The 72089-nt window shown below is 42.6% G+C and overlaps 1 protein-coding gene across 3 annotated transcripts; it reads right to left on the reverse strand.

The window, feature by feature from the left end:
• Positions 1-7467: 7467 nt before the first annotated feature.
• Positions 7468-60183, reverse strand: EGLN1 (egl-9 family hypoxia inducible factor 1). 3 transcript variants are annotated; one of them, XM_084828130.1, is made up of 5 exons: positions 58844-60183; positions 24549-24668; positions 17543-17679; positions 14937-15004; positions 7468-10937 (listed from the first exon to the last, which is right to left on the reverse strand). In XM_084828130.1, the coding sequence occupies exons 1-5, from the start codon at positions 59807-59809 to the stop codon at positions 10873-10875; spliced, it is 1356 nt and encodes a 451-aa protein (XP_084684256.1). In that variant the 5' UTR covers positions 59810-60183; the 3' UTR covers positions 7468-10872. The 3 variants fall into 3 exon arrangements, with proteins under 3 accessions (XP_084684256.1, XP_084684257.1, XP_084684255.1); XM_084828131.1 differs by lacking the exon at positions 17543-17679 and having other exon boundaries at positions 8378-10937; positions 58844-60141; XM_084828129.1 differs by lacking the exon at positions 7468-10937 and having other exon boundaries at positions 14098-15004; positions 58844-60137.
• Positions 60184-72089: the final 11906 nt, after the last annotated feature.

Below are 72089 nucleotides of genomic sequence, written 5' to 3' on the forward strand. Positions count from 1 at the left end.
GATTAGCATGCAGAGAGGGAGACATGCCAAGGACCTGCTCTGCAGAGATGGAGGCATGAGGGTGTCTATCTGACCATCCTGAGGGCTTTCCCTACCTTAAGATTTTATACACCTAAATGCCGTCTGAGTGCCAGTTAACAAGTCAGCTGTGCAGCCTTGATCTGTGACTGTGACATCTCCTTTCACAGCTCAAATTACCAATTTACTGAGTTTACTTTTAAAGTTTTAAAATATAATGATAGTTTTATAAGCAAACAAAGTCAAACATAAAATAACTTTAGGAACAGAAAGGCTGCTTTATGTTCCTAAAGCATCACTCCCCAACCTGGTGCCTTCTGGATGTTTTGGACTACAGTGCCCAGCATTCCTGACCATTGGCCATACTGCCTGAGGCCGATGGGAGCTGAAGTCCAAAATATCTGGAGGGCACCAGGTTGGGGAAGGCTGTCTTAAAGCAAGAAAGCAACTTTAGATCTGTAAAGAGCACTAAAAAAAGTATTGCTTATTTTTCAATTTTCCCAAAGTTCCCAATTTTTCTTTTAAAAAGATCTGGGAAAACCAATTCCTGGAAATTTTACATCTCTAGGCATGACCTTTGGGGAAAGTGAATTAACAAAGAAGCAGTTTTATCCATGTAGATTCAGCCATAGAACTACAGGAATGCAGAAGTCAGCATGATTATTTCCCGAAAGTAACTTGATTTGCATGCCAACATAATAAGACTAGCACAGTGTAGGGTTGGAAGCTTCTAATAAATGGAAGTCAGGGAGAAGTTTGGCAGGCACTGCTTTTTCCCTAATACTGAAGTGGTGTGACGCAAGTTTCTGCACCTGGGAACCTCTCCCTGCCTCAGAGGTCTTGAAGAATGTGAGCTCTATACAGGTTGCCACATGACACTCTTCCCCAACCTGGCGCCCTCCAGATATTTTGGATTACAACCCCAGTCATCCCTGACCATTGGCCATGCTGGCTGGGGCTGGTGGGAGTTGCAGTCCAAAAATCTGGAGGGCACCAGGTTGGGGAACCTGGTGCAGGGGCAGGCAATTTGTGGCCCTCCAGATGTTTTGCCCTACAATTCCCATGATTTCTCACCATTGACTATGCTGGCTGGGGCCAAAGCATCTGGGGGGCCACAAGGTTGTCCACCTCCTGCAGTGCTATGAGGATCTTGGGAATAGGCGACAATAGGATGGCATGAAGAAAGCCATTCCCAGGATATTGCAAAAAAGCTTAACAGAGAAAGATGGCTTTGAACTGGGGTTTGAAGAACAAAATGCTTGATGATCTTAAGGAGACAAAGGGGGCGGATAGGGGAGTGTAGTTAAGGTGGAAAGGAAGGCTGTGAGGAAGCCCAAGCTTCATGATTGCAGATTGAGGAAACCACCTCAGGTTTCCTCAGGTTTTATGATTTTGGATGTCATAAAATGGCAGCAAACTATGAGTTATTGTTAACTTGTAATACCACCTGGTATTATACCTCCTGGGATTTTCTACCTCAGGTGACTTCACTAGACTTGGGTACTACGCATGTTGAGAGTGTGGGTGGGTGCAGAACCAGGGCTGGCCCTACCATTAGGCAGAGTGAAGCAGTTGCCTCAGGCAGCAGATGCTGGGAGGCATCAGCAAGGTGTTGGAGAATTGTGTGCCATGAGCCCTGCTCTATGCCCCCAAAGTTAGCCTGCCACCTTCAGGTGCATTGGAGGATGCTGTCCCATCATCAGTGTTGAAAACAAATTCATACCTAGGGAGGTGGTGGGCTCTCCCACACTGGAGGCCTTCAAGATGAGGCTGGACAGCCATCTGTCAGGGATGCTCTGACTTGGATTCCTGCACTGAGCAGGGGGTTGGACTCGATGGCCTTGTAGGCCCTTTCCAACCCTACTATTCTATGATTCTATGATCATCTACCCGTCATTTTTTGGTACATGGAATGGGAGGGGGTGCCATCTTGTTTTTCACCTTAGGCAGCAAAATGTCCTGGGTCAGCTCTGAGGGGAATGCCATTTTCTCTTTTGCCTCAGGCTGCAAAATGCCTTGGATTGGCTGCATCAGGTACACCTTGCTTAACACAGAGGGGTAGGGTTTTAAGACGAGGTTTATCTGCCTCTCCTTTCTGTCCTTTTAGAGGGGTGGGCAATTTGGGGGGGGACTGGAGAAAATTTTCACTACCAAACAGCCCCCAGCAGGTATGAATTATTAAAAAGAAAAAAGAAAAAAGGAGTCCATAGCGGCTATGGAGTGCCCAAAGGGTCAAAAACCTTTCAAACAAGCTATTTTTTCTTTACTCTTTTGGCACTTCATAGCCACTACGGATGCCTCCCCACCCCACTTTAAAAAAAAAATAATTTGAGGAATAGCAGGGGCTGCAGCAGGGAGTGGCAGCACCACATGCGGCCTGATTCCCATCTCTGCCTTGCACACTAAAATCACAGGAGAATAGGTTCAAAAACATACATGTTTTTTGTAAAAGGCACCAGGGTGGCCCTTTGCCACAGCTGGCATGTTTCCATGCAAGTCTTGGCAAAAATATTTTTGAGTACTACACACACGTGACATTGTGCTAATTTTGCTGAGCTCCAAGTTAAAAAAAAAAAAAAACGCATTCAAGAAAAAACAAAGCTCTTGCTACATGTTTCCTGGACATGTCCAGTGAATTTTTTACAAGTTTAAACTCCAACTTTCCATGTTTTCTAGTACTTATTCCTGGTAAATTACTGCCTCTGTTTTGCCTTTTGAGGGGAATTTGAAGATGCATATTTTAAAAAACTTTTCAGCATATGCATGTGTGCACTAGGTTCTCTCCCCCGCCCCCCCCCTCTACTACAGTATACAGTAAGCAGGGAACAGCCTTTCAGCAACATGTAATGTAATAGTGTGTTGGCAGGGGGAGGAGAAAACAGGGCATGCAGTGTGGGGATGATACTACGTATTTCACCTCAGAACTGCTGAAAGGAATGTCATTGCAGTTAGCCGCCCAGTCTTTTGCATGAGGGAGTTACAAGTTGTGTGTGTAGTAAATGAGTGTGATATTCCTACCCATTCTATAGGGCTGTAATGTGAGATCAGATCTCTGACTGCTGCATGTTGGGGCAAGGTAGGCAGGAAGCTACCTTGCTGGTAACATGAGCAGCACAATTTGGGGGTGGAGGTATTTTTACCTTTCCCTCCCAATGGTGTAAAGGAATTTGGACATGAAAATTAGGGTCAAGGGATGAGTGCTTAGTATGCCTCCCCCAGCCCATTTGCACTGTCATTTTCAGGATACTTTTAAGCTGTTAAAGCTTCTGAGCCCTTTGCAGCTGAGAGAGTCCCAGAGCTTGATTATTTAGAATGGCAAGAAATGCTTTCCTTCCAATCCTAATAAATAATCTCCATGGCTCAGATTCAAAGGGGTCAGTATCAAAAGCTTATACTATCCTTAACTGCAAGGAGGGGAGGATTAGGGTGGGAGGATGTGCGGCTAATCCTCATTTCATGATATAATAAACAGTGTATCATATCCTAGGATTTAGTTATGCTATCTTGTGTGTGAGTGGCCACATTCACTGCCCAGATGATAGGCACTGGATCACTTGAGTTAAATAATAGAAGGAACAAGTGGCAACCTGCAACTAGATGTTGTAGTGTATCCCCCATCCTCAACCAGCGTACTTCTGTTCTATGCTCCAGCCAGCCTAGAACAGCCTTGCAATGGTCTTTAAAGCTTCCAGGGAAAGAGGTACAGGAATGGAAAATTTATAACTTTCCTTTCCTACCCTTCTAAAACCTTTGTCTGCTGCTAAAAGGATCAGGGATGGCTGCAAACCCAAATGTGAGCATTTCATTGCTACACAATAGAGGGGACTGAATATACTCTCCCCCCCCCCGCGAATCCCCCCTTCAGGCTTCTGAAACCTTATACTGTAAGTTTTCAAGCAGCACAATTCCCCTCCCACTCACTTTCCCTGTTTTGTTTTCAACCCACACACTCAACATTTTCTAGGTTTTGTAAATCACTGAACTTGTTCGGTTGTTCCATTTTTTAAAATTTTGATGTTACAAACTAATATACCTAGGCAGTCTATGCAGAATCAACCATCTTCTTTTTTGGATGTTCCCATTTCACTATCAAATTGGTAGACTGATAAAGAGTCAGAAGCTAAACACATTTCGTCATTTTCATTTCCCCTTCTTCATTCTGGGTCAATAGGAAGTGTAGGACTGCTAGGAGAAAATAAACTACTATAGTACAGAGTTGCAGCAGTCTAAAACAATGTATTTCTCTTACACGTCTGTTAACCTTAATTTATTTCTCCATAATCCATTTTAAAAAATACCAAATGGGTTTACTTGCTCCCTATGAGGAAAATAGGTCCGCATAGTTAAAACAATGGTATTCCCCATAGTAACCTATGGCTGCGAGAGCTGGACCATAAGGAAGGCTGAGCGAAGAAAGATAAATGCTTTTGAACTGTGGCGCGGGAGGAAAATTCTGAGAGTGCCTTGGACTGCAAGAAGATCAAACCAGTCCATACTCCAGGAAATAAAGCCAGACTGCTCACTTGAGGGAATGATATTAAAGGCAAAACTGAAGTCCTTTGGCCACATAATGAGAAGACAGGACACCCTGGAGAAGATGCTGATGCTAGGGGAAGTGGAAGGCAAAAGGAAGAGGGGCCGACCAAGGGCAAGATGGATGGATGATATTCTGGAGGTGACAGACTCGACCTTGGGGGAGCTGGGGGTGGTGATGGCCAACAGGAAGCTCTGGCGTGGGCTGGTCCATGAAGTCACGAAGAGTCGGAAGCGACTGACTGAATCAACAACAACAACAACGAGGAAAATAATTAAATCTAAAATAGGCACATTTTAAAACCAAGTAGGCCCATATATAGTCACAAAGAGTATATGAGAGGGGGCCTGCTGCAGGACATGCAGGGATCAGTAGATGTTTTGTGAAGAAAAAATAGTGTCAGTTGTCTCAGACTGGCCCAACTTAATCAAGACAAAGATCTTTATTATACAGCTCCTCGCCATCCTGTTGGTCCTAGTCTGAAGAACAGTCACTATACTGCCACATCTTCCTGTATGCACTTCCATTCTGCCTGTGGAACAAAAATTGTGGGCAGGGTCAGCCCTGGCTAGTACTTAGATGGGAGACCGCCTGGGAATTAGGCTTCCTGTATTGAGCAGGGGGTTGGACTTGATGGTCTTGCAGGCCCCTTCCAAGTCTATGATTCTATGATCTATGAGCAATAACCTCCTAGTTATTGCACAATAACAAACCTGTTCCCTTGAGGCTGCCCTGGAAATGCTGAGAGAAGCAGAGGTGTGTGCTGATGAGACAATCAAGTATGTGGTAGAGGCCGTCCTGGACAGCTCCTCTGCTACCATGGACAAGGAAGGACTCAGGAAAGTCAGGCACTGTTCCAAGGAAGAGGGAAATGATCCTTTAGGAGGGATCCATTCTTCTCACCACAGGAATAATCATGTTGACTGCATGACTTGCCTGCCAGCCGCAAATGGACATGATGCAACCTCTAGATAGGTTGGTAGTTACCGCAGGGAAGGAATTAGCAGTCATGTTGTATGTCGGCACTAAGAACTTTGGGAAATGGAAGCAAAATTTGCTAAGTAGGATGTTGAAATCCAGGAAATATTCTCAGAAATGTTACCTGTTCCACACTCAGGGCCAATTAGATAGGCATAGCTGAGGGTTCACAACACATGGATGAGACAGTAGTATCAGGAAGAGGGGTCTAGATTTGTTAGGTGCTGGAGAAAATTTTCAGACAAACTGAGCCTGCACAAGGGCGTGGGCTCCACTTGAACTGGAACCAGAATACTGGTGCTTAATATCAAAAAGGTTGCAAAGCAGCTTTTAAACTAACTCCTGGAGGAAAGCCAACAGCAGCTAGGGAGCATCTAGTTTGAGCCAAGTCTTCCCTAAGGATAAGGGTGTAAGTGTTCCAGGACATCCAAGTGGGGCGTGGCAGAAAGCTTACAAGGAGGATGTGACAATTGATCCAAGAGACCAGAGGGCCTTAGAGGAAAGGCACATACTCAAAGGCATTTGTGGAGGGGCATATGGGGCAGCATCCAATGGGGTCTGCATGCCAGAAGGGACCAGTGCTAGTGCGTCCTTAAAAAACTGGGTATGAGCTGAAATACTAGTTTCTGGAATGGAACAGGTCAGTGGACCTAGCAGAAGGGAGCTCCACTGCCCTCTCCTGGAAATGAGTGTTTTGGTGCATTTCTGCTAGCTTCCTGTTGGGCTAAAAATTAGTCCCACTGGTGCAACAAAAACAGCAGAGGCACAGTGACAGTACTGGATACTGCCCATGGTATAGGTTTTATTTGCTAATGCTAGAAGAAGAAACCAGGGTGCTTGGCTCCAAGAAAAACATTGATATAGCGGCTGTAACAGAAACCTGGTGGAATCAGGACAAGGACGGATGTAAATAAACTAGAAAATTTAAGAGGACCAGACTTCTCCACAGAATTGTTATGGGTGGCGCTACCAGGCCCCCAAAGTAATTTAGTACTTGGGCTGTACTATTGCCCCCCGATCAAAATTCTGAGGGTGAGGTTGGGATGGACTGCACACTTTGAGCTCTTGGGTGGAGGTGGGCTGCACAGGAAGGCAGTTTGAAATCAAGTCTTACATGCGTGACTGGTATCTTCTTCAGCTTTGCAGGCTGAAACAGCAAAGGAATCCTTCCCCACCACAGCTGTGAGGTCAGAGGAAGGGTAAAGTGTTTTTTTAAAAAAAGAGAGGCTGAAGAAGACTGAGGTCAGAAAACACAGTAACAACACTGAAAAAGGAAGAGCCCCTAGACTGTCCTTGGCAATGACAGGGAAGGAAGCTGGAAGCCAAGGACATCTTTAAGATCACTAGTCATGTGAGCCCTCCCTTCCTGGGTGGTGAAAGGGGGTTATACAATTCTTGGGTGCCTCTTCCCACCAAGAAGAGAATACTGAGGATTTTGACTTGTAAGAAATCTTTGAACAATTTCATAAACATCAAAAGCACTTTTTGTGCTTTAGATTATGCTATGCTAAGATACAGATTCCAAGAAGACATGTGGTGTCCACTCATGCAACATGGCTTCCCTGTACTCCTTCCTACTGTAGCCATTTACATTCCCGAGAAACCTGTTCCTGACACTTGGGGGGAACATTTCAAACATCATGCAATGCAACTGGGGGGTGGGGAATCAGCATCTTGCATCATTGGAGCAGAAATTCCTTCTGCTTGTTTAAGGGGCAATCTGAATCCAAGCAATGGATATTATTACAGACAGGAAAGCTGCTAGGAGACTCACAGAGTAATCCCATACATCTCCACTCACATGTAAGTCATATTAAATTCAAATGGGGCTTATTCCAGGTTAAGTAGTTTATAGGATTGCAGCCTCAAGCTTTTACCTGCTAGAATTTTTCAGTGAACTATAGCATTGCTGTTTTTATAATTTATTTTATATTTTTATAATTATTGATCAAGCATTTCCCACAAATACAGATTACAAATTGTAAAGCACAACAGAACATGAATTAGAAAAGTTTTTGAAATGGTATGTGACTTCAAAGATATTTATAGATTTTCACCTTTTAAAAATATTTAGCTTGAAAACAGGCTGCTGTATTTATTGTAGAAAGGTGGTTATGAAATTATATTTTTTGTAGCAAGCTAGAAGTCTGTTCCAATATGATCAACACCAAAAACAAAATTGTGGGAGACACAGGGAACCAGATTCTGCTTAAGCATTGTTACTATCAAGCAGTAGGGAACAGCACACATCTTAAAATGAGAGCGCGCTCTGTAGGTAGTTGTTAAAAGTCAGTCCTCAGAGCATCTTCTACAGGTAAAACTTTTCCTTACTCTCATCATGAGAAGGCAGCTATGCAGCATGTACAACTTGTACTGTTCACCTGCAGGGACTAAAGAACATCAGTAGAGGCAGAAGTATCCTGCCATGTGTACCACAGGGATCCATTGGTATGAAACAATGCCTCTGAGGCTCTGAACTCAGTCTATATAGATGTGTTCTAAATTGCCATCTAAAGCCCCCACTTTTAAGAACTGTCTTTGCAGTAGAGAAAACATCAAGGTACCCTTTCCACGTGACCAGAGATAAAATGTTTACAATGGTAGTGTTGAGTTACTAACAGGCAGTCTTCTTCCCCCACCCTTGCCCTCAGCCTCTTCTTTAAAAACAATCACAGCTAGATAATTAAAAACAGGGTTTATAAATGAAGCTAACAGGAGACCCTTGACTGCAGCTGCAATGTCACTGACTGCTAAAAACAGACAGACACACACTTTATCAGATTACTAATTAGTTGCTCTGGAGTAGGCTTTAAAAATGTTACATAATTACAAATAACCACATTGTTTCAAGAACCTTTATACATCTTTTAATTAGATTAGCTTTACAAGCAACTTGAGAGCTCTTTCAGTAATGAACACTGCTTTTCAAAAGTTACATGACTTTATAGGAAATCTGCAAATGAATCCTGAATTTCTTTGCCTGCTAGATAAAAGTCTTGTGTTTTACAGCTGGCTAATGTCATGAAATAAAAACAGCATTATGAAGCTTTATCTTTAAACCAGGACTAAACACATATACAGGCGATAAGACAGTTTAAAAATAGTCTGAAACAGGTTCCTGCTTGGTGATGCCCAGGGCTGAAGAGTTAACTGATATGAACAGTTTCTAAACGGACATTAGAAGACTCCGTTTGGTGACCTTTTGTAAGTAACAAATTGAGAGATTTAAGCACATTTTATATCTCCCCAGCAAGCACAAATGTAAGACATTGATACTTTGAACAGAGGGACAAACAAAAATGTAAAGGCTTGTCTTGCATTTCTAACACGTTAAACAGAATACAAAAGCAGTTAAAAGTCAGAAATGGTGTTCCTTATGCCTAAGACAGTGCATTGCACTGCAGACCAGTAAAGATGATTTACACACCTTGGTCAGGCTTGCAGAGGCACTTACAGTAGATGTGTTTTCTTCTGATTTACCAGGATGAAGAGAAGAACCAAACTGTTAGTAGTTTTGACAGCTACTCTTTTGGGGGTAGGGTAGGGTGGGGTGGGGTAAAAAACAACCCAAGACTTTTGTCACAAGTTCCCCTAGTATGCCATCACACTATTGACTTTCCCCCCTTCTGTCAGTTGTCACTAAACACAATCCATTTTTTCATGTTTTACATGAATAGTAAGCTTTTTTTTTTAATAAAAATTACTGAGCTTTCCATAGAAAAGGTCTCTAATAAGAGTACAAACTATACAGATGCTAAAATTGTCAATGTTGTACATACAGAAATATTTCTGTACACTCACATTATTTTGATTAAGTGAGAGACTCAAGGGACAGATGATGGAACTTTTAAGTGGGAAGGCTCATGTTTATAAGGCTGGTAGAATGCAAAAGCTTCCCTTTAGGGGGTTACTTTTGAGCACACACCCATCTCTTCAAAACAAACATTTCGAAGTATCTGGTTGAGTGAATATTCTCTATTGCTTCCTCACCTTAAACGTTTTCTTCCTTGTCAAAAACATCTTCATATTGATCTGAGGCCAATGCTAAAATTTCTCAGCAGTACGAAAACCTTTACATATTAAGCCTGTAGTGATGCACTTCAGTCTTAATGCATTTACACACCTATGGCACTATATAAAGAGGACCAAGGGGCCAAACTGCAAATGAGAAGGGATACTACTGCTTTAAGAGTAAGCATCCCTGATTTAAGTTGAATTACCTTACATACAGTGGCAGAAAGTAAGCTTTTAAAAATGAGTCAAGACTGAGATCTCCCGTCAAGGTAGTAGAAAGGGTGTTGGTACATCTAAAAGCTTAGAAAAGCCCTTATATTATAGGGATCTGATGGTACTTATGGGCAAAGCCCACCTGGCAATTCATCTGCGCAAGCTCCACTAAAAGAAGCAGGAGATGAACAAGAACACAGCTGTGCTCCTGAATGATTTTCATTCTTGTCAAATTGCTTTCACAGATGAAGCTCCCAGTGGATCACACCCACAGTTTCCAACACCAAAGACAGAATAGATAGCGTCAAGTTCATTTAGTGCCAGTCACTTAGAAAACCCAAATGAGATAGATACAGAATGCTTGCTCTCTGAATTCAACATATAAAACCACAAGTTTAAGAACGTAATTGACAGCAGGATAGGCATCTGTTTCAGTTTTAAAAAAAGTTTCAGAGACCCAATACAGCAGCAATCTTTTTTTAAAAAATTCAAATTAGTGTAAGATATGAACATAAAAACAATCAGGTTCTTAGATGGTAATTAAAGTGCTCCTTTTTTGGACTTTAGATGAAAAGACGAAATGATAATCAGTTACTGGCAATTCTTATTTAAATTAGGTTTTGCAGTGTAGGATAACAGTGTGAACAGCAGATTTACAAAAATAGATAAAAGCTATTTTGGAGAATGTTTTGCTCAATTTTGATCAGCTGGACCTGGTTATACAAAATTTGTTTAAAATTCAAACTTTCACCACATTTTTTAAAAGGGGGAGATGAAGAGCATTGAGCTAGATGACTGAATGGCAAAATATGAAGGATAGAAAACGTCTCTGTAGGGCACTTTATGTGTAAGCGGTTTCTTCTCAATGCTTATCTTCACATAAGCAGTCACAGGATTGGAATCACAATCATGTAGTACAATGCTTCAGCAGTTAGAAATCCATTTGATGCAACACTGAAACCCATTATTTATTTGTTTATTCCAAATGTTGATTCGGAGTTGATTTTCCTTTATCCCATTATTCACATTCAAAAGTTAATAGACAGCGCCAACATGTTTGGGGATGGGAGGAGAAGAGCCAGGATGAAGCATAAGGAAATGCTAGATCAAAGGCTTTATAAAAGGTCTTTTCCATTTGAATCGGAAGGTTTATTAAGTTCAACCCTCACACCTTTTTCACCTGCAGAAAAAAGGGGAGGCGTGATTAATAAACATGGAAAGATTATACTAATACATGTTCTAGAACTGATTTGTATGTTTGCTACTAAACATTTAAATACAGTACAATAACATACGTTACAAAGCTTCAGCATAAAATGCTGGTTTCAATTCAGATTAAACACAGAAAAGGCCCGTTCACACGATCATGGAGTGAGAAATAAGCCGTGCTGGCTTATTTCCCCCGCTGTGTGTTCTGGTTGCGTGCTGCTGGGGAGCAGGGGCGGGGATTAGCATAATTCCTCTCAGCGGGGCAGCTTGTGATGAGAACTTGGGCAAGGTGGCTTCTTGCCACTGGTAACAAGCCACCCAGAACCCTACAAGAGCCAATGGTTGGGTTCACATGACATGCTCACCCATACTCAGTGGCTGAGTGTGGGTTGCTGCTGAACCATGAGTTATCGTGCTATCTGAATGCAGCACATTTTCTGCAGGGTGGCTTGTTAACCATCATGAACAACCCAACAACAAACCATGGGTTCTAAAGGTGGCATATTCGAGAAAATAACAAGCCACCTTGCAGAGGTTAACAAGCCACCCTGCAGAAAGCATGCTGCATTCAACAACCCACAGTGTGGGTTAGCATGTTGTTCAAGGCCTTGGGAGTAAGCAATTGGGGCCATTTTTAATTATTATTTTTTCTTGTTCTGTCTAATAGGTGTAAGCCTTGCCTTGTCAATTTCCTTGTCTGTTTTAGCCTTCAAAAGGAGCAACAAAGTGAGAGCAGTAGGTGCACCAAAAGGCGCGGGGTGGGAGAGGACAATATCTCCCACTTGGCAATTAAATCCTCTCTTTATTAAGTGTTGAAGTGACACTTATCAGTGTCCTCCTCCCATTCAATACCTCCCAAAGTCTTCAGCAAGTCCAGAGAGGGGAAATATTGGCTCCCCCACCTGAAGCACAGCAACTGCAGCAATAACTCCTCCAAGAAGGAGCCGCAGAAAGAGGGGGAAGCCAGTATCTCCCCTTTCTGGTTTCGCTTGGGACTGCTGAATGGGAAGACACTGACAACTATCAGTTCAATACTTAATAGCAAGAGGATTTCATTACCAAGTGGGAGATATTGTCCCCCCTCCCCCTTTTGGTGCACTGACAGGTCTCACATTTCCCCCCTTTTTCTGTACTTCTCAAGTGTGCAAATGAGTTCCTCCTCTCCCTTAGAATTATTTTCCCCGATCCTAGGCAACTGGGCGCAAATTAGCCTATCTATCCTTGTTAATTTCCATGTATGTTGCATTCTCCACTTCGAACGACAAGGGGTAGCAGAGCGGGAGCCAGAACAAGGAGGCATAAGAACATAAGAAGAGCCATGCTGGATCAGACCAAGGGTCCATCTAGTCCAGCATTCTGTTTACACAGTGGCCAACCAGTTGTTGAGCAGGAACCCACAAGCAGGACACGAGTGCATCAGCACCGTCCTGTGCATGTTCCCCAGCAACTGGTGCATATAGGCATACGGCCTCTGATACTAGAGGTAGCATATAGCAATCAGGACTAGTAGCCATTGACAGCCTTCTCCTCCAGGAATTTGTCTAACCCCACTTTAGAGCCATCCAAGTTAGTGGCCATCACTACATCTTGAGGTAGCGAATTCCATAGTTTGACTATGCGCTGTGTGAAGAAGTACTTCCTCTTATCTGTCCTGAATCTTCCACCATTCAGTTTTATGGGATGATCTCAAGTTCTAGTATGATGTAAGACGGAGAAAAAAGTCTCCCTATCCACATTTGCTACACCATACATAATTTTGTACACCTCTATCATGTTTCCTCTTACCCTCCTTCTTTCCAAGCTAAACAATCCCAGCTGTTGTAACCTTCCCTCTTAGGGGAGATGCTCCAGCCCCTTGCCCTTGATCATTTTAGTTGCACTTTTATGCAGTTTTTCCAGCTCTCCAATATATTTTTTTAGGTGTGGTGACCAGAACTGTACACAGTATTCCAAGTGTGGTTGCACCACAGGTTTGCATAAGGGCAGCATTATATTGCCAGTTTTATTCTCAATTCCTTTTCTAATTATGCTTAACATGGAGTTTGCATTTTTTTACAGCAGCCGCACAGTGGGTTGACATTTTCATCGAACTGTCCACCACAACCCCAAGATCTCTTTCTTGGTCAGTCACCGCTAGCTCAGATCCCATCAGGTTATACTTGAAGTTGATTTTTTGCCCCAATGTGCCTCACTTTACACTTGCTTACACTGAACCACACTGGCCATTTGGATGCCCATTTTCCCAGTTTGGAGAGATCCTTTTGGAGCTCTTCACAATCCCTTTTTGTTTTGACCACCCTAAATAATTTGGTGTCATCAGCAAACTTGGCCACTTCACTGCTCACTCTTAATTCTAGATAATTTACGAATAAATTGAAAAGCATTGGTTCTAATACAGATCCCTGTGAGACCCCACTGTTTGAATCGCTCCATTGGGAGAATTTACCATTTATTCCTTCTCTCTGCTTTCTGTTCTTTAACCAGTTACTGATCCATAAGATAAAACAGGTTCTGCCACAAAGGCACCTGGGATATAAGCTGGAGCCGGTTGAAGAACTGAGAGGGAGAATAAGCCGTGGCAAACTCGGTCTGTCAGGCATATTGTGGGTGGTTCTCTGAACAACCTACCCACCCTTACTTATTTGCAGGGTGGCTTAATGTGTTTGTTAACCACTACAGGCTGGATTCATACAAGTGAATCATACAAGTTAATACACCTCACCATCTTTAAGAATGCAAAGACTTTTAGATGCCCAGGTAAGGGTAGTAATACCTTCTAAAATATTTAATATGACAATTACTACCTCAGCTGTTGCAACCATACATACAAGTTAAATAAGGAACTCAAAGGGTTGGATCAAATAAAAGCCTCCTGCGGACAGAAGGTCTCTGCTTTCCACTGGTGGGAGCGTTCAGAGTGGGACTCCACTCGTGGAATACTCCTGCCAGTGAAAAAGAAGCTGGTTCCAACCCACTGATGTTGACAAGGCACTTTTTCACATTATACACAGCATTTTTATCATGCAGAGTGCGTCAGAATCTATTTTGTTTGTTCACATAGCACCTCCGCAACATGGAAATTTATGTCTAATATTACTCCTTACAAATTAATTATTTTTTCTTTTGACAACTTGACAAAAGCATTACTTAGTATCAGGACACTTTGAATGGCAAAACATTAATGCCACAGTTAGTAGAAACAATGTATAGAAGGTGATCAGTGCACTTAATTCTGACAGTACTACTGATCATCAGATAGGCAGCAGGCAAGGTAGAAGTATGAAAATGACTCAATCCATCCTGTGTGTTCTCTATCACAATAATAGCCACAAAGCAAAATTCCAATATTCCTGGCGGAGTGTACCCGAATGGATGGTCGATCTTTTTGGCAAGTATGCCACAAGTCAAATCCAAAGGAGAAAATAGTTCCACTCTAATAATCCTGCCCATTATATACCCCATCCTCTCTCCACACTTTTAAATGACAAAGTTCAGTTTGTAACTAATTTCTAGCATGCTTATCAAAGACGTCCTGCACCAGGCTAGTCCAGTTGTAAGCAACTATATCTCTGTTTTTCTCAGTGGACATAGTTGGGCTTTTTTAATGCCAAGGAAACTAGCATATTTCCAAAAATCTGTTCAACAATTCATTTGTTCTAGATCACAGTTATAAATCTAATTAATTACAATCTTTAAACACAATCTAGAGTGCTACGACTGTACTAGGATCAAATAACAGGGAATGTAGAAAGCCACTGTACTACTAGGGGCGGTGCAGGAAATAAAATGAACTTAAGGCTATTTCCAATTTACTACTCAAGGTTTACGTTCTATTCAAGTTCATTTATGAACCACAGCGATTAATGCCAGTGTACTCAGAAGGTGCTGTTGTCAGTTAACTTCTTAGCCGTGCATAAAATATAACTTTTTAGGAAGAGAGAACAGGTAAACACACAGAAAACCAGTTTACCTGTTAAGTATTTCACTTTAGCGCGGGCTCTTTCATCTGCATCAAAATACCACACTGTTATTGCGTACCTTTAAAAGAATAAAAAAGATGAAGCAGTAGCACGCTATATTAAAAATACCTTTTCAGCATTGAGATTCTTTCTTCAAGGTGTACTTGATAACAATATTATGCCTACCTAGCAGTTTGTGTAGTGCTTCCTTTTCCAGTATGGTGCCTATGGGCACCATGCAAAGACATTCCATGACACTTTAGAGGTCCCTGTTCCTTATTTTGTTGTTGTTGCCATCATTATTATTAAGGATACTATGATTTCACCTAGTAGAAAACCCTACACACAATTATGTCCAGATTTTAAAAAGGAAGCAGCAGTTCCTATCATTGAGATGCGAGTCCTTGGGTTAGATCCAGACTTAATCATATTAGAACTGTTTTGCACATAATGGCAAATCGTGCAATACTTAATCATGGACACAAGCAGGAGAGAGCAAGCATGCTGCGTCCAATGCGTTCCTCACTTCTGCTTTCATTTTGCAACCTAAGATTGCTCGATTTTAGGTTGGTCTTGTGACATCTGAACCCAGGCACTCTGGGTTGTTTAGGAGTTGAAGAACCCAGAATTAACCCAAGATCCAACTGTTTCTGCAAACTGGAGGTATGCATTAGTGCAAAACATTGAAGAAGGAACCCACCACAAACTGTGCAAATCCCCCCTGCCCCAAGTCAGAAGAGGAATGTGCATGCATGATGTCCATGACTGTTTCCTTGAGTTCTGACCTGGGCACATGAAAGCTTCATTCTTCAAAACTGTGCTGTCTCTGGCTGTGTGTTTAGGGAGGAAGACCACAGGAAAACCCTGTCTGTGGTGTGGCACTGGGGGAACAGAGAGGAGGTGGTGGGGTGTGCATGTGCACACATGCACAAAGCATCAGCAGAAATGCATCTGCTCAATGAGGTTGATATGGGGCCTGCTCACTGAAGTGCCAAATGAAGATCTCACTCTTTAGTTTTACTGACTAGGAACACACAGAGGGCCATTTAACTGTTGTTTTAGGCAAGATAAGATTGCACCCCAAATAAGAAGAATGGGAGTTGAAGGTGGCCTAGGAGTTACAACATGCACCAGAAGGAGGAGGGAAACCAACTAAATAGGGTGGGCCACACTGGAGACATAGCACAACATTTTGTTGAAGGGCCTACTTATAATTACTATTTTCTATATGCATGGTATCAGCAAAGCAGATGGCACCACTCCCCTTTACTTAGAGAGAATGTTAATTATCAGGTTTCAAAACTTAACAATTGTTCAATACCAAAAACACTGAACTGCACAAAATGCCAATCACTCAGAAAACATGACACATGTCTGTTCTACTGCAGTGATGACTATATTGAATATCTTACTTTTACAGCCTAAGCAGGGAGGCTTTGATTTCAAGAGACAGTCAAGATATTGACTGGGTCCTCACGACACATCAACCCATCGTGGGTAACCACCCACGATGGGATAGCACATCATCTGAACCCGCGGGGTGTATTAATTTTTGGAAACAACCACGGCAACAACCAATGGCTTGTTCTTGGAGTTGTTTTACCCACGATGGGTTGGTGTGTCATCCAAACCCAGGACACCCAATCCATTGTTGGTTGAGGGAAGCAGCGAGTGACTCGCTCAGCAAGAGTGGCAAAAATCTCTGCCACTCTTCTTGATCACGGGCAGAATTGCTCTTCGCGACAGTGGCCAAGCTGCTCAAGCCTCCCTCACCAGTGGCAGGCCCTCCCCCGCCTTTAAAAAAAAAAAGTGTTCCAGCCATTTGCACAAATGGACTTATTCTTTTTTTTGTCAGTCTTTTCCTATAGCACCATGAAGAATTTTTTTTTAAGGAACAAGAACATAATGCCCCCACCAATAAGTCACACCACTGGAATAGCACCATAATTTTTTTTTTTTTTAAGGGAAAAGCACTTAACATTACTGAGTTCGCAAGGGATCCCCAGGATGGACCAGAACCTTGGGAGTGTCTTCCTTGTAGTGCACCCCTCCCCAAGTTGGCATCCCCTCTTTTTCATAGAAAAGTGCATGCAACCCCACTTTTCAGGAGGGAAAAGTGGGATGGGGCACACTTTTCTATGAAAAAGAGGGGATGCCACCTCATGGTGGGGTATACTACAAGGAGGACATCCCCAAAGATCTGGTCCACTCTTAAAATCTTGGAGATCTCCTTGGCAAGTGGGTAATTTTAAGCACTTTTTGTGCTTGACAGGTGGCAAAAAGTGCTTCACATTCCAGGAAGCAAAAGGTGGACCTGAACCTTGGGGGCTTCCTTGTCCTAGTCCACCCGACCCTGAATCGGCATTCCCTCTTTTTCACAGAAAGGTGCCCCCCCACTCCGATCGGGAGGGGAAAGTGGCAAGATAAATGTTGGCTTTTGTTGGCCCATGACTAATGGAAACACAGCATGCCACTCGTCAACCCAAGTTAGATGGCCAAGATGTACAAGCTATACATTCTGAATACTTGAGGAAACCACTGAGGCCTTGACCACTGGTTACTTTCCAGGGAGAGATCAATATATTTTGACAGCTATTCATCCATCCATTCATCTTACCTTGTAGCAAATGCAGGCTGCACTTCATGAGGGTTGCGGCGGTCAGACCAGAAAAATAGCAGTCTATCAAATTTAGGTTCAATGTCAGCAAACTGGGCTTTGCCTTCTGGAAATATTCGAAGAATACCTCCACTTACCTTTAAAAAACACACACACCGACTTACCTTTAAAAAAAACCCAACAGTACTTCCCATTATAGCATGCTATCAGTAATTTCAAGGTATTAACAGCACCTGCAAATAGCTTCCCTTAAACCGGAGAACTTCTAGAATAATTAAAAAGCAGCCAGTAGGCCCTCCTTCTCACATTGATCCAAAAAACAGCAAATATAGTAATGGAACCTTTATAGGGAGTTCATCTATGAAATGAACTAGCTCTATAAAATGAACTAGCATGGCCTGAAAAATAATTCCAATATTTAACCAACCTTCTCACATCAGATATTTTAATGATTGTGTTTTAATGCATATTTATGTATTCCATATCCATAATATTTGCAGAACCAGAAACTATATAGTATTTAGTATTTGTTAGTCTGACCTATATGTATAATTCTTTGGAATAATAAAGCTTTATATAAGAAAAAGCCTTGTTTAATATTAAGCTTCTAAGACACTTTCAACTCCATTAAATGTGCCATCAATACTTTTTAGCATTATCTATGTATTTATTTAATTTAAAAATTTCTTGGCTGCCTTTCAGGTCAGAAGCCCCCCCCCCCCCCCAGCTGCTCACAACAATACATAAAAACAGTTAAAATATCAAAAGCCATAAAAACATAAACACAATAAAATAGCTGACAATAAAACCAATAACAGCAACAACAGCAGCCATATCAACAGAAGGCCATGGTAAAATAACATGTTTTCAAGGCCTTCTTAAAAGCCTGCAATAGCAGACCTCTAATGGCAACTTGTTCCAAAAGTGTGGGGCCACTGCAGAGAAGGCCCTCTCACATGTGGTCACCCACCTAACTGCTCTCATGGGTGGGCAAATGAGAAGGGGCTCTATTTCTGATCTTAAAGTATGGGCAGGCTGATATGGGTGAAGGTGGTCCTTCAAGTAACTTGGTCCCAAATCGTTTAAGGCTTTAAAGATCAAAACCAGCACTTTAAATTGGGTTCGGAAACACACTGGTAACCAGTGCTGCTGGTACTGTATAGGCATTGTGTGACCAAATCGCCTTGCCCCCATTATATACCACTTAATATAATAAAATCTCTAAGTGGTTCACATACAAATATTAAACATTACATTTAAAATCCACTATAAAAACAATAACAATACAAAACAGTATAAGGAACAGTAAAATGGAGCAGCATATGATTAATTACAATTAATTACAAGCCAGAAAAAGCCTGTGTAAATAAATATATTTTTAGGAGGTATTAGAAATATACCACATTTTCTGCCTCCCAAAGTGCACAAGGGAGGGTTTTCCAGAGTATGGGCAATACCACCAAGAAGGCCTACCTTAGAGATATTACATGGCGACGTTCTGTTGGTTGTGGAAAGACCAGCAAGGCCTCCTCCAAAAATCTTAAAGGACAGCTAGGTATATAGGGGAAGGCTGTCTGCTAGATATCTGCTTTTATAGTTATAGGACAGTATCCAATACTGCCGCTGTACTCCACTGATTCTGTTGCACCTTTGAGACCCATCGCTAGTGCAGTGGAGAGTTAGCGCTTCCTTAATTAACCCCAGAAATGAGTAAAAATACTCATTCCCAGATCAGGACAGGTCAGTGGAGCTCTCTTCTGTGCGTTCTGCTGACCTGCCCTGTTCTGGAAACAAGTGTTTCTGTTTGTTTCCAGTTGCTTTAAGAACCTCTAGCTCCCCATTGCACTAGTGGTGGGCCCCAAGGATGCATGGGCACCATAGAATACTGTCCATAGTCAAAATAGGCTGCATTGATCATATAGTCATTGATCAGACTTGTCTTCTGTGAAGAAAGGCTAGAATTTAATTAGTAAATTCTGCGGGGGTTCTGAAAAAAAATTGCTATTCAAATCAGGGTTATTTGCATAGGATAATCTGCATTAGAAAATTTTCAGTTTGCATCACTTAAAGGTCCAAGTTAGCATATTTGTTTTACTTCTATTTTGTAAAAGCAAAGCTAAAAAAGTACCCCACATTTTAAATGTTATACTACACAGAATATTTTATTGGAATTTTTTTTTTTTACAATAGCATGTACATCCCTCACATAGTTTAAATTTAAAAAACGACGGTATTAAACTGTTAATACGCTAATAAATTTTAGCAACTTAAAGAACTATGCATAATATGCTGGCAGCCACTTATCTACAATTTTGAAACTGCCAAGCTTACTTAATACTGTGTTTGCAATTGGCATCCATTCATTGTTACTAATGAACTTATAAAATGAAAAAAATTCCATGGAAAAATAAAGTCCTGGGGAAAAAAACGTTTTGGAAAATTTTCCACCCCACATCACTACTACCCCATTAGTTTGACAGTCCTTTGAGGATATTAGGGGAAGTATGGCTGGTAATCTTCCAGATAGAAGTGCAAATATGCTAGTTGCTTGTCAGTCAACAGATCTAAATATTAGGGCTGTGCATGGACCTCCCACTTCACTTCTGTTGCCAATTCGGACCTTCCAAATCAGCTCCACTTCTCTTCAGACTCCATCCACTTCTACTTGGATACAAATCCAAAGTGAGATTCAGATATTCGAATAACTCGGGCATTGGAAAACACAAACGGCCATAACTTTTTCAGTTTTCATTATAAATACATGACATTTGGGGAACTCTTGACATGGATTTTTTCAAGGAAAACTCTCAAAGCAAAGAGCTATAACTTTTCACTGGTTGCACAGAGGTGCATGAAGTTTGGGGACCTCTCTGCCCCCATGGAGGGGATCCTACCTGCCAAATTGCAGACAGTTTGGCCCAGTAGTTTTTGTGCTAGGTAGAGGTAAAATGTGCTGTTCTCAGAAACTCAAACCAAACTTAGAAGGGATAATAACCAGAGAAGTTAGGTGTTGAAGCAGAGAGGGTCACTATCCCTAATCTCTGCTGTAGGTTTCTTTGAAGTGCAAACAATCCCTCTCCCCTAATGCTACTTTCCTATTCAGCTTCACAGTGGATGACCTCAGGTTTTCTTTGGCTGAATTTGGAATACACATTTACCTGAGAACACTGCCAGGCAGCCTGGCAGAGTAGTTTTTGTAGTAATGTGCTTTTTTCTTTTTTTTTAGCAGACACAAAATAAATATTTTATATTTAATTTTTTTTTAGGCACACCACACCTGCCAAATTCCAGACAGTTTTTAATTAAAGAAATGATGCAAGGGAACTGAAGGAACTGAGTGTCACAAAGTGCACATTATTATCCAATTTATATTTATATATGCAGTTGGTGATCTGGTCAGGAGCTAGAAACCTCCCATACTTCCCCCACCCCATCTCCTCCATGATGGCCTGCCTAAGCCTCTTGGGGGTGAAAGACTGAGAGCCTGTAGGAGTCCCGGCACTAGCAGCCTTCTGCTTGCCCCTGCTGCCTGCCTGCTGGGATGTGGGGACCTCTTCTTTGAGCAAGACTGACTGGTGCTGCCTCCTTAAGTGCAGGAGCAGGATGCTGGTGTTGTAGTGCCCTGGCCATTTCCCCCTGCTCAGAGACACCTTTCAGTGGTGGCAGTACTGGGATCCACTCCCATCTTGAAGTGGTCCCAGACGATGCTGCCCCGACATTTCTGTGGCGCCAGAGACTGCCTGCCTTGAGTCTCGGGGGTCACCACACAAGCAGGGGGAACAATGGAAGAGGGGTCAGGTGCTGGAGCCTCTGGCTGCTGCTTGTTCTCCACCACACCCTGGAGCATCTCCTCCTCTTGACTCTCCACCACACTGAGGACATCAGACACCTCTGACGTTAACATCCAGCAGGGGGCTCCCCTCTTCCACTACAGAAGGAGATGGTGCTCCTTTGGAAATGGTGCTGCTGCTGCCTGCACGAGCCTCCTCAAACTGTGCCCTTAGGGCACTGTGACTTGCCTCCGCGCTTTGCTGCCCTGCTACACTTGGACACACTATCTGGACTGGGGAAGATCCAGCTTGCGTACCAGTGCTGCTAGTCCCAGTGGCACCTCACCCACCTCTGCCCCTCCCACCAACATCCCAAAAATGCCTCATGTTGAGCCTGCTTGCTTTGCCACACAGTGTAGTATTATATTACTTACATAATGGCTGTTAACTTAATGTGTGTGTAGTGCTTTGCCCACTGTCTGGTTTTTTTAAATAAAGAATCTACAGAAGAAAGAGAATTGGGAAGGAAGAAGAGCACTAATACAACACAAACACATGCCTCTAGCCAAGTTCAGACAGAGCCCTCTCCAGTAACACCACCTCTCTCACAATGAGCAAATGCAGCCATTTCTTCAGGTTTATTCAGTATTCCTCCCCCATCACTCTCACTGATTGGAGACTGCTGGGTTCTGTTCAGCCCTAATTTGGCAACTAGAGTTGCCATTCACCAAAGCTCACTCCCTCCTCCTCTCCACTTCCCCATTTCCTCCTCCTCATCTCCCCCTCCCTGATCTCTCTCAAACTGATACATTTGGAGCCAATGTGTCTGGGCTGCTCCAAAGGCATCAGAAGAGCTATCACTCTCCAACGTGGACGGGGCGCCTAGGTGCTGTTCTGATCCACCTCATATCACACCAAGGTACCTATGAATCAGCCCGCTTCACCTTGTTATTCGGGCTTCGGACCGAAGCAGTGCACAGCCCTACTAAATATAGATGTGTGTATTTTTAAAAGGTGGAACTCCTTTCAGTTCTGTGGACCAATCATTAGTATTAGTTTTGAATAATGTTAGTGCAGAGATTTTGACTAAACATACTTGCATGAGCAGAACAAAAACCACACCCCCAACCAGTGCTTTTGCTTCTCTTTTAAGCATTTTCTTATATAAAGCGTTATTATTCCTAAGAATTATACATATAGGTCAAGCTAACAAATACTAAACATTACATAAACTAAATTAATCACACATGGGGCAGTATCCAGTTCAACACTATCAACACTATCCAGTTCAATCTTAAGGAGCGCCTCCAGCAACACCAGACAGGCCGCTTAACAAGATCAGCCTCGGATGGCCTTCTCTCTGTCCCATCAGCCAGGACAGCTAGACTGGTGGGGACGAGGGAGAGGGCCTTCTCTGTGGTGGCCCCCACTCTGTGGAACTCCCTCCCTAGGGAACTCCGTCATGCCCCCTCTTTAATGAGCTTCCGTCGTGCATTAAAAACGTGGTTGTTCAGGCAGGCATTTGGGGTGAGTTAGGGTATTTTTTAAAAAAAAATTTATGGTAAAATTTTATTGTTTTAAATTGTTTATGGTGGGTTGTACATCGCCCAGAGTGGCTGGGTGACCAGTCAGATGGGCGATTAATAAATTTAATAAATAAATAAATAAATAAACACTACCACTAACACAAATTACACTGCGCTAGCTTAAGGAACCTCTAGCATAATGCCAATAGCATTTGCTTTTTTAGGGAAACCCATCCCTCCAGTAAAGGCTATTGGCATTGTGCTAGAGGTTGCTTATGTTTCTGCAACATAATTTACATTACTGTCAAATTGTAGTGTCAAATTGGATACTGCCCATTGTAAATGTCTATAAATGTAAGTATATGTCCAAAATTTAAACAGAAATTGTTATAATGCTTACAAGGAAAAACTCTTATACTTAATATTAAAACTGCACCTTATTTTAATAAAAGAAATAAAAGACTAGCTAATATTAATTTGTTTGGTTACTATCCCTTAATCATATAAACTGTGTGAAGTTTTGTCAATTCTGGAATTTTCAAAACTTTCATTAAATATTCTGTAAATGATGGGATGGCTATATTTCCCCACTTTTGAGCTACCAAAATTTTTGCAGCAGTTAATAAGTTCCCCATTAACTTTCCTTGGTCTGAAGCAAACTGCTCTAAATAAACTAAGGACACAATCCTACTGTGATGATGGTAAGCCTCCGAACTCATTAATGTATCAGATCATCGTGTAAAATATGATCACCATAACTTTTGATTTGACTATACTGGATCCAAGATAGAGTATACCGGTCTGAAAAAATCCTACCACCTGGCCTACACTTCCCATTACTATGTCAAAAAACCTCATACTGTCTTCCTTTCTTCACATGACAGAATTTTTAACTACAATACCAAGGATTTTGTTTTTTACATTTACACATGAACCTCTTCACACTTACATAGGACCACAGGTACATGGTTGTTTACAGCCACAAAAACATTAGCTTAGGGGTGTACAAACCCCACTCACCAGTCTGCTGGGGGGTCCGCGGGGGCGATGCATTCCTCCCCCCGGAATGCTCCCTGGCCACAGCCAGACTTCCATCCGCTGCCAGTCTGCATACGCAAATGGCGTCTGGTGTAGCGGACACCATTTGCGTCCCTGCTCTTTGCCGTGATAGGCTACGTAAGTGTGATAGGCAGTGGACGGACCCGGATGGCAGCAGGTAGGGTCCGTCCCAGGCGAACTTCGCGGGGTGGCGGTGAGTAGTCTGTTCCGCCACGGACTCCGAGGGACCGGATTCTAATGAACTCACTGGAGTCTATGGCGGAATTCTCCACCATCCCTACATTAGCTGGGATTCAAAGAACTACTCAAGGTGCATCTGAGGCTTCACCATGCCTAGTGGGATTTTGGACATTTTCACCTACAACAGCAGAGTTGGGGAAGTATGTTTTTGGAACCTAGCTAGAGTGTATAAAAAGGAAACCCGCATCTCCAAACACTAAATGAGGTGCCCTAGAGAGTTATGATTGGTCATAGCTCCTAACCATGTGTTTTCCAGGTGTTCAAGAGATTCCCTGTAGGATCTATGAAAGAAACTGAGCACATTATCCTTAGGTGACAAAATATAAGGTTATTCAGTTATTCCTTAAATTACTTAAAAAATCAATGCCTATTTATTCAAGCATACAAAACCCTCTCCGAAACCAAAGTTACCTTGGCATCCCAGTCTTTATTAAGGTAATATATACATGTGACACATCTTCCATCTCCATTCGGATTATCAACATGACGCACATATCCTGTTCCATTGCCTGGATAACAAGCCACCATTGCCTGCAATTGAAGAAAAAAAAAAAATCAACATGTGAACAGAAATTGACTTTTCCCTCCATCTTTGAAAGTGGGTTTCTGAACTCCCAAATATCTCTATCTGGATCCAAGGTTTACTTTACCTAGGTCTTTTTAATATCTATTTTCAACAGGAAAAAGTCAGGCTTATATAAGAAGTGTGAATTGGTGAAAAACAAATCTAGAGTTTGTGATAGCACAGTTGAACCTACATAAGGTTAGTAAGCTTTAAATTCATTAAAAGTATTTAATAACATCCAAGTGAATAAATGTACTGCAATAACTTTATAAAGATATTAAAAAGAAAAGCACATATATTATTTTTTAAGTTTGTTGTCTAACACACTTCAGATAACCTCATTCCTACACATCTCACTAATTAGTAAGCGGCTATTTCCAGCCTTGACCACTAAGTAACGTAAAAAACAAAACACAGGTTTCTGCCCAGAAGCGTTTATAATATGCATTTGAGGGGGGCAAAACAAAGGCAGAGGGAAGAGGCTTAAGTGACAGAGGATTATATCCAAAGTTGTGTGACCATTCTCCTCCCCACTGCAGCCTCCCAAATCTGATCCAGAACAGATGTGGTATGGGGACTGCAGGGTGAGGGGAATCTGCTCCACTGGCAGGTGGCATTCTCTCAGTGGACTGACACAACTGGATTTAACACATATTGCATTATTATGGTATTTGAAAGCTGCACATCAGAAGAGAGTTTAGAGGGTTCCCTCATAAAACCTTTCCGTTATGCATTCTCTGGAATATATTGTTAATTAACGTTCATTGACTTTACAAGTCGTTACTTGCAACACAAATTCATGGGTTAAACAACCTGCAGTTCATGTACAATTAGTTCTTTGGTTAACTGTGGGTTGTTTAACCCATGAAAAACCCATTGACTAGGTTCACATGCCACACTAATCCATGATGGGTTGTTTTTTTTGGACAACCCATGATGGGTTAGCATGTCGTCTATGAGCTGTTTTTCCCATCCACAGTGGCTTGTTTCCCCCAAACAACCCACCCTGAGAACTCACGGTCTGCAGTACGGGTTGTTTTACCTATAGCATGTTAGCATGTCATCTGTCTTGCCACCATGGGTTACGGAGATCGCCTATAGAACCGCTCGGCAAGAACAGACAAAAATACTGCTATCGTTCTGCTCTTCTAGAGCAATCTCTGTTCCCAAGATTTGCTTAGCAATACATTGCGCCGCCACCAGTGCTCCATGCCTTCACTGCCTAACTCCTCCCTCCCCGCTCCTTCGGCAATATGCTCTGCAAAGTTGCTTTCACTTGCACGAGTGTGTAGCTGGTGGAGGGACCTTGAGCAAAGTTGTTTTTCTACCAGATTCAGCTGTGTCTCCGACTCCAAAGCGTTTCCCCAACCCCACCTCGAGCAGTTCCCAAACAGTTTTATCTTTAGCTAGATCCTCACTTTTCCATAAAAAAGCAAACTTCTGCAATTATCCAGTAGCATATCTTGTGCCTCCCCATAAGGGGAAACTGTATATTAAATTGCATCCCATGCCTGCAAATTTTCAAGGAGTTGGAAGCCCCCCACCCCTTTTTGGTGCAATGCTCCCACCATGTAAGTATCCCTCCTTTCCAGTCAGGTCACCCCATCCCAACTCAGGAGATGCTTCTTCCCCTCCCTACAACCCACGAGACTGAATCTCCCCTCCAACTTTTCACCTCCACTGTCAGCCCCCAAACTAGCCATCCAACACCCCACCCACCCAGAACTGATGCCAAATAGTGCCTTAGTAGATTCAAAGCAGAATTAAGCAAGCCAAATAAGCCACTTTGTATGCCACTAAACATTTTATTCTTTGTTGTTGGTTTGCTGCTGCTGAGGGGGGAGCTGTCAAAGGCTTGGAAATCAGGGCGGCAGGTAAAGAATAAAGCGTGGGGAATAGGGGGTAGAGTGGGAAGTGAAGCAAAGCAAAGCAGTTTGTTTCAGATGTGGTTAAATCTCACTTTTCCATGAAAAAAGCAAGTCGTAGAATTATCCAGTAGTGCATGTGGTGGCTCTCCATAAGGGGAACTCGTATAGTAAATTTCATCCCATTTCTGTGAAGTTTCAAGGAGTTGGAGCCCCCTCCCCCTTTTGGGATAGAATGTTCCCATGGGTAGATTAAAGCAAGCCTAGTGTGGCAAATTCTTAAAGTGATGGGAGTACCAGACCACCTTACCTGTCTCCTGAGAAACCTGTACGAGGGTCAAGAAGCAACAGTAAGAACCAGACATGGAACAACCGATTGGTTCAAAATTGGGAAAGGAGTACGACAAGGCTGCATATTGTCACCCTGCTTATTTAATTTATATGCAGAGTACATCATGAGAAACGCCGGGTTGGATGAATCAGAGGTCGGAATTAAGATTGCTGGGAGAATTATCAACAACCTCCGATATGCAGACGATACCACCCTAATGGCAGAAAGCGAAGAGGATCTCAAGAGCCTCTTGTTGAGGGTGAAAGAGGAGAGTGCAAAAGCTGGTTTGAAACTCAACATTAAAAAAACGAAGATCATGTCATCTGGCCCTATCACTTCCTGGCATATAGAAGGGGAAGAAATGGAAGCAGTGACAGATTTTACTTTCTTGGGCTCCAAGATCACGGCAGACGGTGACTGTAGCCATGAAATTAAAAGACGCTTGCTCCTTGGGAGGAAAGCTATGGCAAACCTAGACAGCATCGTAAGAAGCAGAGACATCACCTTGCCGACAAAGGTCCGTCTAATCAAAGCTATGGTTTTCCCAGTAGTAATGTATGGCTGTGAGAGCTGGACTCTAAGGAAGGCTGAGCGCCGAAGAATTGATGCTTTCGAACTGTGGTGCTGGAGAAGACTCTTACGAGTCCCCTGGACTGCAAGGAGGTCAAATCAGTCCATCCTAAAGGAAATCAACCCTGACTGCTCATTGGAAGGACAGATTCTGAAGCTGAAGCTCCAATATTTTGGCCACCTAATGCGAAGAGAAAACTCCCTGGAAAAGACCCTGATGCTGGGAAAGACTGAAGGCAAAAGGAGAAGGGGACGGCAGAGGATGAGATGGCTAGATAGCATCACGGATGCAATGAATATGAACTTGAGCACGCTCCGGGAGAGAGCACAGGACAGGAAGGCCTGGCGTGCTATGGTCCATGGGGTCACGAAGAGTCGGACACGACTGAACGACTGAACAACAACAACAGTATTAAGCAACCCCTTCATGGATCACTGCCTTGTTGTGGCGAAGGGGCTTGCGTAACTCAGTGAAGACATAAGCTATGCCGTGCAGGGCCACCCAAGACAGACAGGTCAAGGCGGAGAGTTCTGACAAAAGGTGGTCCACTGGAGAATGGCAACCCACTCCAGTATTCTTGCCAAGAAAACACCATGGAACGTATCACAAGGCTAAAAGAGATGATGCCGGAAGATGAGCCCCTCAGGTCGGAAGGTGTCCAATATACTACTGGGGAAGAGCAGAGGGAATTTCCAAGTAGCGCCAGAAAGAGTGAAGTGGTTGGGCCAAAGCCGAAAGGACACTCAGCTGTCGATGTGTCTGGTGGTGAAAAGCAAGTCCGATGCTGTAAAGAACAATATTGTTTAGGCAGAGGATGAGATGGCTAGAAAGCATCACCGATGCAATGAATATGAACTTGAACACACACCGGGAGAGAGAGGAGGACAGGAAGGCCTCGCGTGCTATGGTCCATGGGGTCATGAAGAGTCAGTTATGACTTAACGACTGAACAACAACAAGTATTAAGCAAACCAAATAAACTGCTTTTTATACTAATTAAAAGTTTCTTTTTATTCTGTGTTGCTGGTTTGTTGCTGCTGACGGGGCAGCCGTCAAAGGCTTGGAAATTAGGGTAACAATTAAGGAATAGGGATTGGGGAACAGGGGGGTAGGAGCAGGAAGGGAAGGAAACTTGACCTGGATTCCTTCATTGAGCAGGGGGTTGGACTCAATGGTCTTATAGGCCACTTCCAACCCTACTATTCTATGATTCTATGAAGGTGGGCAGCAGGTAAGGATCAACATGGGGTTGAAAATTGGGGGGGGGGACAACAGGACCAGCAGAGGTAAAGGCAGAAGACAATGCCCCAGCATGAAGCCAGCCAATCAGACACAGCCAGGTGATATAGCAGCAGTGCACTGGACAGTAGGATATGGTTTCGACCGCAAAGGAAGCTGGGATACCTTGCTGACCAGGCAGGAGGACTACGGGAGGAGGGGAGAGGGGTTGGGGAATAAACCATGCTGTGTAGCTTGTTTGCCTGATCATCTGACAGGAGGACAATAGTTGTTTGCAAAACAACCTACTCTGTATAGCTTATCACCCACCATGTGTTAGTGTGACGTGTGAACAGGCCCATAGTGTTTGGGTTTGCATGTCTTCAGGCCTGGTTTTGGAACGGAAACTGCCTTGGTCGCCCTGTGGGATGACCTCTGCCGGGAGAGGGACAGGGGGAGTGCGACCCTGTTGATTCTCCTGGACCTCTCAGCAGCTTTCGATACCATCGACCATGGTATCCTTCTGGATAGGTTGTCTGGGTTGGGAGTTGGAGGCACTGCACTACAGTGGTTCCGCTCCTACTTGGATGGCCGATTCCAGAAGGTGGTACTGGGGGATTATTGCTGCACTCCCCCTAAAGGATCAGGTTTGTAGTTTGGGGGTGCTCTTGGATCCAGAACTGTCACTTGAGGCACAGGTGAACTCAGTGGCATGGAGCACTTTTTATCAGCTTAGGCTGGTATACCAACTACGCCCTTATCTGGACAGAGATAGCCTAGCTACAGTTATCCAGGCTCTGATAACTTCTCGTCTGGATTACTGCAATGTGTTATACGTGGGGCTGCCTTTGAAAACGGTCCGGAAACTTCAGCTGGTCCAAAATAGGGCAGCAAGATTGTTAACAGGGACTGGCCTGCGAGCTCATATTATGCCAGTACTTTTCCAGCTGCACTGGCTGCCAGTCCATTTCCGGGCCCGATTCAAAGTGCTGGTGTTAACATTCAAAGCCCTTAACGGCTTGGGGCCAGGTTACCTGAAGGATCGCCTCCTCCCATATGTGCCTGCCCGGACCTTAAGATCATCAGCAGCGGCCCTTCTCCGTGAGCCCCTGCCAAAGGAAGTGAGGCGGGTGGCTACTAGGAGGAGGGCTTTTTCTGTTGTGGCACCCCGGCTCTGGAATGAGCTCCCTAGTGAGGTTCGCCTGGTGCCTACATTGTACTCCTTTCGGCACCAGGTGAAGACCTTTTTATTTTCCCAGGCATTTTAGCTTTCTAAATTTTTATCTTTGCTGTTTTAAATCTGTATTTTAAACTCCTGTACTGCTGCTAGGTTTTATTGTGGTTGTGTTGTTATATTGTGGTTTTAATGTTCTATATATTTTAAATTGTTTTATTGTGTGTTGTTTGGTTTTAGTTTTTGTGAACCGCCCAGAGAGCTTCGGCTATTGGGCGGTATAGAAATGAAATAAATAAATAAATAAATAAATAAAGCAACCTCTGATCCAGCTGATCAGAAGTTGATTATGCAAAATGGCAGCAGTATGCACCAGGCATATAACCCAGCAAACTGTAGGTTAATTAACCCATGATTTGCCACCATTACATGTGAATGGGCCCACTGCTTGACCAACTATCGTACAGATGGCAAGAACAATTTCTCAAGTCATTTCTCAAATCACTGACATGCACAAAAAACAATTATCCCATTACTGTTTGCCAGATTCCCATATTTATTTATTAATTTAAATTTATTTTTAGGCTGCGTTTAAGAGTGGAATACTCTAAATTTGGCATATATAGTAAAAAAAATACAGCAACAAAACAGTACGTTAATTAAAAAAATGCTGGTGATGGAACAAGGAAAATCTAGTCCATGAAAATAAGAAAATACAACTAAAGCAATTTATCTGTCTAAAAATACAATTCAGAGGAAAGCCAACAAAAACAAATGGGCCTTCAGAGTTACTTAGGGCTATACAGATTCTGATTAACTAAATACAACATCATGTTAGTGGAAGTCTGCTAATCTAATAGTCCTTCTCTACCAGCCAAATATCTGCTCTAGAGGATTTCTGTGCCCTCTGAAGCAGATTTTAAGGACATGCAAGGGTCGAAGGGGGAATTGCCCCCTCTCAGTTCCACTAAGGGAAGCTGTTCTGACACCATGGGATCCAACTCAGTGTATCCTGAATAGGAAATAAGACACACTAAAATTATTTTCATTATTGTTTTGGAACAAGAGAAACATGAGAATCATATGACAAAAAAAAGACTTTTTCAGATTTCTTTTAATTGTCCAATACTTCCAATACTTCTCATTTTTAGGAAAAAGTATAAAGGCCTTTAAGGAACACAAACCATCTTTTGTAGCGCCACAATGAACAAGTGACAAGATTGAATTTAAGAATCTTAATTTGTTCCTGTAGAGAACATGGTCTTGGGGTGGGAGCCCCTATACCCAAATGTGGAGGATCACCCCTCACCACTGGATAATCCCTCCACTTCTGCTGCCGCCATTAAACTACACCCCAATTATTTAACATACGCCTTTTCCCCTAAGGTCATTAGGCGTGAGACAAAACGGATCAGAGATGTCAGAAAAGTAAACAAAGATATATAGTATTTTATTTAAAAGAAAACAAGAAAGCTTATTATTTAAGAATGTTGGCACTACTTTTAAACAGGGTTTCCAATCAGGTGTTAGACGCCCCAGTTACTATCCCAAACCAAACTTAAGCCAATTCCCCCATCAAGCTCCACCCCAATTAATTCATAGGCCTAATATGAGGGCTTGAATGGCAGTCGTCTTTCTGGTCAGGTTTGACTTACACCTGGCACCTTCAATGCTGCTCATCAGGCTTCTCCTGCAGTCTTCAGTCTGGACCACTGCCACCAGCTACATTCAGGCTTCAGCTTTTCCTCCGAAGGCTGCTCCTTTAGCTTCTGCCTCACGTGCTCTCACCTTGGCATCCCAGTCTTGTAGCTGCTCTTCCTCTTGGCTGATGTCTTCTTCAGACTCCCCAGCTTCTCACAAAGATTCTTCCTGACAGACATCCCCGTCAGACTCGTCACAGCTCCTTTTACTTGTTCTAGTCAGAACCCTCCAGCCAATCAACTTTGGGGTGGCCAACATTCCATCACCCCATCTCTGTGTAAACTTCTGACCAGTAGGCATCTTTAAGAATTTTCAGTTATTCCCCAATCAGATGGTACCAATTTCACTCCTACCTTCCCATATAAATATAGAGAACCTGGCTTCATTTTCGACTCCTAGTGGTAACAGTAACTGCCAATTTGCCAGCACACCATTTTTTACAATGTAATGCTCTTCAGGCACAAACCTTGAGTAAAAACCATACATTTTTCTTTTACTGTTAGCCCATTCAGAACCTAAGTGTTTGAAACAAAACAAAACACAACACTTAAACTTTTACCTCAGTTTTACTTCAACTTCTTCACCGCTCCGAAAAACTACTCAGAGAACCTCAAATAGACAAGACCACTAATTTTTGTAAAACATTTGACAGTTTCCCTTGTGGAGCATGCCAGAACATTACAAAAGACTATCAGAGAACAGTTAAAAACACACGAATGAATCAACACAGATATTGCTTTTACACAAACAGACTCTTTAGACATTTCTTTTAGATGCTGCCCTAAACAAATATGGAAAGGGACACAGTGACCCATTTCACATGTATTGGCAGCAAATAATGGGTTGATTAATTAACCTATGATTTGCCAGGGTCACATGCCACCACCATTTTGAATATGCAACCTCCACTTGGAGATTGCTCGGTGACATGTGAATCTAGACACTATGGGTTAAACAACGCAAAGTTAACCTACAATTAGGTTAACTTCGGGTTGTTTAGCAGATGGTTAACCTATAGTGCCCAGGTTTCCATGATACAGAGCAGCTCCAATTGGGGGTTGCGTATTAAAAATGGTGGTGGGAAGCGCCAGGCACATCATGGGGTAATTAATACGTAATTTCCCACCATTACATGCAAACAGGGCCAGCGAGGAACTCTACAGGTTATGTTCAGTTTAACTATCTTCCCTGTATTTTTAGCATGAGGTGGAATACAAGAAGCTAAAAATAAGTGGATATGAAAGAGCTCCAAGACTTTAATCTTCTGTAACATGGCTGATCTCTGAGATAACTTGTTACTGGGGAGACATAAGAATGTCTTCTCCTTATGAGGTTAAAACTAAAATATCCAAAACACGCACTTGCTTGTCCTGTATAAGGAAACAGCATGGACATAATTAGTAAAACACCATTCAGAATGAATGGCACAGAGCTTTAAGAGTATAACTACAGCTTCAAAACAGGATAACACCAGACATTTGAAAACAGGGTATGTGTATAATTGCTTGTGACATTCTCTAGCAAAACTCATCACAGTAATCGTGACTTAGCATAAAACAGTAACATGGAAAGGAGAAATATCAGACAATATAAACACACTACAAAGTAAGGCTGCAATCCTATACCCATGTACTTGGGACTAAGCCTCCCTGAAATCAATGGACTTCTGTGTAGACATGTACAGGACTGCACTGTTAGTTTACTATTTCAGGAACACAGTAGCAGAACTTCAGTGTCAAAGTAATTTAAAATAGACTTGCAAAGGCACAAGTATATCACTAAACGAAAACTTGCAAGAAAAAGTAGTTGCATCCATTCATAATAAATCTTATGTTCTTCTACTCTGAGATCTTGTATTTGCTATTATGAAAAAGCTTTGTGTTACAATTTTTAGAGCCAGAATTCGACAGCCTAACTGGCCAATGTTTTTATACAGCTTATTTCTTGTACAGATGTAAAAACAAAAGTACAGATGTAGCACCTTGCCACATGGCAGAATGCCACGTAACACAGAATAACCCCTCAATGAGAACAGAGGTTCTCCACTTTGCTCCTTTCACTACAACCTAGCTTGCTTCAAATTTCAAGCTTACTTTAGTAGAACTTTTTTATTTGCTGCCTTTGCTTTCACAACACAAAGACCATAAAAAAATTATCTGGCCTCATGTCCAATCTGACTAGCTGAGTTTTAACATTTCCCAGCACTCACACAGGAGACTGTAAGTTTGCTATAGTTGTTCAGAAGGATTTATAAATGGTCTGGTAGCAAACCAGACTTTCTAGTGGCAAGGAAGGCTTGCTCTTCTCACTTCCTAGTAGAGATGTGAAAGCCTGGGAAAAAAAACCAAGAAAAAATCGTTTTTTTCCAAGGACTATTTTTATTTTTTTCTGAAAAAATGAACAGCTTTGGATTATGAAATATTTTCTTTTAAAATTTAAGGCAAGGTGTTTATATATTGTTACCCAGCCATTACTCCCCACATATTATTTCTAAAAACATTGTACTAGGAAGACATTTATAGAAAAATTTGGAGATGTAAAATGTCTGGAAATAATAAAGCCATGGGGAATTCTTTTAATCCTCTCTATAACACTCCCAGCATAGTTATTTCTGCTGTTCCTTATTAAAATTATTGATATAATGTATCTTTTACAGACAGACTTTTAGGGATGCTCCAAGTCATGCTCAGTTTCTCAACATGTGAAGCAGTCACCATATCATAACATGAAAGAAAATGTGCATTCTTGACAGTTTGAGTTTTGTTCCACAGAGTCCAAGGTTTCTGGGCTTGTTCTAGTTAGATGCTGTAGCATCTACTCTAAAACCCACATGGGAAAAACACATTGTAGGCTATCCCACCACTGTCACCAGATGTGATGGAAGAGCATGTGGGTTACCCCACCTATGTTTCTTTTCTTTTCTTTTTAATTAACTTTGACACTTGGGTCTATAGAACTCACTGCCACAGTATTTAATAAATTTCTCAGTTAGAACTCACCATTAGACCTCAGCTATAAAACCTTTTAACTGCTGCCCCTAGAATAAACCCTCTCTACCTAAAATAAACTTAGTAGCCTGGTTCCTATGGCATAAGCACAGGAGTGATGCTACCACTAGAGACAACCTTTCAAAATGAACAAGAAATAAGATGTTAATTAACGTAAATTATTTTAAAAAACGAATAAAATTTAATTCTTCAAATAACCGGCTGAAATTGCTTAAAGGCTGAGATTGCTTAATTTAATTTCTTAAATTAAATATGGTTGTTTACCATTCCTAAGCTATCTTTCCCAGCTAAATGAAATCTCAACAGCTTATCCTTCAGGTCAGATTTCCCTAAGCACCACCCCACAAACAGGAACAAGTTAGGAATTTGCCTAAACTTCCTTACAAACAGGAACAGATGCTGTACATCAGTCTTCCTCTGCCTTCAGTTCTTCCGGCTTCTAGGATGATTCAGAGGTTTCAGGGACTACTTGTTAAAGTTCCTTCTGGTCAGACATAAAATAGGAACCTAACATATGTTATGTATAACTTGGTTTGTGCATCAAATTATCATGTTTGGTATATTAAATTTAAAAGTAAAGTTTATTCAGACAATAATTACAAGTTTACTTTTTAAAGCTTTAAAATATGATAATTCTATGAGAAAACGAGGTTACATATAATATAACTTTAGGAATATGAAGACTGTTTTACTTTCCTAAAGCAGCCCTCCCTAACCTGGTGCTCTCTGGATGTTTTGGACTACAGTGCCCAGCATTCCTGACTGTTGGCCATGCTGCCTCAGGTTGATGGAAACTGAAGTCCAAAATAACTGGAGGATACCAGGCTGGGGAAGGCTATCCTAAAACAAAGTGACTTTATATCTGTACAGTGCACTAAAAAAATAAGTATTAATTACTTTTCCATTTCCCCAAAAATTTCCAATCCCCCCTCAATGTTTTTTTCCCATGGCTTCAAAATTTCCAGAAATTTTACATCTTTACCTCTGGCATTCCCAGTAAGTGTGTCCCTTTTGTGCCTATTCCCCTGTAAGGGGGGGTCTACAGAGGAGGAATGGTGGATGGGATGTGTGTCTGTAGCAGCCTCACCCCTCGAAACGATTATACTGATACTGCATCCCAGCACAAAGCAATATGTGTCGGGGTGGGGTGGGGGAATGGGAAACATTCACTCTTTACCTCCTTGTGCTGCCCGTGGCTTTTGAAAAATTTGTTAAATCTGCTAAAGGAGTATACTACAGGCTTTCCTTGATGGCTGCCAGAACTAAAGATCTGGCTACACTGGCAACTGTATTTATGGACCCCTGGCTCTTCAGCCTATCCCATTATACATGTGAAGACTTAGGGGCTTCGTATGTTAAAAGCAATAGTGAATGAACAGTAGGGATGGAATGGCACTTATTCCAGGAAAGTTTGCCCCTCTTCAAGCAAGAAGGCTACAATTTATTCCATATCCATTACTTCTGCTATATGTAGAGATGTGTGCAATCTGTGTATCTGTAAATCTGCCATACAGGTTCACTGGGCTATAACAAATCCCAATTAAACTACACTTTTGAAAATGCAGTGAGATAGATGATAATTACTTCATTCAAATGTTAAAATGTGATTATTAGAATTATTGTTTATAGCTGTGAACAAAATAGTTGTAGTATCTGGAGTGAAAGCATAGGCCCCAGATACATTTGGGCATTCACCCACCAAAAAAAACAACATCAACACCAACATCAGCACCAGTCCTAAAAGGATAACATCTCTTTATCTTTACTATTGCATCTCTATAAAGCAGCTGAGTCTTTTAGGATCCTGATTATTCGAAGTAATACAATACCAAATAAAGTAAATACGTTCAGTTTTAGTAGCCACATAATTTGTTCTCTTCTCAGAATGGGAGTTTCCAAGAGTGAGGGTGACAGAACACACACAGCTCAAGTTGCCTGGCAACCTATGAAGCTATTTCCCACAGGCCAGTAATACCGTGCCATGTAGAACAGATGTAACTGTGCTAAATGCAGTAATTTTCCTGTAGCCAATATGCTGCCTTGTACAGAACGCAACATGGTATCTATTATACTCCCAAAATGTTTTATTCTTCATTATAATTAAATATATTTCTAGACTTAGAGTAGGCTTGAGAAAAAGAAAAAGAATGCTTATACTTCCACCCTTTTTCTCTAGTTATAAAAATAAGCTGAAAAGGTTGAAAGTTTATAACGAGGAAACAGCTTGAAAGTAGATGGATTACACATTGAAAAGGAAATGGTGGAAAGAGGAGCGGCTACAAAATGTCTATTTTTAAAAAATCTGGAAGAGACAGGTGATTGTAGGATCAAGCACAGAATGTATTAAAACATACGTCCAAAGGAAACCAGTACAGTACTAGTTGAGGAATACACCACAAAACCGAAGCTTTAAAAGCCAGCCTAATTACCCACTAACTTGCAAAACTGGGCCCAGAGTAAAAGCCAGACTAAGCAATTCTAACACCGTAAGACATGTTACTATCATCTTTTGCACGCTGCAAAAATTAATACCTTAATCTTCCATATGATGGGCCTTTAGCTCAAAAGAACACGAACTGACACTATTTAAAAAAAAATACATTAAGGCCACAATCTTTTGCATGCTTACTTGGAAATAATTCCTATTGAAACCACTGGGCTTATTTCCAAAGAAGTGTGGTGCAGATACTTACCATTTAATTAAAAGATAAATTTAGCTGTGCTCAAAATCCTACTGAAAATGGTCAGATCCACAGAGATTAGCCCTGATAGAAGAACGATCAAAACCTCACTTTTCAGGGAAGGCACTGTTACTGTTGCCTGAGCAAGATACACAATTGGGAATTTTCAAAATGAACTAGCAGAAGGATTTGAAAATACAACCGACTTTCATTTTAATGGATATTCACTCATGTTGGGTTTAGTGGACAATCTATCCTGAATATCCAAGATGGGGCTGCTTAGAAATTTTTTTAAAAATAGTGATTAAATATACTATTGTTTCACTGAATTCTAATACATTAGCAAACTGAAAACCAAATCACATATCATCAGTGGATTAATATTCAAAGACTGGAGAATCAGCATTAAAGTTGCAAATGTGGTTCAATGTAAGCAAGTGTTAAGTGTTGCACACTGAGGCAAAAGATTCTAACTTCACATATACACTGATGGGGTCTGAACAGGTGGTGAATGATCAGGAAAGGAATCTTGGAATTTTGGTTGACAGTTCAAAAATGTCAACCCAGTGTGAGGCTGTTGTGAAAAAGGCAAATTCCATGCTAGGGATCATCAGGAAAAGGAATAAAAAATGAAACTGCCAGTATCATAATGCTTTTATACAAATCTATGGTCACTGCACCTCAAAAAGGAAAAGGTGCAGAAAAAGGGCAACCATAACAATCAAGAGGCAGGAGGACTCCCCTATGAGGAAAGGTTACAGTGTTTGGGAGGTTTTAGCGTGGAGAAAAGGTGAGTAAGGGGGAATATGACAGAGATGTATAAAATTATGCTTGGTGTGGAGAAAATGGATAGGGAGAAGTTTGTCCCTCTCTCATAATACTAGAACCCAGGGTCATCCAATGAAGCTGAATGGTGGGAGATTCAGGACACATAACTATGCACACGGTGCATAATTAAACTATGGAATTCACTACCACAAGATGTAGACCTGGTTAGTATGTAATGACAGCCCATGTTTTAAACAACCATTGGGCTAGACTACACAAGCAGGAGAGAGAAAGCGTGCTGCCTCCAGAATGCCTTCCACTTCTGCTTTTACTCAACAACCTATGGTCGGCTCATTTGTAGGCTGTTGAGCGATGGGTTGTTTAGGGGATAAACAACCCAATAGTTAACCCATGGTTTGTTGTTGGTTTAACCGCTGGGTTGTTTAGCCCCTAAGAAACCCATCGGTCTGGGTTCACATGTCATGCTAAACAACCTATGAACAAGCTGATCGTAGTAACTAATTAAAAGCAGAAGTAGCTGGCATGCTGGCAGGCAGTGCACCTGCTCTCTCCCACTTATTCCCAGCAGCCCATGGTTTAATGCATGGGCTGTAGTTATGCATGAACTGACTATATGATTCCTGCTTGATGCTTCCCAGGCCCAGCCATCTTAAAGCAAACCGAATACAGAAGGCTAGACACAAAATTTTATAAAACCTCCCAAATGCTGGTTTTATGTGCTTATTTGGATTCATTCTGCTTCTGCTGGTACACTCAGTGGCTACACAAGTGTTTTTGATAGAAGCCTTATTCTGAACCAATAACTTGATTTTGGGGGAAGGGTGTTTGTTCAGGTCGAAGACTTTTCAGGTAATGGTTCAGATTCTATTCCAGTTCAGGGAGAAGGTGAATGCCAGGTTTTTGTTCTCCCTGTTATAAAGTTGATTTGCTGACATTTCTTCTGACAGAAGACTCAGGCTGCAATCCCATGTGCACTCAAGGAGGAAGCCTTACTGAACTCTATGGAACTTGCTTTCAAGTAAATATGCTTAGGGTTATGCTCATAATATATCTGACTTGACTGCTTGAAGCCTCGTTTCCCTACTATATTACAGGAAGCATAAACACAGATGATTACTAAAAGCCGTTTAGGGTGCAATCCTACGCATGTTTAGACTGAAAAAGTCCTACAACTGTGTTGTAGGATGTTTTTCTGTCTCAAAATGCATAGGATTTCATTCTTAACTTCCTAACAGGTATCTGCGGTATCTATGCTTGTCACTATTGCAGTTCTAGACAAAATGCTAGTTCAACACAAGATATTAAATAATTTTTGTAAAATGTGGTTTGTAAAAAGAGAACTGACAATGAAAAACATAATTAAAGGTTAACCGGTACAGTGCACTAGTTTGTAGATTTAAAACAGAGCAATTATCTTTAAGGCCAGTATACATAAGACTGTGTGAAAATTTAAAAACGTGAATAATGCATTCACAAAACAAGATTTAAACCTCTGACAACAGTCACCCACATATCTTCTAGTTTCAGATACAGCAGAGAATCAAAACTTAGTAACCCATGTTGTACGCTTTAACATATCACAGTAAGAGAATGATTAAGCCAATGCACTGAACATTTCTGTGATCTATTAGACCTACTAATGTTTTGAAAAGCCACCGTAAAAGAATTGAAAACTACACACACAATGTTACTGATTCTATAAAAAGAATTTTGAAAGAGTACTCTTCTCAGCACTTATGAGACAGAACAGACAATAAAATGCACTGAACCAGTTTGGACACCACAATAAATTATAGTTTATTGTGAGGGGAACAAGCTCCAGTAAGCCTTTGGCACAGCCACTAGGAGAAGATTGGAAGCTTTTGCTTCCATTTTAGATTAACCACAGTTAATGTATGGCTGTGAGAGCTGGACTATAAGGAAGGCTGAGCACAGAAGAATTGATGCTTTTGAACTGTGGTGCTGGAGAAGACTCTTACGAGTCCCCTGGACTGCAAGGAGGTCAAATCAGTCAATCATAAAAGAAATCAACCCTGACTGCTCATTGGAGGGACAGATACTGAAGCTGAAGCTCAAATATTTTGGCCACCTAATGCGAAGAGAAAACTCACTGGAAAAGACCCTGATGCTGGGAAAGACTGAAGGCAAAAGAAGAAGGGGACGGCAGAGGATGAGATGGCTAGATAGCATCACTGATGCAATGATTATGAACTTGAGCACACTCCGGGAGAGAGTGGAGGACAGGAAGGCCTGTCATGCTATGGTCCATGGGGTCACGAAGAGTCGGACATGACTTAACAACTGAACAACAACAAAAGCATTGTGTCTATAATCTGGTGCTCTCCAGATATTTTGGCCTACAATTTCTACCACCTGACCATTGGCTATGCTGGCTAGGACTGATGGGAGTTGTAGTACAAAACATTCAGAGGGCACCAGGTTGGGAAAGGCTGCCCTAAACTGTGGTTAATCTGAACTATGGTTTGTTGACATAAAACAAGTTTCACAGCCCATGGTTTGAAGCTGGCTTGTGTCAAACAAATCATAGTTAAGATTAACCACAGTTTGTTGTGTTCGGATGAAACAACAAGCTGCAGTTAATCAGAAATAAGTGAAAGCTTACAATCTCTTTGCGGCTGTGCTGAAAGAGGAAAGGGAAGGAGCATGCAACCCCAAGGCTTGCTGTGGCTCATTCCCATCATAATAAAATTATTCATCATGACTTCTGAAGCAGCTCAATGTTCAAATGCTCATAATGTGTCAAAATAATTTCATTTCCCCAAAAGTATAGGAATAGGTTTATATAAAAGTATTCAATTGTGCCCCAGTACTAGTGCTAATGATATTGTGCTAGCATAGACCAATGCTTGCGCAAGGGTAGGCTACCTTTTTGGACTGTAGGCATATTTGACAATTTGAGAAAGTATCCTTGGCACCAGCAGAAAATGGCTTCCATGGGAGGCATGGCAACGGACAAATAACCTGCCCCAAAGTCTTAATACAAGGCAGAGGTGGAATTGGAGCCCCAACACACTAAACAGCTCCTTTGAACCATCTGTTTTCAGCACCAACAGAAACCTATTTCAAAACAATCCCAGCAGCTGGTAAGAAAATGATTTTTTTTTTTTTTAAGTGGAAGGGGTAGGGCACCTTGATGGGAGCTAAGAAAGGTATCTGGGGGTGCACTGGTGCCATGTTGCCTACTCCTGAGCTAGTGCAATGTCATTAGGGCTTGCGCTGGGACACAAATGAATACTACTCACAAGAATAAACCTGGTAACTCGACAGGTTTTTCCATGTCCATAATTTTTAATTGCTGGTAACATTCTATGCACCTGATGAAGTGGGTTATGGTCCATGAAAGCGTATACTAGAATAAATTTCTTAGTTGTTAAGGTGCCACAAGAATTTATTGTTTTTATAAAATTCAGATTTTCAGCTTGCATGATTGTATAAATACTACATATTCAAAATATTCCACTTCCTTTCAAATCCAGATCTGTTGCCACACCCCCTTTATGTCAAAATAAGCAGGTTTCCTTCCCTGTAAAGAACAGCATAAGGCCTCTTCCTGTCAGAACCTGAGCGGGGAAAATAGTTGCTTAAACAAGAATATAAAATCTGACTAGCAGTGTGGAACTAAGAGCGCGAACCAACTAATGACTTTTAGATAACTACTATAAATACTTGAGCAACCTTAGCACCAAAAACCAAGGAAACCCTCCTGACCTGCAAGCATACTCCAAAGAAGAAGCCCATTTTCTCACTCAGAGGTAAGATCTGATGTACCCTTTCTCAGAGGTAAATATCTATGCTCCAATTTTAAAAAAAAAATCAGAATTTTGTAATAGAATTTTCAAAATTATCAATGAATTTGCAAAGAACATTGACTTAAATGATAACATTAGGTTAAATCCAATGTTGTGTAAGTAGACTTTGGCTCACACAACGGGACTTCCCCTAGGTCTCCTCACCACTGCAGCCTTTTGTGCACTCCCAAATCTGCTCTGGGGAGTCTCCCAACTCTTTGGAGCAGATACGGAAGGAGCCTGTGGAGGGAGCTCCAAGGGGAAGGAGAAATGGAGGGAGCTCAAAGGGGAAGGAGAAATCCATTCCATCCAACAGTTCCCATAGACACCCAATGCTGGATACAACCCATTGTGATAAACAGTAAGAAGGACCCAACTTTAATTAAAACTTGCATTAGATGTTTCAGCATTTGCCTTCATGCTTCCAGGCTCCTCTCCCTCAGCTGTAATGCTAGGCATCCTCTCTGGTTCATAGAGGAATCACAGAAGTGAAGCAGCAGACAACTGCTACAGCAGAAGTGGCATAAAGCCCTAACCAAGTCTGGCAAATACAAAACTGAGCCCAATTTGAAGACCTATGTTGCCATGGCAGAGAGAGTGAAAGAGAGAGCGAGGTCCTTTTCATCATTGCCTGGCCCAAGTCTGCCATCTAGACCAGGGATCCCCAACGTGGCGCCTGCTGCCATTTCTGAGTGTGCCCATTTAGGGGTCCCCAACATGGTGCCCACAGGCACTCAAAAACACCCTTTTATTTTTTTAAATATATGTACATGGATTTGTATGAAATGCATACAACTTCCTAGCTATTGTACAATGGCTTCAACAAAAGCAGACGAAATATCCAAATAAGTATCCATTTGAAGGTGGTGTCTATATGCCAGTTGTTCAAATACTGAAAATGTTGCAAGGCCCTCAATCCATTGTATTATAGAAGGAGAGTGTTTATCCTTCCACTACTGTAATATTAGTCTTTTAGCTGTCAAACGGGCACAAAAAATCCATTAATGCTGACCATTTATTAATTTTCATCAAGCAAGTAAATAATTTTAAAGACCATGTACATCAGTGAATAACAGAGACTATTCAAGTACAAAATTTATCTGGGTAATAACCTCCCTGCAAAAAGAAGCAACTACCAGTCATTGCCAAAACATATGTTTAAAAGAAGCACTGGCTGTATTGCACCACCAGCAATTAGCTGAATTAGACAATCCCTTATTAAAGAGATGTTGCAGCGTCTAACTGACATGAAACAAATGTTTTTGCTGAATACAGTGCAGTCTAAGATCTGTAATGTTTGGTGTTCTTAAGCATAAATAGAACACTCCAATACAAGGTTGCAAAGACAGCTTTTACCAAGTGAGTCTCAATACAAACTTACATTCCCCCTTACCGTTATCAGGTGAGTCCTTTTATACCAATCAGTGTAACACTCAAATGAGTCCCCCCATACAACACAACCAAATACAAACACATATCATTACAAGATGAAATGAAATAAATAATAAGACCCATAGATGCAACCGGTAAATGCCAAAGTGGTGATCCACTTCTTAGGCATTTTGTGGTGGTGCCCGCAGCAGTTTCTCAAATTCCCAAATGTACCCACAGATCCAAAAAGATTGGGGATCCCTGATCTTGACCCTTCTCTCTCAGACTCTACCAACAACCAGTCACTATACGCAATGGAGGGGGAGGAAGAGATGCCCTGATTTGGCAACAATTCACACTATGTTCTGATTTTTCTTCCCCCTTTCTTTCGTCCCTATTGTATATTTCTTTTAATAATATATCTGATTGTAACAAATATTACTCAAATCACTGTTATACTGTGATTCATTTGGAATGTGCAGTATTAATTAATAAAGTGCCTAGACAGAAATTTAAATATGGAATTTCCTTAAAAACATCTTACCAAACCCCCATTATAGTTTCTAATTATTAATATGCAGGATACCACTTCTCTTACCCAAGAGAAACCATGTTTAGAAACAGAGCATGTACTAATTAAGCTCTCCTATGAACTGTGGTATTAGAAGACTGAGAACAAAAAGTTCTGGATTCTATCCAACAGTGGGAAATAAAGATACTCAGACTTCTCCTCTCTCCTGACTTACTCCTTCAAGAAGAGGAAATATTATATCTGGCCACTAGAAATCCAATTAGCAGAAGTCTTTTCAGACAGCAGAATATTCTGGATTTCAATATACTGTAATTCACCAAGAAATACTATGAAGCGTTTAAAACGAATTTCCAGTATAACAAAAGGCCTAGAGAACCCAGTCCACACAACCAAGTTTTGCAAAATCCATACTTGTATTAAAGTGGGGGGAGATTAATTAAGAAGATAACTATTTTTTGCCCAAGTTTGTGTCACCTGAATGTAAGGCAGTCTTTGGAGGACAGAACATGTGCTTAGTGTTCTCTTATGTGGAGAACATACAGGATCCAGAAGCAGATGAGAATCTAGGAGTGAACAAGAACAAGAGGATGAGAAGCCAAAACAATGTTTTGCTTTATTAAAGACAAAAAAACTTGGCTAAAATGCTTATTTGGGGATCACTGTAATTACTGGGGGGGGGGGATTCTCACTAAACCCCAATTCACATTTCAATGTCTTTAACTTCTATCAAGCATATTTACTGACCATGAGAAGCACTGAGAAAGAAGATATGGAAGAAACACACACTCACAAAGAACAGTAAAAGATGGGAGTCTTTAAAAAATGACATTGTGTAGATTAAAGCGGGTAAAGTCACCCACATCAGAGAGGTAAGAAGGAGCCCCACTCAATTCCATTCTCCACCAGCTGCAGTAACTCATAGCTAGGAGGGGAGAGAAAAAAAGGCAGCAATACTGGTTGAAAAGTCTTACATAAATGATAAGCGTCAAACAAATCAATGAGGACCTGATTCCAGCCATGATCACAATGCAAACCTGTCATTGTGAGAGCCAAGGGAGACTTTAGAAAGGTACATTTACCATGGATACCAGTTGGAGTAAAATTGAGTAGATCTCCTGCAGTACATAATATCCTGGAATATGAACATAAATTATTACTAGCTCTAAAAATTGTCTGTTTAGCATTATGTTATCCCTACAATTCAGAGGTTATATTCCATGGGAACTACTTCCACGAGAATCTTCCATGGGAACTACAGACACAGAACGTTCGGGGAGAAGGCTTTTCTCTGGATTGCATCCCCAAACCCAATTCAAATGTGTTATTTTGTCAGTGGCGTATACAGTAAGCTAATATTTTCTTATCAAATTTCTTATTTATTTACCTAAATGTTGGCCAGTGACTGCCATTTCCAGTTCTGATCATAAATGGTATTTATAAAACTAATCAGCCTGGTTAACGACTTTTATTATAAAAGGGCTTAATATGAGAATATTATAAATGCTACATAAAGGATAATGAATAACAAATATCAAGAAGCAGCCCTAACCGATCAAATCAAAGCCAATAATTTTTGACTAACATTTTCTGTTAGCACTCCAATCTTGAATAAAAGAACTCCACTTTCTCAAAAGTCACTCATTTGACTTATTCCCCCCCACACACAGATGTTTAAAGATAATCTATTTATTCATCAGCATGGATATTCCAGATTCTATGTTTCCACTGATGGTAACTGGTGAAACTTTGGAAATAACATCAACTTGTTATTTGTCCATGATTAACATCTGTTCTGCTATTAGTGTTCTGTGCTCAATTTCTGTTACTAGTATTCTGTGCTCACTTTTTATATATCTTTCAAATATCCCATTACGATAACTATAGTAGTTAACAGGACCTCATAACCAATAACATATCTAATTCATAGTAATATTTTCCCAATACTTCCATGCATACCGATTTTCCAACGTGACTTATCCCTCTGGTGCTTTGGAATCTTCATCATAAACCAGATGTAGTTCCACGTATCTTCTCTAGTCCTAACACCATCTCTACCAAAACTTATAAATATCCGCCTTGAAGCCATATTGAATGAATATATTAGGCTGCAATCCTATACATGTTTACCAAGGAGTAGGTCCCACTGAACTCAATGTGGCTTACTTCTGAGTAGACATAATTACAATGCACGTCAGAAGTCTTGATTTATAAATCCTATCCTTTACCCATTTTAATTTACAATTTCAATCCTTTCTACCTATCATTATTAAAATTCCAGATATTTTTGGTTAAGAGGCCCTTTTGATCTCCATAAAACATCAAACTATAATAACAAGAGACATGTAAGGTAAATTATTAAAACACTTCAGATACAATGTCAAGTTTATAAATATTGGAAGAGTAAGAGGTACCCATTGGGAACTTTCAGTCAATTCAGTAAATTAAAGAATAATACCATTTTATGTGAAATTAATAAACCTTAGGAGTATGCAACTTTGGGAGGTCTGGGGCCCACTTTTGAGCCCCATGGGCTGCCACTGTACCAACAAATTTGATGGCCCATGTGTTGCCCACCCCTATCTTAGAAATAATTGCTAATCCAGACACGAAAATGTTCTTGTTCTCCAGATCTCTGAAATCCAGCAATATATATAATTAGAATCAATGCAAAGTTGTCTGGACCCAAGCACTGCATCACAATTTTTAAAGTTTCCCCTATTTCATTTTTCATCAATACTCAACAGTTCCTATTTTCTAGCCAAAACCATAATGACAATGGTCTATCAACCTTTATTTCGTCAGTCACAGTACGGTATATTTTTAAAGCTTAAAACTATTATAGAAATACAATCCAAACATCAGCATGATAGTATTTTTCAACACAAGCAATGCACAAGACATCCTTCCTTGGGATACTGATTCAGAAAACCATCACAGCATCAGACACTGCTCCCACCTCCCTGCACTTCCTCTTACACAGTAAAAGACAGTGCTGGATCCATAGAAGGTTGAGTGGAATGCCTCTCATGCTACAGGTTTTTCCTGCCACCGCCCCCCCCCCCCCCGGCCAACAAAAGTTGCTCATGAAGGTCAACAGATCCTCTGGAATGGCACTGAATGGCACATTTAGGACTGCTGGTAGAGCTGCTGCAGAATGGAGAAATCGGAGGAATGCAACAGGGCTACCTTGCACAAGCAAAAGTGCTTTCCCACTCATGCAAGACATTGCTGAATCCAAGCCACAATTTGTCATTATATCTGAACCAAGTAAACCATTGTTTACCGGGGGAGGAAGTGCAGGAAGAATAACCAGAATGTTCACACAGCTTGCTAACCAACACTCAGTGGTTTGAGTGTGGGTTGTTGCTGAACTGTGGGTTAGCGTGTTGTTTGAACCCAGGACATTTTTCACAGGGTGGCTTGTTAACCATGCAGTGTGACTTGTTAACCACCCTGAATATCCTAACAACAAATCATGGGTTCTCAAGGTGGCTTGTTCAAGAAAAATAAGCTGCACTGCATGTCTAAGCCTGAGGATGTCTTCAAACTTAATCAATGACACTACTTGCTTTTAGTGCAGTATAGAAAATACTTGATGTTTTGCAACTCAAAAGTAGGGCTGATTTCCAGTAATACTACTAAAGGAAAGGAAAGGTTCCTCTTGTGCAAGCACCGAGTCATTACTGACCCCTAGAGGGACGCCGTTTTTCCTCGGCGTTTTCCTGGCAGACTGCATAGTGGGGTGGTTTGCCATTGCCTTCCCCAGTCATGACTACCTTTCCCCCAGCAAGCTGGGTACTCATTTTACCGACCTCGGAAGGATGGAGGGCTGAGTTGACCTCAGCCAGCTACCTGAAAACCAGCTTCCGCTGGGATCGAACTCAGGTCATGGGGAGAGTTTCGGTTGCATTACTGCCGCCTACCACTCTGCGCCACACGAGGCTCTAATACTACTAAACAGGAGTACAAATTAGTAGGCAGCCCTATTTTATAACTCTACTTTGGTTACTTCAGTACAAACTGGTGATTCTGTACTTGCCATTGCATAATCTTGATTTGTTAAGTGGGTCAGGACCATGCAGTTTTACCCTACATGTCTATCTAAGTTCACTGAAGTTCACATCCAAAAAGCAAGTGCTGGATCTACAGCTGTGCTGAGTATACTCTAACAGAGTCAGCAAGCTACACAGTCCAATTTCACCTCGAGTGCCATGTTTTGTTCTGTAAGGTTAGGAAAGGAGAGGCCACAAAAGCTCATGCTACATTCAATCTGTTAGTCTGTTCGGTGCCACAGGACTGTTTTTGTCATAATTAAACTGTACAAATGCCTTCTAAATTGCAACAGTATCTGCTTCACAAGTTCTACACACACAGCAATGAAGATTCTGCTTGCCCACAGAGAAGGCAGCCATGCAGGAAGCCCATTTTACTTTTTCATTTGACATATGCTCCACTCATCTAAGAGAAAATTATTCTTGCAGACATTTTGAATCTATTGGTGTATCTGTTTTTCACCACCTACATAATACTGGAATAAACCTTCCACTGTTTGTTAAACAGTGTGGTATATTTTTATTTTGAAAGGAACCAAGTACCATCGTTTGTTGATTTTTGGGCAGCTTTTCTGCAAAGTATGGGCTATTTTCAAACCAATCTTCACACAGAAAACAGCACTAGATTTACATGGGGTTTTTTTGGTCTCACTTGCTTCACAAGCATGTGCTTAATGTTTATACAAAACTTCAAAGCTGTAAGCCAGCAGTCCAAATTGTATTTATGTTTTAAAACAGTAAATCTAAATCCTGTCCTTATTCACCAGCGCAAGACAGTCAGGTTAGATCCCATTTATACCATCTGAAAAATATGCATCACAGAGAATGCAAAAAATTATGGAAGACTGATAGATCAGGCAGCACTCTTCATGGTGAAATACAATCTCAACTATTTTTTTCCAATAATTGTCAAGCTCCATCTTGCTATACAACATAGGATCTGTATAAATGGCTGGTATCTCAGATTAAATAAGATGAAGTACGTTTTAGTGGTTTAAACAAGAACAAAAGATATCTTTTAGCTGGTAGAAGATACAGCTGACAGTATATAACAATCATTTTTCTTTAAACCACATTCTCGCATCCCAATCCATTTGCTTTGAACTTCAGAAAACGTTTCTGATTAAAGCCAGGTATGCAGCGAACAAGCAACACTAAAACTTTTGGTCTAGCTTCCTTCTGCCAACATTCTTCATTCTAAAGACAGCAACATTCCTTATTTTCCATTTCTGGTTTTTATCAAAGAAAGGTTACGTAATGACAGCAAACTCCTACATAAGTTTAAATTGCCTTTTAACAAATAGAGGTCGATAATGAACGAATCTACCCACAAAATAACCGTACATACTACTTATTCCTTATACCTAACATACACAGCCTGGGGAATGGATGTGTGTATCATTGCCATTCCCCCTAGAGCCTTTATCAGTCACCATGGTTTGTAACTCATGAAGAATTAGTGCCTGAGTTTGCTTGTTTTCCTGTTCCTTCCCCATCTCTTTTTTCTTTTGCATCATAGGTAGATTGCAAGACTGTGATTAGAGAGTATGTTGTTTTTGACACTTTGTATAGCACCTAAGAAACCTTACACACTTAAAAACTCTATTTTTTTAAGAACCAACCATTACTAAAAAATGTGACTTAATTGCAGTTTCATACATCATCATCGATAACTTCACCTTCTGAATGGGAGCTCAAACCTGAAATGGGGCAAAAAGTAAGCCAAATCGGGTTCTGGAAACCTTGCTCTTCTCCTATCGCCAAGTAGCATAACCTGTTCACAGAAAAAGAAATGGAAAGCAGGAGCCCTACAAGCTGCAGTTGTGCCAATGAAGTTCAATAAGACTACATAATGGAAAATCGAAGGTTCTGATGAAAATAGATAAAGCCATAAACCCACACAGCCTACTTCTCTATCAATTGTGTGATGCAGCTGAGGCCTTTATGGTTCAACCTTAGTCACAGACTCTGCCCACCATCTCCACAGATCCCAGTACCTACCTGCAACAACCTAAATCTCACTACTCAAAAGTAGTTAACCAGCAGCAAGACTGGCTAATATTTTATTGAGCAGAATGTAGTATGTCATCTGAAGTTATGTTAATTTAAGATGGTCTCATCAACGTGAGTTTTGCTTTTTGCTGTTTAGCAAGACTAAACAGCAGCTCCCTTAACCCTCTACCATTTATTTTGACAAACTCAATGTGTTATTTGAAATTCTAACTGGAAATAAAGGTATTTTATTTCAAAATGACTCCAGTTAACATAAAAAGGTGAGCGTACTGTTATCACATTCCAAAAATGTAGTCTAACCCAAGAACTACTGGAGTTCATTGGACACCACAATGTTAACTTCTTTTTTTTCTTTTAACATACAGAGAGCAGTGAGTATTGATTTGTTATGTTAGGGGTAAACAAATGCTGACCTGAGATTGGGGAAAGGATGTAACCCACTGATTGGACAATCCACATTAGGATATCAGGAAGCTTGGCGGAGAAAACTGAAGAGAGGAAAACAGGAACCAAAAAATGCCTAGATGAAATACTGAGCTCATAGCAAATAATGGAAGAAGTCCAATATACCCAAATAGCCTAATAGGAGTTTTGTCTCCTCCCCTCTCCCCTCCAAAAAAAGAACATTACAAATATTGCTTCACAATTTGTTTCAAACATGAAGCGGTATATAAATATTGCTAATAAATAAATAAGAAATTAGTGCTGCAAGTTTACAGAACGAGAGCGTTTACTCCCACGTCAAGATAAAAGCCAACCTGGAAACGAATTAACCCCCTAGGGTAAAATGTACTCCCGGGGCCCAATGGACCAATGCAGTGCTTTGTACATGGTGGTTGTGGGGGTGCATATAGGAATGTACAAGTTTAACAAAAAACAGAAAAATCTACTCCAGTGCTCTTGAGGTGGAACAAACACAAAGGAATTTATGATATAGGGAAAAAGTGACATTTTCTCTGTACTGTTGTGAGACTGTGCTAGGAATAGAATGGACCACAGTTAGTTTAGGTGTTTGGCGGTTTCATTTTCCCATTTATTTCAATAGCAGTAAATTGGGCCTCCAATAAAAAAATGAAGAGGGGAATGAAACCCTACAGGACAATGGACCCTATGTTGAAGAATGCATGGAATACAAAGTGGATCAGGTTTGATAAAAATGTTTTACAAATATTTCAAATAACTGCTTGGTCCACAGCAACCCTCTAGTGTAGGGGAGTTAACAAAGAAACATTTAATTTGAATTAATAAAAGGGCTGATACTGTCAAACAATGATGTAGCGATTGAAAAAACAATTTCTGTAACTTTACTTTTGTGGTAAATGCTAACTGATCAATGGAACAAGTAAGATAATAAAGCAAACAAGGATCTTGTGCAAAATGACTGATAATATTATATTTATATTAAAAGTCAATCAGATTTACAGAACTTGGCTCCGAGTAGTCTACTCACAAAAAGGCTTTTAATATCTCTTAAAATCCCAATGTATAGCCTAATAAACCGAACTGAGCCGGCAGGGTCTGAATGGGGAGATAGCAACACCCAATTCAAAACACTTATTATTCAGAGCATTGTGTCTCAACCCATTAGTTCCAACACAACTGCTCACTTGAAGATCTCTGGAGTACTTCTAATGATTCAAAGGAAACTGTAGACTAAGGAATTTGTATCAAGATTAACCAAGACAGATTTGTCACTCTCTTCCCTTGTTAAGAGCAAGATGTCATATCGCCTCCATCTGCTTTAAGACAGCCATTAAGAAATCCAATCCATTTAAATTTTGATTGATAGAGATGTCAAAAAAGACATTTTGTAAGAAACATCGAGTTTATTTAGCTTTATTAAATGCTGCTTAAGGGTGCAATCCTATGGCCACTAGGCAGCGGCTAGACGGTCATAGGATTTTTTGTTTTCTGGGAACCAACCTTGGAGCCAGAGCTCCAAGCTCGGTTCCCAGAAAGCTGCCTCCTCACCCACCCACCCCGTCACCTTGTAGGCGGCACAGTTTGTCCGCACTCAGAAGAGCAGTGTGGAGTGGCCGAAAAGGGTCCACTCCTAGTGGCGGGGAGGGGATGGCAGAAGCTTCTCTATGCGCCATCCAGCCTCCCCACCGCACTCTGAGCCACTCCAGCTAGACAGCCGAAATCAGCTGTCTAGCCACAAATGCAGAGCGGCCAGAGTGCGGAGGAGCAGATTCCCTCTGCGCTCTGCCCACCCTGCATTGGATAGTCCATTTCAGGTTCTGTTTTACATACTCACTGCACTAATAAAACATGTCAATTCATATTTCTCAAATTTGTGATCCTAAGCACACTTATCTTAAACATATTTTAAGACAGAGCTTTCAATTTCATCTTCCTATCACTCAAATGTTATTGCCAGCTATACACACACCAACCTGAAGTCTTTTAAAAAGTTATCTGTCTATCTGCTCAAAAATCCCAATATTATATTTAAGTGCTTGGCATATCTTCGAGGGAAGCGCACTTACATCCGCTTAAAAAGATGCAGTATTTGCAAATCAGCAATTTTATACTGTATATGCTCAGCATATTCAACCTGCACTTCCTGGATACCTATCTCAACAACTCCCATATTTACTTATGCTCAAGCCTGGATACATGTATGGATCAAAGTCTCATAATGTAGGACTGAACACTTTCAGAACAATCCTATGCATGTCTACTCAGAAGTAAGTCCCTTTGAGCTCAATGAGGCTTACTCCCAGCTAAGTGGGAATAGGAAGTGTAATATTATTCAGAAACACATTCTGCAAACATATAATGCTAGTTAACACTTGTTGTTGTCGTTCAGTCGTGTCCGACTCTTCGTGACCCCATGGACCATAGCACGCCAGGCCTTCCTGTCCTGCGCTCTCTCCCGGAGCGTGCTCAAGATATTTACTGCTAATAGTATTCTAGATGCTATACAGACCATAGATGTAACATGGTCCCTGCATGAAGGCTTACAACCTACATTAAAGGTGCAGTCCTAGGCATGTTTAGACAGAAAAAAAAGCCTACAACTCCCAGCATGCCCCAGCCAGGATGCCGAGAGTTGTAGGCCTTTTTTTCTGTCTAAACATGCATAGGATTGCACCCTAAAAGGACAAAGCTATGACAGAGGATGAGAAACAAACAAAAGAAATGGGATTAGAATGTAACGCAAACAGTTAGGTAGAATCATAGAAATTTATTTATTTATTTATTTCTATACCGCCCAATAGCCGAAGCTCTCTGGGCGGTTCACAAAAATTAAAACCAAACAACACACAATAAAACAATTTAAAATATATAGAACATTAAAACCACAATATAACAATACAACCACAATAAAACCTAGCAGCAGTGCAGGAGTTTAAAATACAGATTTAAAACAGCAAAGATAAAAATTTAGAAAGCTAAAATGCTAAAATGCCTGGGAAAATAAAAAGGTCTTCACCTGGCGCTGAAAGGAATACAATGTAGATGCCAGGCGAACCTCACTAGGGAGCTCATTCCAGAGCCGGGGTGCCACAGCAGAAAAAGCCCTCCTCCTAGTAGCCACCCGCCTCACTTCCTTTGGCAGGGGCTCACGGAGAAGGGCCACTGACGATGATCTTAAGGTCCAGGCAGGCACATATGGGAGGAGGCGATTCTTCAGGTAACCTGGCCCCAAGCCGTTAAGGGCTTTGAATGTTAACATTAGCACTTTGAATCGGGCCCGGAAATGGACTGGCAGCCAGTGCAGCTGGAAAGAATAGTAGGGTTGGAAGGGGCCTACAAGACCAGTGCAGTCCAACCCCCTGCTCAATGCAGGAATCCAAGTCAGAGCATCCTGACATATGGCTGTCTAGCCTCATCTTGAATGCCTCCAGTGTGGGAGAGCCCACCACTTCCCTAGGTAATTGGTTCCATTGTCGTATTGCTCTAACAGTCAGGAAGTTTCTCCTGATGCTCAGCCGGAATCTGGCTTCCTGTAACTTGAGCCCATTATTCCATGTCCTGCATTCTGGGATGATCAAGAAGAGATCCTGGCCATCCTGTCTGTGACAACCTTTCAAGTACTTGAACAGCGCTCTCATATCTTCCGTCAGTCTTCTCTTCTCAAGGCTAAACATGCCCAGTTCTTTCAGTCTCTCTTCATAAAGCTTTGTTTCCAGTCCCCTGATCATTTTTGTTGCTCTCCTCTGAACCCTCTCCAGCTTGTCTGCATCCTTCTTAAAGTGCGGTGCCCAGAACTGGACACAGTACTCCAGATGAGGCCTAACAAGTGCTGGGTAGTAGGCGGAGTCTTTTTAAGAGAGGCTTTGGTAAAGAGGGGGAGGAAGAACTTGGAAGTGGTAAGAGGCAGCTTGACAAACAAAAAGCTTTCTAAGCTCAGAGTCAGTAAGCATGACATGAGCTAAATAAGGCTGATAGGCATTGAGCTTGAGAAAGAGAGAAGCTAGAAGTGTGCATGTTTATTAATTATAAGCACCAAACGAAAAAGCATAGAAAGAGCTAAACAGAGGTGTTCTCAATCACCTGGAGAGAAGAACTGCAAAGACAAGAGAGCCGTAATCTAAACAAAAAATGGCCAGAGTGTAGACAAGGGTTTTAACAGTCAGCACAGACAGGAAAGGACAGATCTGGGAGATGATGGAAAGTAGCCTTCCCAACCCAGGACCCTCTAGATGTGTTAATCTGCAACTCCCATTAGCTCTATGCTGGCTGGGAATGATGGGAGCTGTAGGCCAATGTATCTAGAGAGTGCCAGGTTGGGGAAGGCCACTGTAAAGCAACCTCTTGCATAGAGGAAGAAAAGAATTCTGAAGTATCAAAAATTATTCCAAGGTAGCAGTTCTCAGAGACCAGAGAGATGACAATAAGTCAAACATTATTAGAGAAACTGAAATGGGGGGAGAAAGGGAGTTGCCACCTCCCTCTAATATTCAACTTGCAAATATTTGTGGAGTATCTGGAGGTTGGGAGACAAGCATATATGCAAGGGGTAGTAAGTAGATTTTGGCGTCCCCAGCAAAAAAGGTAGCAGAAGCCATGAAAACAAGTGAGATTATCTAAGGAGGAAGTGCAGAAAGAGAAAAGTAGATTCAGAAGTGCAAAATCCTTACAGGAAGGAAGAGAAATAAGGAATAATCACAACAGAAGCTAAAGAAAGACTGCTGTCAGAGAGATAAGAAGAACCAGAAGGGGGCATTCCTTGATTAGGGCAATACCTTTATTAGCTAAACCAAAACATCACAAAATATTGTGCAAGCTTTTGAGTTCTCCACAGCTCTTCATCAGACAAGATATTAAACAAAACCATAAAAAAAGCTCGCTGATGTTGAAGCCATAAAGTCTACATTTAATCAGTCTTAGGAGGGACTCTTAAGACTGACTAGATGTAAATCTTGTTGATGCATTCAAATTAGCTCTACAAGGTGATATGTTTGTTTCAGACTGCATACAAAACTGTCCCTAGGACCACTGGGATGAAAAAATATACAAATGGTTGATGCCCCATTTTTTTAGAATATAAAATCCAGCTGTTGCCCAGATATGTCTTCATCTTTAGGCAAAACACACAGATTCTTTCATAGGTAGGAAACAGAAGAAGCAAGAAAGTAGGCAGTTTTTATACTAACAAAGCTGGAGATTAATTTTATTTGGTGCACTAGGTAAAAAAATTGTAAGGGTTCTCAATACTATCTATCCTAGGCTTTGAAACTCAGACACATGGAGCACCCTTTCACACACAAAAGGGAGAACACATTTCTGTAAACTATTTATGCAAGAATGGAATGAAAGCAACACTCAGAATCTAGAAGTATCAAACTCATCCACTCCAAGGGCAATCCACTGTCTTCTCCACTACATACAAGCACGTATCATCCACATCATGCTAAGTTTTACAGAATTCAGAATAAAACAACAAACTCATAGTGTTATGATAGCAGATTCTTCCACCAATGCTACTGCACCAAACAGCCATATAACTAGTAATCCATAAGTGTGTTCCTATACCAACATGAGGTTATTCACTAGAGAGGAACTAGTTATTATATTTCTATACTGTCCAATAGCCAAAGCTCTCTGGGTCAAAAATTCTCTAGGTCAAGGATGTCCAAGAGCAATCCTTGCAGTCCAAAAACGTATGTAGGTTTGTGGTTAGTTTCATGATACAACGATGCAGGGGGTACTGTTACGATTCAGTAGATCATTTAAAAAACTGGACCAGGGGACTTAGACCCCCATTTTGGGGTACAAGGTAGGACTGAAATAGGTTATGTGGAACACTGTTGGATTTAGAAGTCCACCAAAGCATAGCTTCAAGAATGCCAAGTGCAAACATGTTTCTGGATGGCTCAGCACCCCTCATCTGTTTACTATCTACCTGTCATGGGCATATATATCAGCATTTATGCTATGCTAGCCATCAAACCAAAGCTCTTAATACCAGATGTATTAAATTGGTTAAATTATGAATAATGCTATCCTATAGGAATCCACAAATTTTGACTGGAGTTGATAAGCAGTCAAAATCTGTGGCTGCCACAATCCACTGATAGAAGGCCCTTCCCTCTTTGGACACTAACATCTTGTGTTAGCCAGATAACCCACTTCCAGAACCAAGGTGCTATTCTAAGGTAGCCACTACAGGCCCAGTGAAGTAACAACAACAACAGGGCTTTTTACGTCACTGTTCCCCAGCACTTCTGAACTGCTTCCTCTGCTGAGAGTTTCAAAAGCCAGAAGCTGCCAATACCTGCCCAATGAAGACAGACCCAAGGAAGAGTGCAGCTGAAACTGTACCAGAAACTTTGACATTAATAAGTTTTAGAATCTTTTGTCATTCTGTTATGTAAATTACTTTGAGAATTTTGTATTGAAAAGTGGAATATAACATATTCTAAGTAAATAATAAACACTGCCCTACCCTGACTCAAGAAAGGACAGGTCTTGTCTCTGGCATAAGACTGTTCTTCAAAAGTGTATTCAAAGCACAGCAAGGTCAGGGATGATCTCCTACCTCTTCCAAAGCTCCAAAGTAAGTAGAAGGGGAGGGGGGTACAGAGCCCTTCTCCATTACTGCTAACATTCTGATGACTTAAGATGTTCAGCACTTGCTCTTGCCCTGTTATGTTTCTGCCCTCACACTAATCAGTTCACATTTGAAATTCATCATACTGTGTTTCATACTAACACTGCTGCACAATTATATTTTTAATTAATGCTTAGCAATATCACTTTGCTTAAAGTGAAATTACATAATCTAATTAAAGCCAGGCATATCATATCAAGTATAATATTAAAACATGAAAACTTTATTTGGAGGCTAATTGCATGTCATTCCTTATAAGTCTTCCTAGATGGTGGATAGTCTCAAAATATTTTTTAAACTTGAATTCTGAAAATCAGCCTTGCTACATGTTGTTAAGAGAACAAAGTGTCAAATACTAGTTTCTAGTATTAATCCTCATCCAAATCTGCTTTATCCATTTGGTTACAGGTGAGAAAAGGGCATTGTGAAATATTGCCAGGTACTATGAGCAGTTCCTGGAGCCCAACTACTTTTATAAAATGTTCACGTTATAAAAATAGATGTTGCCCACCTTGCAATAGTTTGGCTAACAAATTAAAATGCATAGAACCGCAGCACAGATTTATGTAGTGCTTCTAGCATCAAAAGTTTTGATCTGACTGCCAGCATAACCCATTTAAATGTTGATTCTGGGGTAGGCAACCTGGTGCCCTCCAGATGTTTTCTACTACAATTCCCATTAACCCAGACCAGAATAGCCAATGGTCAAGGATTTTTGGAGTTATAGACCAAAACACCTAGAAGGCAAATATATATCACACACACTATTACAGATATAGGTAAACACGGGGGGGGGGGCATTGAGCTCTCCAGGAACATTTTTGAGCTTACCATTTTTGAATTTATGTGCCGTATACTTCAAAAATCAAGCAATACTCCATATGGCTCTTTTCAATGATGACACATCAAGCATCCAAAAACAGGGAGCTCAGCATCTCCAGTTTTCTGTGTGGCACAATCAAAACTACAATGCACAAATAGTGTCACTAATCCAACAATGTCCTATACACTGCTATATTATCATCAATTGATACCTTTTCAACAACACATGCTCCTACACAAATGGACTCTGTAAAACCTTACAATTTTCAAGAAAGATTTTTGTGTTTAAAAACAAGGAACAGCAGCAAAATATCTGGCTACGATACTTCCACCGTTGCTAAGGGTGAAATGAGAGTTACCAAAAAGTTTTCAGTACTGAAATTGCTATAGGTTTGTGGTGAGGACTGAGATGCCTTCCTTCAATGATTTCCAACACAACTGCAAGCCATAGTTGTGAATGATGGCCTGACAGAGAATAACTGCTCATCATGAACAGATTGATCCTACTTTATTGCTTCCCTGACCAACCCATTACAATTTTCTTAATTTGATATAACGCAAGAGTGTCAACTGATGGGGGGGGGGGACTTTCAATCACTGCAACAGACAAGCTGTAACACAACCATGGTATTATGTGATTACATAGAGCAATCAATGATTTCTGCAAGCTTTTTGTCTTCTCAGCATTCCTCCCTACATGGATAGGTGTGCTTCAATTATGGGGAAAGCCAAGTTTTGCCAGATAATGTGTTCACTGGGCCTAGATTTGGGACAGCTTAACTGAACACTTGCTATACCACCTGTTCACTCAGAAGTGAGTCTCACTAAATTCAACTGGGCTTCATCCCAAGCAATCATGCCTTAAGACAGCCTCAAACTACGTGAGAATCCTTTAAAGACTCTCTCAATCCCTCTCTCATCATTTGCCATTCATCCACAGTTTGAGAACCTTGACTTTTAAGCTGCCCTGAAATGTCAACTCCTAAAAATGAGTGTGCTTATGGAATTCAAACAAGCGGGAAGGGGGAGTGACCGCATCAAGAGCTCCAAACGGATCAATAAAAGCCGTGAACCTCCCTGCAGCTGTGGGTTCAGGGTGCCACTAAGGGATGGTGAGAGAGAGGACAGGGTATCAACTCACTTTCGTCCTGCCGTTGATTTTGTAGTTGCCCAACTTGCCATTGCAGTGGCGAATGAGATCGTCCATACTGTTCATGAGCTTCCCGATGGTCTTGCAGCCGGGCTCCTTGCCTTCCACCCAGGTGATTTTGTCGCCGCGGATGTCTCTGGAGGAATCGCTCTTCTGGCTGACGAGCTGCCCGTCGGTGAAGCGGCCGGTGTGGTGCAACGCGCGCACCTCCTGCTCGATCTGCCCGCCCAGCTCCTTCCCCAGGAACTCGTCCACCACGCAGATGCCGTGCTTGTTCATGCAGGGCACGATGTACTCCAGCGCCAGCCGCTGAGGCACCAGCGACTTCATCTGTCCGTTGGGGCGCAAGGACGCCTCTCCAGTCAAGTTGGATTTATCCCGGTAGAGGAGCCCCGCCTCCCCGGCTGGGGCTGCCGCGGCCAGCGCCGCTGCCTTGTCGTCGTCTTCCTGCTCTCGGGCCTCTGCCGCCGCTTTGGCAACGTGGTTGTTCGTTACCGCCAGCGCCGCGTTCTCCTCCGAGCTGGCGTCTGCCGCCGGTGGCTTGGCTAGGAGCGCCGTGGGCTTCGTGGCCGCTGCTGCCACCGCCCCCTCCACGCCGTCCCTTCCTCCTCCTAAGGCATGCTGCTGGCGGCCGCGGCCCTGGAGGTGGCCGCCGCCGCGGGGCTCGGCAGCGCCCCCTCCCGCCGCCGCCGCCGCCGCGGTGCTACCGCCGCTCCCCCGGCAGATGAGCTTGTGCTTCTTCCAGTCTTGCCGCTGATGCTCTTTGCTGCAGTAGAAGGAGCTGCGGCAGCGCCCGCAACGCAGCAGGTTCTCCATCTTCCCGCACAGCTCGCAATACTGCCAGTCCCGCTCGCTGCTGGCACAGCCACTGCTGCCGCCGCTGTTGCTGCCGCCGCCGCCGCCGCCGCCTTGGCCGGCCCCGCCGCCGCCGCCACTCCCACCGCTGTCATTGGCCATGTTGCCGCGTCCCCCTTCTCAGTCGCCCCTGTTTCTCCGCGCCCTCAGGAAGGACAGGAGGCGAGCGGCTCACTTCATCATGGCCGCCCCCGCCGGCGCTGCGGCCCCCGCTGCCTCGTCCGCCTCCCACTCTCCTCTCGGTGGGCGGAGGGGAGCCACCAAGCCGCCGCCGCCGATCACTTCTGCCGCCGCCTCATGGCAGCCTCGCTGGCGGAGGAGGAGGCGGCGGGTCGCCTCTCCCGCCGAGGCTTTCTTCCTCCCCCTCAGCCTGAGCGCGAAGAGGGGCAAAGCCTGTCGCCGTCCGCCCTCGCTCGTCTCCCTCCTCTCTGGCTGTTGCCTGAGCCGAAGGGGAGGAGTTTGCGCCGCCACTCTCCGGCTCCGCTTTGCACGTACGCCACTTCCAGGGGAGGGGGTCGGGGCGGCGCGCGCGCGAGCTCGCTCCCGCCGCAGTCCCGAGGCAGGCGGGGCAGCGGCGGAAGAGAAGGGGGCCGGGTGGGAGGGCTGCGGCGCGCGGTTAGCGGCTGCCTCGCCTCGCCTCGCCTGCCCCCTCCTCAGCCCCTCTCTTGCAGGCGAGGGCTGGGTGAGCGCGGGCGCCTGGCCCTGACTTTTTTTGGAAAGCACGTTTGCTGCTTTAGAGAGGGACGCTGCTGCTGCTGCAGTGGCTAATAACCTTCAGATAGAGCGGGCGCCTCCTGCGTTAGGAGCGGAGCCCGCCGCTAGAAGCGCGGCATCCCACAGGACATAAGGGGCCTCCCTTATCCCTGCACGGCTGAGGGCGCGTCCCGTGGCGCACGTGGTTAGGCGGTGCGGCAGCTTTGTAGCCCATTGTTCCCAGGCCGGTAGAGCGGCCACCTTTAGCCGCGATGCGTTTATTTTCCAGACCAGTGCACGAGCTGCTTGGGCACTGGCTGGCTGGGGGATCCTGGGAGTTGTAGGACTTTTTTCCTGTCTAAATAGCCCTAGGGTTGCGCCTTTAGTCACACAGTTGATGCGCCGTAAATGTATATGCTGGCGAGAAGGGAAAATCCAAATAGCTTAGGCTCTGCGCTCCTCAGGGCCAGCCTTCGGGTTTAGAGCGATTGGATCCAACGCCGGGATTTGTAACACTAGGAAAAGAACTAATAGTTGGCTGCTACCACCATGCCCTCTATGGATGCAGAGGATAAAAACAAGACACAATAACCACAGTACCAGAAGGCTCACGAAAGAACATTATGCATGAGAATATCATGTTAACCATTTTGCAAATGTCTTTATTTGAATTCTCTATTTCTGAAGGATTGTGTCAACATAGGAGTTCATGCAGCACTTCCATTATGGACTTTCAAATGTCATGCAAATTATGATAATGATAGGTCATTGAGGGAGCAATCCTATGGCCACTGGACAGCAGGGCTAGATGGCCATAGGATATGTTGCTTCCTGGGAACCGACCTGTTGGTTCCCGGAGAACCAACCTCTCCCCACTTCCGTGCAGCCCCGTCCTCTGCGCTTGCAAGAGGAGGACGGAGCGGCCAAAAAGGGGCATGGCTGGGGGTGTTCCATGGAGGGCGGAACTCTGTCATACAGCGGCCTTCTTCCCCGCTCCGTGCTCCCACAGCTAGACAGCCTCAATCAGCTGTCTAGCCAAAAAAGGGCAGGAGAAGCACAGAGGGAACAGTCCCTCTGTGCTTCTCCTGCCCTGCTTTGGATAGGTGGTCTCCCCTAAGTTCAGAGGCGGCAGCCTATCTGGATAGGATTGCTCCATGAACCACAGAGATTTGCCTTGGTCCTAACTAATGGCCCTTAGCAGGGATTTCATTGACTTTGACTTTCACCTCTTGTTGTTGTTGTTCAGTCGTTCAATCGTGTCCGACTCTTCGTGACCCCATGGACCATAGCACGCCAGGCCTTCCTGTCCTCTGCCCTCTCCCGGAGCGTGCTCAAGTTCATATTCATTGCATCCGTGATGCTATCTAGCCATCTCATCCTCTGCCGTCCCCTTCTCCTTTTGCCTTCAGTCTTTCCCAGCATCAGGGTCTTTTCCAGAGAGTTTTCTCTTCGCATTAGGTGGCCAAAATATTTGAGCTTCAGCTTCAGTATCTGTCCTTCCAATGAGCATTCAGGGTTGATGTCCTTTAGGATTGACTGATTTGACCTCCTTGCAGTCCAGGGCACTCGTAAGAGTCTTCTCCAGCACCACAGTTCGAAAGCATCAATTCTTCGGCGCTCAGCCTTCCTTATAGTCCAGCTCTCACAGCCATACATTACTACTGGGAAAACCATAGCTTTGATTAGACGGACCTTTGTCGGCAAGGTGATGTCTCTGCTTCTTACTATGCTGTCTAGGTTTGCCATAGCTTTCCTCCCAAGGAGCAAGCGTCTTTTAATTTCATGGCTACAGTCACCGTCTGCGGTGATCATGGAGCCCAAGAAATCTGTCACTGCTTCCATTTCTTCCCCTTCTATATGCCAGGAAGTGATGGGGCCGGATGCCATGATCTTAGTTTTTTTAATGTTGAGTTTCAAACCAGCTTTTGCACTCTCCTCTTTCACCCTCAACAAGAGGCTCTTTAGATCCTCTTCGCTTTCTGCCATTAGGGTGGTATCATCTGCGTATCGGAGGTTGTTGATAATTCTCCCAGCAATCTTAATTCCGAGCTGTGATTCATCCAGCCCGGCATTTCTCATGATGTACTCTGCATATAAGTTAAATAAGCAGGGTGACACCTCTATTCTGGGATATTTACTGGGAATATTCCCAGCATATTTACTGGGAAATTAAGGCACCACTGAGTTGAAGAATCTGTACTTTCTTGCAAGTGTGATTGCTTGTTTGCATTTATAACTAGCCCTTCCTTCGAGGAAGCTGAAGCGGTGTTTCAGCTTCATGATAATAATGGATAGTAGATTAAGCTGAGAGACAGTGATCCAGCAGCAAATCATTGGTTAATTAATCCAAGATTTGCTGGGGTCACATGCTGCCACCATTTTGAATACGCAACCTCCAATTGGAGGTTGCTTCATGCATAACTCGGGGAACCATCTTCCTCCATTCAAAGACCCTCCAGCCCAAAAAATATGGCTTTACTAGACTCAGAGGATACTACCCGCCCCATGCAGTCCTCACTGCCCTCATGTCATAAGAGCCAGTGGCTGCAGAATCAGGCAATGGCTTTTTAAGAAACACAAACAGCTCCTCAAAGGAGCTTAACCACAGATTCAGACCAGCCAGCCTTCTGAAGGCCTCAGCAAGCTGCTGAGACACTGAGTCAGTTTGCATGTCACAGCCGCTATGGGTTAATTCACCAGCAGCACAGCTCAGCATGCACCAGCCACCATTTTGAAAATGTTCTAGGGTTATCCGAGGGTTATTTAACCCTCATATACCCACGCCGCCCCGTCACATGACACAATAAGCAATGTTGTGTGCCCGCTGTGGCTTGCATATTCAAGATGGTGGCTGGTGCAGGGTGTGGCGTGCCGTGGATGAATTAGCCCATGGTGGCTTATCGTGACATGTGAACTGGGTCATAAGCGCTCCTTGTGAGAGTTCCTGCTAGCGCCTGCCACAGTGTCCAAGGCCCTGCCTGGCCTGTTGTGATCCCACATAGCCTATCATGGCTCTGTTCTATCAGATATGACCCTGCCTTTCTAGTAAGCGTCACTGCTTCAAATCCACTTCCCCTGGGAGCCTTAAGTTGAGTTAGGACAGGACATAAGTGAGTGGCTAGAACAGGAGTGGGCAACTCGTAGGTGGATGACCACAACTCCCATCATCCATCACCATTGGCTATGCTGGCTAAGGCTGATGGGAATTGTGGGCCAAAACATCTGGAGGGCTGTAGGTTGCCCATCCCTGGCCTTGAGGCATACTTTTTCTCACCAGTTGTAAGGCTGAATAGACTCTACTTTGGAATGAAATGTTTGAAGTTTGTACCTTACAAAGAATGTGTAAAGAAGGAAATCCCTTGAGCTGGTAAGGCCTTTGGTGCAGCAGGATTCTCTCAAGCTCTGGGTTAATATTGCTTCATTTTTGAGAAGTTACCCTTAAGCCTGTGTTAATATACATTAGCCTCTTCTTAAATGGGAGGTTGCCTTGTGTTGAAAGTTTAATATCTTAATTTAGTTGAGGTTTACAGAGTACTAGCAAAATAATGCCTATTATTCTGACAGGCAATGGAGTTAATGACCCCATATATTATGCTGGGATTGGTGTGAAGGGGGAAGCACAATTTGTTCTGCACACAGAGACATAATAGCATATTCCTGTGAGGTTCTTTTTGTGGAAATCAAGCCATGGGGGCGGGGGGCAGGTTTTGCTCATGCCACACTGAAATCCCCACAGGGGAGAATAGGCAATGACTGGGATCACACAACGCGATAATTCACACCCAGGGGTTGAGTGTGGGTTGTTGTTGAACCATGGGTGGTTGTTGAAACATGGGTTATTGTGTTGTCTGAATCCAGCTGTGCTAACAAACCATTGTTTGTTCACCACAAACAACCCATGAAGAGAACCCATGATTTGTTGTTGGGTTGTGAACTGTGGGTTGGTGGTGGTTAACAAACCATAGTTTGTTATCATGGCTGGGTTCAGACAAGACAATTTCCCATGTTTCAACAACAACCCATGATTCAACAATAACACACGCTCAACTCATACCTAACTCTTGAGTGTTGTCAGGAGTGCCCTAGCGGCCTCTTTCAGTACACTCCAATAGCCAACTCAAGACACAGACAGAAGGATTCTTTTCAAGGCTTTAATCCTTTTACAACTTAATGACTCTTTCAGATGCTAATCACCAGCGACTAAGCAAGAAACAGCAGAGAAGCCTATGCTCCGAGTAGGGAGTTGATCCCTGTTTGAAGGAGAGTCACTTGAAGACCCTGAACTTATGGGCTAGGGAGAGATCCTCCCTCTTTCCCTTAGGTCCATGGGAGGCGACCGTTGCTTGCATGCCAAACGGGTGCTATGCCTCCTTTCCACGCCCTCCATCGCTTGTCGCTCCCTGCGTCTGCGTCGAGCGTCTAGCAAGCCTCGTTCCCGCACTTTCTCACTGCTAGGATCACTATCTATCTCAGGAATGCCGGCAGGAGAATCTCTGTCAGCTGCTGTGCCTGTGAGGGATGAGCTGGCTCCTCTCCCACGGATTGCTGATCTTCCTCAGAATCAGAACTGCTCTGGGGTTCTATCAGCTCAGTTTCCACCCGGACAGTTAGCATGTTGTCTGAACCCAGCCAATGAGACTCTGGCCTGGTTTGCACGATCACTGCAGCTTAAACAAACCACGGTGGCTTGTTTAAGTGCAGTGCATGCTGGGTGCCTTTTGCCACTGTGACTTCTTTAAGCCTTAGTGATCGTGTGAATCAGGTCTCTGAAAACAGCCCATGGGTTCTGGGTGGTTTGTTAACCATGGCAGTAACCTACTCTTGCCAGGTTCAGACAACACAGTAAGCTGTGCCAGCAAGGGTAATTAAGCAAACTGGGCCAGCATGTTGCCACCACCCACAATGTGGTTAACAAGCCACTGTGACTTATTAATCGTGTTGGCGATCATGTGAATCATGTCATTGCTTGTTTCAACAGGGCCATGGCATTCCTTGTCAAGGTTCCATTTTCATCACAATACAGTTCCAGAATGATAGATCTTGGAACATTTTAGTACAATAAGAAATGGAGAACTGGCAGTTATGTGTGTATGAACAATGACCATCATTATGATGGGTGAAGTGTGTGAGTACAGAGCAGGCCTATATATTGCGTAGACTGGGCCGGGGGGAAGGTTGCAAACCTCCTCTGTGCTGTGCACTCAGGGACATCATTGTAATGGGGCTAAATCTGCCTTCCACCCCTTGCAAACTGAGCATCTAGCATGAGAAGCAGATTTGGTTCCCTGTCAGCTGTATCCAGATTGTAGTGTATGAGTACAGATTGTAAACTGTTTAACTTGTCCCATGAGAATGGAGCTAACAGCCATCTGCTTAGGTTCTGTTTAGGGTGGCCACTTATGCATTGCCAAAAAGAAAAAATGTATCACCCAAAAAGAGGATACAGATCTGCACAAACTTGCATATGCTAACTGATATGTATAGATGCAAATTTAGAAATAATTACTATAATTAAATAGAAATATAGTCTCGCCATACAGGGGAAGACAGCGACCAGGTTACCTGTGTGACTGCTTAGTCTGCTGTCCAGGTGTTAACCGTTGATGGGCAGTTTCAAGGCCCTCTTACAGTTTGGGCCGGTTCATACGATCATAGCCCACCAAGGCTTATTTAAGCCAAGCTGGTTGTAGTGCGTGCCAGTGGCCATTTTGAATATTCAGCAACCCTCAAACAATCCCTGCCACCCATGTTCAGATGACATGACAAACCACGGCAACCCCCTCCAGGAGCTGAATATTCAAAATGGCTGCCGGCACATGCTGCTGCAGTGATCATGAGAACCCGGTCTGTAAAAGTACAGTCTGTGACATAAATGTAAGCTTTCATGTAATTGTCAGTCTTTATTAAATTTCATTTCCATCTGACCTCCCAGTTTTGTTTTGTTTCTTTCTACACCCATATATAAATATACAGGTGAACTGAGAATAACACTTTCTCGATCTGTTGAAGTGGACTCCAATCCACAAAAGCTTCTACCACAAGACTCATTCTTGTTTTGTTGCAACAGACTTAGCATGGCTACCCCTCTGGAAACTGGGCTTCTAAGAACATAATAACATTGGGAATAAGCCATGTTTAAAAAAATGTAATGAGCAATCCTATATTCACATTACATCAGGATTGAAAAAACACTGCTGCTACACCAGTGGAATGGACATCATATTCAGTGTGTGTGCTCAGCCCAGGAGCAGAAGGGAAAGACACAGGAGTGTAGCCATGTTTTGTGGTTACTACTAATTGGCTGGCTGTTTTATCTACAATAATAAAACAATGTCACTGATTCAGAACTGTCCCTGCCATTAGGCAGAGCAAGGCAGATGCCTCAGGCAGCTGATTTTAGTTGGCACAGAGTGACAGCAAATTGGTTGTTGTTGCATTTTTACTTCCAGGAATAGGGAGAGTTGCTTGGGGTTTTTTTGCCTCCTCTGCAAAAATAATTTGGCTGGCCTTTGCACCTTGACTTAGGGAAGGATGCCATTTGCCGCTCCACTTCAGACAGCAAAATGGCTTGGGCCAACCCTGCAGCAATGAGAATGTTGTGAAACTTCAAGATATTCCTCTGCTACCCTTGTCCTTATTTTAAACTTTGTACCGTGAGAAGGTGAAAGGCTCATACCACATTGTTTGGGAGATTTCTCAGCTAGCTATTGATCTTGCTAGGGGGGTAGGGGAGAATATCCTACATGGGTTTGCCCTCTGGCTCAAGCAAATAGTCAGCCCTTGAGAGTGCTTAAAGTCTGACAGGCATGGAATGCCTCTTACAATCTTAGGTGAATTCTGAATAAGGTACTAAGCAGTAGTTCTCATAACATTAACTGTCTTCTAACTTGTATCCTGGGAGAACTGCTTCAAGGGCTGTAACCATGTAGGGGAAACTTTACCCCTAAAATAAAATAGATATTCTCTCCAGTTTTGCTCCAGAGCAGGAATGAATGAGTAAAAAAAGAAAAGAAGAGGAATGGTTTTGCAGAGAAGGATAATAGTATTTACTATTACAAGTTATAGTATTTACTATTTTTGGTAAGGGAGGCAAGTTGCTTTTAAAAGTCAACCTAAGCAGTTCTGTAGTAGAAGAATGGGCAAAACAACCCCTATAAAATGATCATGGAGGAGAACTGTTCTTTTTGTCATACATGATGTTGCATAGCCATCTTATATCGTTCATCAGAATTAGGTGGGAGATTATGGGTAAAATCCAACCTAAGTCCTACATGGAGTAGACCCATTGACATGAATGGAACTTAGGTTCATAGAATAGTAGGTATGGAAGGGGCCTATAAGACCTTCAAGTCCAACCCCCTGCTCAATGCAGGAATCTAAGAGCATCCCTGACAGTTTTTCCTGATGTTCAGCCGGAACCCGGCTTCCTGTAACTTGAGCCCATTATTCCATGTCCTGCACTCTGGGAAGATCGAGAAGAGATCCCGCTCTTCCTCTCTGTGACAACCTTTCAAGGACTTGAAGAGCGCTATCATGTCTCCCCTCAGTCTTCTCAAGGCTAAACATGCCCAGTTCTTTCAGTCTCTCCTCATAGGGCTTTGTTGTTAATCATGACTAACTAAAGTCCCATTCATTTCAATGCGTCTACTCCATGTAAGACTAATGTTGGATTTTACGCTACGTTAGCAGCAACAGTTCGTGGCTTGAGTGCTAGCAAAACCATAGCAACCCTGAAGATAAAGCATACACGTCGCTATAGCCAAATAGTTACACAGACACAGTGATTCCCCCTCCCCCAGCGTATCTGTACATAAGCCTATGTTGAATGGGCACTGAATTTGTGATTGTATGACTACATCCCTTTCTGCACTAAATTCTTTGTGATCAGCACAATACTAAGATCTTTGTTTTGTTTTTAAATCAGATTCGAAGGAACTATATCACAGACCGGTAACAGTTTCCAAAAGCTTCAGCAGTAAACAGTTTTTCAGAGAGGCTCAAAGTAATCACAACATGACCTTCTCACTTTGCATTGTGATGTTTACTTAATACAGTTGCATCACTGTGACTCAGCATAATAACTTGATGGCTCATCTTGTGGAAATAACATTAGACTGGCAACCTCTACACTGATTTTTTTTTTTTTTGCATAAACGTGTTTCATCATTAATCTAGCTTCTCTCTGTCCCTCACTTCCTCCCATGGGAATAGTTCCCCTTTCTTTCTCTACACTGTTGATTGTGTTAACCGCAAATAAAAGGTAGATAACAATATATTTCTCCTCTCCCCCTCAGAAAGAAACAAGAAATAAATTTGATGTGGTGCACTCATCTGCTGGAATAGCTTTTCTTGCATCTGACAAGACTGGATGTTTTGATGAGCTCTGGCTGTACCTAGGAAAAGGAAGAGAGCTATATGCAAAAATATAGCACTGAAAATATAGGTTTCAGTGATAAAAACAAAATTTCATAATCTGCAATAGGGTTGCATTTTTCTGACAGCTTTTATGCCTTTACCAGCTGCAACAATAGATAGAAAATTCAACGGGTGCAGTCTTTCCTAGTACAGAGATGCAGCAGTGAGGAAAGCATCATTTGCTGTATTTGGCTGTCATAGAATCATAGAACAGTAGGGTTGGAAGGGGCCTATAAGACCATCGAGTCCAAGCCCCTGCTCAATGCAGAAATCCAAGTCAAAGCATCCTTGACGGATGGCTGTCCAGCCTCGTCTTGAATGCCTCCAGTGTGGGAGAGCCCACCACCTCCCTAGGTAATTGGTTCCATTGTCATATTGCTCTGTCAGAAGTTTTTCCTGATGATCAGCCGGAATCTGGCTTCCTGTAACTTGAGCCCATTATCCCGTGTCCTGCATTCTGGGATGATCAAGAAGAGATCCTGGCTTGGCCTCAAGCCACTTAGGGCTTTAAAGGTTAATACCAGCACTTTGAATTGGGCTCGGAAATGGACTGGAAGCCAGTACAAACATGATCATATTACACCAGTGCTCTTATCAAGCAGTTCCTATTAACTATCTCGCTGCCTTATTTTGGGCCAGTGGAAGTTTCCAGACCATTTTTAAAGGCAGCTCATATACTGCAGTAATCCAAACATGAGGTTCCCAGAGCATGGATAAGTGTAGCAAGGCTATTTCTGTCCAGGTAGGGTCATAGTTTGTATATCAGCCTAAGCTGGAAAAAGATGCTCTGTGCCACCAAGGCTACCTGTGCCTCTAGTGACAATGCTGAATCCAAGCTCACTCCCAAACTACAAACCTGATCAGTTAGGAGAAGTACAACAGGTTCCAGAACAGGTTGAACACCACTTAGCAGGGTAGACAAACCACGCACTAATGGTACTTCGGTCTTCTCATTACTGAGTCTATTCGCCCTCATCCAGCCCTTTACCACGCCGGCCCCCCAGAATCCGTGGCGGAACGGAGCAACCCGCCCCACCACCCCGTGAAAGCCCTGTGAAACGGAGCCTACCTGGCAGCGGCTCTGGCAGCTCCAGCCGCTGCCAGGCTGTGGCCGCAAATAGGGGTGCTATTTGCGTCCCTGGCAAGCCGTGATAGGCTACGTAAGTATCTATATAGCCTATCACGGCTCAGGGCAGGGATGCAAATGGCGTAGCTGCCGCCATTTGCGTTCCTATTGCCGTGATAGGCTACGCTGGCCGCCATTTGCGTCCCTGGCAAGCCGTGATAGGCTACGTAACTATCTATGTAGCCTATCACGGCTCAGGGCAGGGATGCAAATGGCGTAGCTGCCGCCATTTGCGTTCCTATTGCCGTGATAGGCTACGCTGGCTGCCATTTGCGTCCCTGGCAAGCTGTGATAGGCTACGTAAGTATCTATGTAGCCTATCATGGCTCAGGGCAGGGATGCAAATGGCGTAGCTGCCGCCATTTGCGTTCCTATTGCCGTGATAGGCTATGTATATATTTACGTAGCCTATCATGGCAAAAGACGGGCGCAAATGGCAGCAGCTACGGTGGCCGCCATTTGCGTTCCTGTGCAGCCCAGGGGCTGGATGTCTGGCTGCGGGCGGCCCCGGGGAGGATTCCGGGGGGAGGGACAGAGCGCCCCCCCCCCCCCGGATTGCCCGGCGCGGAGCCAGGTAAGAGTTTGGTATATCCCTACCAGGCAATAATTCAGAACATGAACAAAGCAAAAGGAAGAGGTCCCTGAAATGTGGACACAAACCAAAGCAGTTGTTAAAGGCACAGACACCCTGCAGCTGGGATAATATATGTTTACTCCTCAGAATATTTATTTATTGTATTTAATAAATGTATATACCACTTACCATATTTTAAAATATCTCTAAGCAATTTACAAAGATTAAAAGATTTGTGAAAACATTAAAAGCAAGTACTCACGGTACCATAACTAACAACTATCAGGGCCTGAGTAAAGAAATAAGTCTTCAGTTAGTGCCTAAAGCATGCCACAGTTGGTGCCTCCTACATACCGGTGGAGAGGAGAGCATCCCATAAGGTGGGGGCCACCATGGGGAAGGCCCACTTCTAAGTTTCTGCAACATGGCAGTCTGCAGGCCATGGTATAACCAGGAAGGCCTCCTCTGATTATTTTAATGACTGCACAGGTCTATATTGGGGAAAGCTATTTATTTGTTACATTTCTATACTGCCCAGTAGCCGAGGCTCTCTGGGCAATTCACAACAATTAAAACCATAAAATACAACATGATAAAACAATATAAAAGTTTAAAAGTACCATGTAAAACCAAAGTAAAACCCAGCAGCAGCTACAGCCCAGGGAAAGCCTAGATGAACAAATGTGTTTTCAGGAGACGTTTACAAGATGTCACATTTTCTGCCCCACGAACTGCATGAGGGAAGGTTTTCCAAAGGGTGGTCTGATACAGAGAAGGCCCGCAGTCGTGTTTGTTCATGATAATATCCTGTTCACTTTTTTAATCAATTTTTTATTGTGAATTTTAACCAAACAAAACAACAAAACAAACAAACAAAATTTAAAAACTAAGAAATAAAAATATAAAAACGTATTCTAGAATCCTCAGTTTCAAATATTACAATATTCTAAGAAGAAAAAAAACAGGAAAAAAAAAGGTTATACATAAACTTCAGTAAAAGCAGACCAGATATCTAAATACAAGTCCATTTGCAAGTTACACCTATATACCACTCTTTCAAATGTTGCTAGCATTGTTAATTCTTCAATCCATTGCATTATAGGTGGTGAGCTCTTATCCTTCCAGTATCATAGTATCAGTCTTTTAGCAACCACAAAGGGTGCGAAAGATCCATTTATGCTGACCATGTGTCACATTCCAAAAAACAGGTAAGTAATTTAAGAGAATGTTTATATCAGTAAATATTAAAGAGCTTTCCAATACAAAATTTATTTGCATAATAACATCCTCCCAAAAGGAGGCACCCAAGACGGACAGGTCATGGCGGAGAGTTCTGACAAAATGTGGTCCAGTGGAGAAGGAAATGGCAACCCACTCCAGTATTCTTGCCAAGAATACCCCATGGAACGTATCACAAGGCTAAAAGATATGATGCTGGAAGATGAGCCCCTCAGGTCGGAAGGTTTCCAGTATACTACTGGGGAAGAGCAGAGGGTATTTCCAAGTAGCGCCAGAAAGAGTGAAGCGGCTGGGCCAAAGCCGAAAGGACACTCAGCTGTGGATGTGTCTGGTGG

Source organism: Heloderma suspectum, chromosome 1 (assembly GCF_057233095.1).
Source record: "Heloderma suspectum isolate Gila_16-S chromosome 1, 16-S_ref, whole genome shotgun sequence".
Classification (NCBI taxonomy): Eukaryota; Metazoa; Chordata; class Lepidosauria; order Squamata; family Helodermatidae; genus Heloderma; species Heloderma suspectum.

Coding starts and splice junctions, on each gene's coding strand:
- EGLN1 (XM_084828129.1), bottom strand. CDS start 59,809: ATGGCCAATGACAGCGGTGGGAGTGGCGGCGGCGGCGGGGCCGGCCAA. Junction 17,680..24,548: donor ATAAAGACTGGGATGCCAAG/GTAACTTTGGTT, acceptor TGTTTTTTAAAG/GTAAGTGGAGGTATTCTTCG. Junction 15,005..17,542: donor CAGCCTGCATTTGCTACAAG/GTAAGATGAATG, acceptor ATTCTTTTAAAG/GTACGCAATAACAGTGTGGT.